Source organism: Bos javanicus, chromosome 23 (assembly GCF_032452875.1).
Source record: "Bos javanicus breed banteng chromosome 23, ARS-OSU_banteng_1.0, whole genome shotgun sequence".
Taxonomy (NCBI): domain Eukaryota; kingdom Metazoa; phylum Chordata; class Mammalia; order Artiodactyla; family Bovidae; genus Bos; species Bos javanicus.
The window spans coordinates 52,826,712-52,897,858 of NC_083890.1; the positions used below are offsets into that span (position 1 = coordinate 52,826,712).

Below are 71,147 nucleotides of genomic sequence, written 5' to 3' on the forward strand. Positions count from 1 at the left end.
CTCCCTGATCAGGCCCAAGCAAACCAGCTGCCCTCACCTGAAAGGGTGTTAGTCTCTCAATCATGTCCCTGTGACCCCATGGACTGCAGCCCACCAGGCTCCTTTGTCCATGGGATTTTCCAGGTAAGAATACTGGAGTGGGTTGTCATTTCCTTCTCCAGGGATCTTCTCGACTCAGAGATCGAACCCAGGTCTCCTACATTACAGGTGTATTCTTTACCATCTGAGCCACCAGGGACATGCATAAGAAACTGCTACCTCCCAAAACTGGGGTCAGAAGGCTGGGCGTGTGGTTCAGGCTCTACAAGGCATTTCACATCCTCCTAGTATCTCCTCTTGTCTCCCTAAGAAGCTCTTACATCTCAGGACACCTCTAACCAATACCCTCTTTTGGTGGGAGCTAGTGCTCAGCAGTTAACATTTTCAGCCCAGAGAGACACAGCCTGTGCTTTAGACCATGGGAAACCCTCCCAGCTAGCCCAGTCCATCCAAATCTCTCCTGTTCCTCAGATCCCATGGCCAACAGACAGTCCCTGAGTCTGTTCAGCAGACAAGCTCCCACAGTGTCCAGCGCTGAGGCTCCTCCCACCCCCGTGTCCCCTAGGCCCTGCACAATGAGCCTGCACTCCTGGGAATGGAGGGTCCCCTGTGCGCTTCTTCTGGGGCTGCTGCTGGGCCTTCTTCCTCCTTCAACCAGAGCAGGGAGCTGGCTCGGGCAGGCCTGTGAGTAGGGGGAGGAGGGGATGAGCGGTCAGTCCCTCCATCTCCTGCAGGCCGGGCCCTGTGGGAGGAGGTGCTGGGGGCTGAGAGTGGGCTTGGCCTGCTCAGCGGTCAGGACTCAGGGCGCACTGGGGGGAGGCTGAACCTACTGGGGAATGGTGACAGTGTTGATGGTGACAAGCTGTTTCCATCTCTGTACGAGCTGGTCCAGTTCACCAAATTCTCCCAAAACTAACACCCGTATATAAACACTCTTCCTCTGGCAACAGGGGGTGGGCTGAGTGTTTTCCAGGAAACTCCTCACTAACCTCTGGGAAAGATTCTTGCAGAGTCTCTGATGATGCAACAAATGTCCGCTTTGGTTTGGAATCAACAAGGACTCCCTGTTTGGCACATGGATGTCAATGCTATGTAGCAGCCTCGAAGGGAGGGGAGTGTGGGGGAGAAAGGACGCATGTGTGTGTTTGGCTGAACTGTTCCCCTTGGTGTCACTTGAAACTGTCACAACACTGTTTGTTAACGGGCTACACCCCAAATACAAAGTAAAAGTTAAAAGAGAGAACATGTGACCGAACACAAAGAGAAGACACTGGATGATTTGAACGTTGGCTTCAAAAGTGCATTTTGGTAATACAGAAAACTACAGTATTTTAAAGTCCTAGTTTATGATTTAGAGTCTATGATATTTAGGTGACTGATCAATTGTTTAATACAGGCACTGATAAGAATACAAGCTAAAGGCTAACCAGTTTTAATATAAATTTCACCCTACAGTCTAAAGCCAGGGCACATAAGTCTATTTATCTGTCTCCCTCCCTCCAACTCCCTCTCTCTATAGTTTTAAGATTTATGTCACCAGTGAGCTCACTCCAGCTGTCCTGCAACACACACCCTTCATTCTGTGGGAGAAGTGATAACACTCGTTTACACTAGTGTAAGTGAGGAGGTGACGCACGGTGACAGAAGGAAGGAGACTGGCGGGGGGCTCGGCCTGGCCTCGGCCTGGGGGCTTTGCCCAGACCCTCACTCCCTCTCTCACTGCTGACCGTAACAGGGGCCTGGAGAAGCCTGTGAGGGGCCCTGGCCAAGAACCTTCATGCACGTCTTGCCATTTACATCCTGAGCATGGAGTTTTCACAAAGATCTTCAAATTTCTGTTTTCTGACTTCTTTAGTCTTCATTAGTCTCACCAGGGGTGTCATTACCTAAATCGGCCTATATTATTATTAACATATATTATTGATATATAAATATTATATTAAAATAATAATAGCACATAACACTTAATATTTATTTACATTATATATGCATATGCTTATGTAGCATTATGTTAGAATAAATTAAATCAATAAATATAAATAAACCAGCATAGCGATATGAGTATATATTACTCCTCAGAGGCAGACCTTTGCCTTTTATGCAGTCAACTCTGCCTGCTGACCATATTTTGTTTGCCAGAAAAAATGAAGACTGAGGCCAGAGTGAAAAGTGAGGGGAAGGCATGCAGAGAACACCCAACCTGCAATTACAGGGGAGGCATAATTGAATCACTCAAGTGAAACAAGAAGTGTGTTCCCCAGACCAGCCTGAAGTGCACAGTCTTAGTGAGAGGAACCCATGCAACCCCGCACCGGGCTCATAGGCACCTTCTGGGGTGGGGTGAGTGGAGCCTACTCCGGGTGTCTCTCTGTCGGCTCCTCCCGCGGACCCATTCTGCCCAGGCTCTGCTGCGAGTGCCGGGAGGGTTTCCTGCCCTCCACAGTCCTCTTCCTACCGTCTCTCTCGTCTCGGCTGCTCCTGCCAGGCTGGAGACACAGGCATCAAGACCTTCGCTCCAGCCAGTGAGCTGTCCTCCTCCAGCTGAGAGTGCTCGTGACTGCAGCCTGCTCCAGGTGACCAACCGCATATTCCTGCCCCCGTCTAGTCAAGGCTATGGTTTTTCCTCTCTGAGTGCCGATGCCTGTGATGTTCTCTCCCTTGGACTGCAAGGAGATACCAGTCCATTCTCAGCCCTCATGATGCTAAAGCTGCTCCAGTCCTTTGGCCAACTCATTGGGACTCTGATGCACAGGGCATGACAGAGATGGCTGGCATCACTGACTCGATGGACGCTCCGGGAGTTGGTGATGGACGCCTGGCGTGCTGCCTCCTTTAGCGCTGATCTGATCTGATCTGATCGGGGTGCCTGGTGTTCATTACTGAGACTTTCCTTGCTCATATTTTCCTCCATTCCTGATGGTGGGATGTGCAGGGCAACTAAAGACATTTCTGAATTTCCCTGAATGTGGATGCTAGATGAACCTAGTTTGCTTATAGCAGAATCATGTCGTTCTAAAGAAAGATTTTTATATTCCTATTGAAAACCACTGGAAAACACCCAAACAGGAAATGGTGACACCTCGAAGTCATACTGTTACATGACAAAAGCAAGTTGTAAAACAACACACATTATTTGTCTAACTGAACTAAAAATGAGCCTATATTATCTGCATGTAAATAAATATATATTTGAAAATGTTTTTTAAAAAGCTGGAGGAATATATATAAGTGAACCACAGATACTTTGATAAGGATGAAAGAGAAATTCTACTTTTACTCTAAATTATCCAGGTTTTTTTTTGTGTGTGTGTACTTTTAACTCAGGAGGAACTTGAACAAGAGTGTATATTGTTTGTATTTAAATAAACACTTTACATATGATTGTACAGAACCAGCGTATCATAAAAACAGAACCAATGTATTTCAGAGTCAAATGATAAGCTGCATAGAGGAGAGTGAATATCTGCTGAAGGGCTAGAGACAGAAAGAGCACACGAGCAGCACAAACAGTGAAATGCTGGCTGCACACTGCTGTGCCTTCCAGTCACTGGGCCATTCCCTGAACGCTTGCTGGGTTTAAGGCAGCCTGGAAGTCAGTCACCCATCCAAGGCATGTCTGAATTTATGTCAGGCCCATAGTAAAGACATGTTTTATTTAGTATCTCTCAGAGGTAGGAAATGTTATTCTCTAAACTTATTTTGGCCTGCTCTATAATGGATTGTTCCATTAAAAACAAAACACTCAAACCAACATTAAAAACCACCTTTTTGGTGTACCTGAAAGCTTTTGCTGTTTTAGAGCTTTCTCTTTTTCTGTCATCTCTTAAACATGTAAAATAAATACAGTTCAGTCCCCAGCAGGAGGGGCCACTCAGGGAGCTCTGGGCCTCAGTCGTTCCTAGGAATAAAAGTGGCAAAAAGCATTTTTGCTCCAGAACTCTAAAGGCATTTTGGTGTGGGATAATCGGGACCCGTGGAAAGCATATGATAGCCTGATACTGTTTCTTACCTCTGCCACAGTTAGGTGATTTTCAATATCTTACTTTCTGTAACCAAAGACTGAGAATACTCAGGAGAGAGCATAAATATAACTACATAACTCGTTATAAATAGCATATAAGTAGGAAGTATAGTCAGATGTGAGTCTAACGTACCTTAATATCCTAGTTCCTGTGCTGTCAGTCCATAAGGCTCAAACTACATTCCTCGGGCACCTCTACAAATTGGACAGTAGGTGGCGCTTTGAGCCTGTTTGAAAAACAGTTCACGGGCTTTGGCTTGTTGACTTGCGTTTTAACTGTTTTACCACCATTGCACAGAAAACAGAGTAATTTGGTACATAAGTGTATGAAATCCAGATCAGTGTCATGGGAGCAATTCCAGAAGAACACAAAGCCATATAACTGGATCTGCAGGAAGCATTTACAAATATCCACAGAAAAGACTTTACCTCTCTGTAGATCCAAACTGAAAAAAGAAAGTGAAAGTCACTCAGTCGTGTCCGACTCTTTGGGATCCCTTAGACTGTAGCCCGCCAGGCTCCTCTGCCCATGGAATTCTCCAGGCAAGAATACTGGAGTGAGTTGCCATTCTCTTCTCTAGGGAATCGTCCCAACCCAAATTATCCAGTAATAAAACGCTTTTAGGGTCTGTGTCACAAATGCTCTCTGCTACTTTGATTCCTGGTAATGACAGAATCTCAGGCCGACCTGGGACCCGCCCTAAAGTAGTTTGTGTCCTGTAACCCTGGTCAGACACATAGACTTTTTAGTTTGGTTTTCTTGTTTGTAAACAATTTGACCTAGCTGCTCACAAGCGAAAAGCAAACTGCTAGACCTTGAAATGTTCCAGTAGAGTACAGTCAAGTGCTCTTGATTCTAGGTACTTCAAAGGATGTTTTTAAGCCTTGTCAGCCACCAGCTTCTCTTGATTCTGAAAGCTGGGTTTCCTAGGGACCGGCAGCAGTGGAAGTGTGATGAAATCACTGCAGCGGTGTTGTGCTTCAAAGCACAGGGTCTGTACAGACTAGGAACAAAGATAAAATATTCTGAAGGGGTGAATCCGGGGCATTTACTCTTATCTGAACAAAAGCTTGTACACAGATGCATTTTATGCATCACTTCAGGGAAGCCACAGGCTCCCTGGGCTCTCCAAATCCCTCAGGTTAAGAGCTCCTGGCCCAGGAGTGAAAGAAAGCAAAGGCAGCCCTTCCATCTTCCCCATTCCGACCTCTGGTCCCATCACATTCCGACCTCTGGTCCCATGAGAGGGAAGGTGGATGCTCAGCGCGGTGTCCCAGCCGCACGGCTGCCAGAGGAGTTTCAGGAGCAGACCTGCCCAATGGCGCCGCTGCTTCCTGCCTGCTGCCGGGCCTTGTGAGAAGGCCCCAAGGAGATCTAGGAAAAGCAAAGGGGAGTCCAGCTCAGCAGAGCAGCCCCGAAGCACAGGGAGTTAAAGAAACAGGAAGCAGGAGTCAGGTCAAGAAACGACCCCTTTCTGACGGCTGCTCTGATAACGGGTGTGGCTGAAGCTTCCCGCTCCCTGCGCAAGAATCTCTGCGTCTGCAGGCACTTCCGATTTGCCTCACCGTGAGCAGCGCCTGCTTGTCAGAAGGCAGATCTTTTCTACCATCAACAAGCTGTCTTTTCCCCGCTGTCAGCCCTATAATCTGGCACTATATGAGCCTTGCTCCACTGGCTGCTAACACTTCTGTTAAAAGGAGATCTAACAGTCGAGAGTTCAAAATTCCAGGTGTCTGTGGATTCCCGCCACCAATTCCCGCCCCCGCCCACGCCCCAGAGTTGTGTTTGAATCAGAAAAAAAACGCTCATTACAGGCTTAGGATTGAAGATACTAAAGTGAGAACATGAATGAATTTAGAACTTTTGGAACGTCCGATTTTAAAAGTATTTGTTTATCTTTAAAGTCCAATAAGAAAATTTTACTCTTGATTATCGTGTCTGAGGAATAAACATGGAAAGATACTTACTGAAAAAAAGCTACAAAATTTGAGGCTTTGAAGAAGGGAATCTTTTAAGAATGGGTCTCATGAAGAGTAACTCCTTTCACATGGAGAAGCTGAGAGGAGAAAGAAATTGATTTAAGAAAAGATCTTACTATTGGAGCTGAGGCCATTTAGTCAAATTTGCTTTTCTGCATGCAGGGTCACCTTGTACAGACTCGTACAGACACACAATACAGCTACCATCTCCACTGATACGCAGAGGGGTGCCCTGGCCACCGCTTCAGACCACCTTGTGGGCACTCAGGATGCTCAGGACTCTGTCTTATGTGTCTCTGGGAAGTGACTCCCAGGACGTCCATCCACTGAGCCGAGTTCGTCTGTTTCCAAGCAGCCCTTTAAATCCCTGAGGCCAGCGCCCCTCTCTCACCACATAAAATGTCCCCCTGTGTGTCACTGCTCCTCATCAACATGGCTGCTGCTTTTATAATCAGTCTTCAGATATGGTCACCTGATTCTATTATTTTTTATTATGCTGAAGTCAGTCAAGTGTCTTATATCTTACTAGCATATTAATATGTCAGATTCAGAGAAATAATTCAAGGATTAAGTCAAATGATTATCCTCCTATCCATATGAAGTATATAAATATAATCTCTGGGAGATGGTGAAGGACAGGGTAGCCTGGTGTGTTGCAGTCCATTGGGTCATAAAGAGTTGGACATGACTAAGTGACTGAACAATGATAAAATATTATCTCAATTGATAAAGAATGTACAGTGCATAGGGGAGAGTGGGAGAAAAGTATTTTAAAAATTGGATCAAGCTTAGCTAATAGAATTAGCAGTTGCAAATGTTGTTTGAGGGAAGAGCATGATGAATAATGAATTAGGAAATTTTCCTCTTATGTGAAAGGAAAAAAGCAAAAGTCACAGAACATTCTCATGAGTAGACATATTTATTTATTTAGAAACTGCTTATTTTCTGTCAACCAATTTCCATTTTAAGAGCTTGTGGGGTTTCCATAATGGCTCATGGTAAAGAATCCTGCCAATGCAGGAGATATGAGTTCAATCCCTGGTCCAGGAAGATCCCATGTGCCTTCAGAGGAACTAAGGCCATGAACCACAACCACTAAGCCTGTGCTCCACAGCCTGGGGGCCACAGCTCCTGAGCCCACGCTCTGCCACCACTGAAGCCTGGGGGCCCTGGGGCCCACGCTCCATAACAAGAGAAGCTGCTGCAATGAGAAGGCCAGACACCACAACCAGAGTGCGCCCCACTCGCCACAACCAGAGCAAACCTGTGCAGCAGCAAGGACCCAGCACAGCCCCCACCCAAGAAAAGAGCCTGTGAAAGAACAGCTGAAGCCCACGCAGTGCTGTGCCTACCCGTCCAGTGGACTGAGCAGTGGGCGCTGCAGGCCAGCCTTCAGGGGAAATTGTGGAGTGGGCAGCAAGCTCACCTGCCTGCCTGTGGACTAGGCCAGCACCTCAGATTCAGTAGCGTTGCACTCAGCTGCTGAAGTGACCCATTCACGGTGAAGTCCTCCTTGGTCAGAGCTTGCTCAGCTGCCACCTGCTCTTCCCTTTTAATCTCTTCAGAATCTGCAGACGTAGAGATCAGGCACGACCTCCCAAGAGTGTTCACAGGAAACGGTGCGCTGGGCAGAACTTCCCAGGTGAGCATCTGTCAAGTCAGACCCACCGACTGAGCTCCCTGGTTGCCGGGAATGGGTGGTCTCCAGAGTGCAGAGGAGAGTCCGTGTCACACAGACCGACGGTAAGAAGTTCACATACATGCCTCTGGGAGAGGCCGGCGGTCAGCCCTGGGCTCGTAACCACCAGGAGTCTTGGCTCCTGGAAGCTGCCTGGGTCTGGTTAGTGGAGGGTCCAGGAGCGAAGTGGAGGACCAGAGAAGCGGTGGCAGCAAACTGCAGCTCAGCTCGCTGGTGAAGGTTCCTGGAGGACGCAGCAGGGACAGCAGCTGGGTTTTCAGTGGCAACGATGGCATGAGCTGCCTACAGAAGCTTCTCCCAGGTTCTCTTCAGATTCCTAGCATAGACGCCGTCACTTTTCCTTCTGTAGATACACTGCTCCATTGGGAAGTAAAGGTCGGTGCTACCTAAGAGGGCCCCTGCTGCAAGGAAGGTGATGATGTCGTCCTTCATTTGCCGGACAGCAACCCAGGATAGTGTAAAAGATTCACTTCAAGTTATGATAAGAATCCAGACAGTGCTGTATGGACCACTGTCTGGGTGGCATGGGAAAAGCATCAGAAGATATGTTAGAGAAGCCAGATAATCTTTCTGATAAAACAAACTTGACTTTCATTAAGTTTGTAGAAATAAAGCTGTGAGTTTTATTCTTTAGAGGTTTAAAATTTTTTGTAATGTCTTGGCTTTTCTGAGAAACTTGTAATACATGTACAAGGTTCAAGAACCTAAAAATACTTCATATTCCATTGTTCTTCCTACCCTCTCTCTTCTTGTCAAGGCCCTGCTGCTTCCACAGTCAGTCGCGTGTTTTGTTTCTCAGGAATAGCTTCTGGAGGTGTATTTTTTTTTCCTAAGTATATATTTGGCTGTGCCTGGGGGACCTTTTCCATGGGAACTCTTAGCTGTGGCATGTGGGTTCTAGTTTCCTGACAAGGGATTGAACTCAGGCCCCTACAATGAGAATGCAGAGTCTTAGCCCCTGGATCAAGAGAGAAGGCCCAGAATGTCATTCTATGGATACACAAGCAACTATGAATATCTATTTCTTCTTCACTCCACATGTGGTGCTAGTGGTAAAGAACCCACCTCCCTATGCAGGAGACATAAGGGACTCAGATTCAATCCCTGGGTCTGGAAGATTGTCTGGAGCAGGAAATGGCAACCCACTCTAGTATCCCTGCCTGGAGAATCGCCATGGGCAGAGGAGCCCAATGGGCTACAGTCCATAATGTCACAAAGTGTGGGACATGACTGAGTGACTGAGCACAACCACATTTAAAACCATACATGGTTGCATACTGTGCACAATGTTTTATGGTATCTTGCTTATATTCAGCTGACAATATCTTGGGGAATATTCTCTCTTGGGACACTATTTTCCACAAATCAGTCCACTGAATAGATGATGTATTATAATACGCTTTACTGGTCCACATTGTAATAAACACTAATATAAAATGACATCTTGACATCACAAAAAACAATGTAATGCATAACCTTAGCCTAATTTATTCCATTGCAGGAAAATGTATCAATTTCTAATATATTAGGAATTTCTACAAATCTAATGGATTTGTAGCCTGAAGTATTTCCAGCTGAACTATAGCATCTGATAGGATGTTGCTGGTAAACTAGCACGTTGCTGGATTCCCACCCCATCCCCACCCCCCACCCCGAGGAGCTATGCAATGATCATTTCTCTTTCCTTAAGACTCAACCTCTCCTCTCCCAGATTTCTCCCTGATCTGTTTTTAAATACATTCTCCAACCTCTTCTATCCTTGTGACTTCTCTATAATCTGCTCCTCTTCTTAGCACTGACCTTCATTCTCATGCCCTCATTGCCTGGCCTGGTCTCTACCTGCCATCTCAACATTGCCCATCATTGCTCCACCCACTCCCCTGGAGATGGTATCAATATGGCTAGATAGATGGTTGAGTATAGCAAAATGGTTCATGGATGATATTGAATCACTGAGCCTGGATGAGAAGGAGACATCCACAGGGGAGTCTAAGGTAGCTGGGGAAGAAGGAGAATTTAGGTTTTATCTGTGGTCTTCACTCAGGGGAAGATGCTAAAGGGCCCACCAGGGAAGGAGAAGTCAGAGTCAGAGGTAAATACTTGGGAGGTGGTGTCCAGAAATTCCAGCAGGAGCTCTGGAGAGAAGAGTGAGGGAGAGCGCCTGCTGTGAGGCTGCTGTGAGTGTCAGGCAGGGACACACATGGGACAGCAGAGAAAGGAGCAGGAAGGTGATAACAGGCTTCCCAAAGGAGGGAGGGTGTCATGGTGTTAGTGATGTGCACACAGTTACACGTGTCACAGAGATGAGGGAGGATGGAAAAGAGCCAGTGAGAGGGGAGGGCAGATGCAACTAATACATCCTGTACGCTGTTTCCTGAGAGGCCAAGAGCAGAGGCCAAGAGAGAGGCTGAGCCAGAGCACAGGACACAATGAAGGAGACATGAAAGTTGATAAACATAAAAGTTGATAAATAAAGACATAGGTGTTAAAGTAAACACTCTTCTAAGGAATACAATTGGGGTTTTAAGGAACTCCTTTTAAGGAATATAGAAATAAAATTGCAGGTGAGATATTAATTCTTAGATGATTCACAAGAATGACTCCCCTGCCTAAAGAGTGACACCATCAGAAGCAGTTCTGTGCAGAGGAGAACGGGGAGATGTCACAGCACAGTGGTGGAGACACGTGGTCGATGGAGACTCTGGGCCTTCACGGGAGGAGGGGGTTCCTGTAGACCCCATATGCCAGTGTGCTGAGAATGTAGAGCAGGAGTTACTTGAGACATTGAGAGTCACTGTACTTGAAGGGGTTTTTCTTTACATATAATTTTATTTCTTTTTGGCTGCACTGGGTCATCTTTGCTGTATGCAGGCTCTCTCTACTTGTAGCAAGCAGGGCCTGTGCTCTAGTTGGGTGATTGGGCTTCCCACTTTGGTGGCTTCTCTTGCTCTGGAGCGCTGGGCTCTAGAAGGCCTGGGCTCACTATTAGCTGTGTACAGACTTAATTTCTCTGTGGCATGTGGGATCTTCTGGGGACCAGAGATCGAACCGGTGTCCCCTGCACTGCAAGGTAGATTCTTAACCACTGGAGCACCAGGGAAGCCCCTGTACTTTAAGTTTTCATTGGAGCTACCTAAAACATGATAAAAGTGACCTCAGCAAAAGGGGGAAGGAGCAGTGAGTGCACGGCCTGCCTTCCACCAAAGAGAGCCTGCTGGGTTTGCACAGACCCCTTCCCGTTTCTGAACCACATGTGCCATTTACTCACTTCCTCTTTCTCCACCTAAAAACCACACATCTCTTAAATTCTCCAAGCAATCTTCCTGGTGGCTTTCTTCCATGGAAGTAGAATTTCGAGGCAAAAGATTCTGTGCAATCTTTCTATGTGAATATCAGAAGAAGGTGAACATTTTGTTTGAGGTAATTGTTCTGGAAATTCAGAATTAAATATGTTTCAGCTCACATTGGCCAAACGTGCTGTACCTGGCCTCAGCCTCCTGTATTTTAGTTGGCTCACTGGTGTCATTAAGGTCCTGGGATCCCTCTAGCCCCTCAACTACTGCATCCACCTCCTACGACATGGCAAAAAAAGGCTCTCTGGTACCACTAAGATCCCTGTTGATTGCAGATCCTGTGATCTTGCTGGTGCCTTGACTTACTGCAGCTTCCTAAGTCCTTACCTAGGATTTGTTGGCATAAAGTTCAACCAGGAAAAATGGAAAACAAAACCTGTTTTAGTGTGTCTCTTGATATTTGGTTTTGTTTTTACATTTGCAAGAGCAAAACAGAGAAAATGAAGCAAAAGATACTTTCAAACATATATGGTTAACTGATTTAGAATTACTGATTCAAAGAGTGTCTGTAAAAATAAAATGTGACTTCCACTTCCAGCTTTAAGAGGAACAGTATCTGAACTTCCTCACCTGGCACTGGTAATTAGAAAGCTGAACAAAATACTGGAAACAACTGTTTCCAGACCCTGGACAGCAGGCCACACAGGACTAAGTTCCTAGAGTGAAGATGGATACACAAATCCATCTGAAGACTCCCGGCTGTCTGCCTTCAGGCAATTTCCATGCTGCAGGTACAGGGAGGGGAACCCAAATGCAGCCCAGCAAAGCCCTGATCTGAGAACAGATGTTAGCCAGGGAGGTGCAGAAGGTGATATGTGTTGGGCAGGGGATGGAAAAGAGATAGCTACTCAGACAGAAAGAATTATTCCAAGTGTCTAATGAGCCCGCTGAGTCTGTCATCTGATCACACACAGGTGAAATTCCACAAGGCTGGGCAGGAACAACTTTTGAGGAAAGAATGATGACTGGAGACCTATGCATTGAGTGGGACTGGATGCCATGATCTTAGTTTTCTGAATGTTGAGCTTTAAGCCAACTTTTTCACTCTCCTCTTTCACTTTTATCAAGAGGCTCTAGTTCCTCTTTGCTTTCTGCCATAAGGGTGGTGTCATCTGAATATCTGAGGTTGTTGATATTTCTCCCAGCAATCTTGATTCCAGCTTGTGCTTCCTCCAGCCCAGCATTTCTCATGATGTACTCTGCATATAAGTTAAATAAGCAGGGTGACAATATACAGCCTTGATGTACTCCTTTTCCTATTTGGAACCAGTCTGTTGTTCCATGTCCAGTTCTAACTGTTGCCTCCTGTTCTGCGTATAGGTTTCTCAAGAGGCAGGTCAGGTGGTCTGGTATTCCCATCTCTTTCAGAATTTTCCACAGTTTGTTGTGATCCATGCAGTCAAAGGCTTTGGCATAGTCAATAAAGCAGAAATAGATGTTTTTCTGGAACTCTCTTGCTTTTTCGATGATCCAGTGGATGTTGGCAATTTGACTCTGGTTTCTCTGCCTTTTCTAAAATTACCTTGAACATCTGGAAGTTCATGGTTCATGTATTGCTGAAGCCTGGCTTGGAGAATTTTGAGGATTACTTTACTAGTGTGTGAGATGAGTGCAATTGTGCGGTAGTTTGAGCATTCTTTGGGATTTCCTTTCTTTGGGATTGGAATGAAAACTGACCTTTTCCAGTCCTGTGGCCACTGCTGAGTTTTCCAAATTTGCTGGCATATTGAGTGCAGCACTTTCACAGCATCATCTTTTAGGATTTGAAATAGCTCAACAAATAGATGGGGAAACAGTGGAAACAGTGGTTGACTTTATTTTGGGGGACTCCCAAATTACCTCAGATGGCGATTGCAACCATGAAATGAAAAGATGCTTACTCCTTGGAAGGAAATTTATGATCAACCTAGACAGCATATTAAAAAGCAGAGACGGTACTTTGCCAACCAAAGTCCTTCTAGTCAAAACTATGGTTTTTCCAGTAGTCCTGCATGGATGTGAGAGTTGGACTATAAAGAAAGCTTAGCGCAGAATAATTGATGCTTTTGGACTGTGGTGTTGGATAAGATGCTTGAGAGTCCCTTGGACAGCAAAGAGATCCAACCAGTCAATCCTAAAGGAGATCAGTCTTGGGTGTTCATTGGAAGGACTGATGCTGAAGCTGAAACTCCAATGCTTTGGCCACCTGATTTGAAGAGCTGACTATTAGAAAAGACCCTGATGCTTGGAAAGATTGAAGGCAGGAGGAGAAGGGGACAACAGAGGATGAGATGGTTGGATGGCATCACCGATTCAATGAACATGAGTTTGGGTGAACTCAAGGAGTTGGTAATGGACAGGGAACCCTGGCATGCTGCGGTTCATGGGGTTGCAAAGAGTCGGACATGACTGAGCGACTGAAGTGAACTAAACTGAATGGATTGAAAAGTGTCCAACATTCATGTGGGGCTGAGAATCCTCAGCAGCCAGAGTGAAGAAACCTCCCTGAATATGTGGTGCATTCAATTGAGACAGAAAATGCATGTATTAGAGCTGAAACTAAAAAAGAGAGAGAGAGAGAGATGAAACTAATCACAAGCCTTAAAATAAAGGGCACATAGAATTGTACTAACAAACCTTAGCAATAATCCTCAAAGGTGTCTGTTATGAAGGTAATCATTTCCTACCAGGAAAAAGCAAAATTAACACTTTCAGAAAAAAATACAGGAAAACAAACCAAAAGACATTTCTATTGCCCAGGAAACTTCAAGACATTTAGGGGTCCTGTGTCAGATAACAAGTCTGATGTATATTTCATATTATCTCATACCCACCCACAAAATGAATATAACCCCCTTTATATACACTGCTAATATTCTAGAATAGTCAAGAAATTGACTACTTTCTGGAAAAATATGAATTCTCAAGACCAATATTTAAAGCAGCTATAACAAAAGAAAAATAAGCAAGGAAGGCTATACAATAAATTTTTACAAGAATTACTTCTGAAAATCATGTGAAGGCGATGCAAGCAAAGAACAACTGACTACAAAAGTACCACATAATTTTAGAGAATCAAGAAGAGACGAACAGAAGAAATCTGTATTTTGTGAACATAATTTAACCCTGATAGGAGTCGGACAGGCTGAGCGACTTCACTTTCACTTTTCACTTTCATGAATTGGAGAAGGAAATGGCAACCCTCTCCAGTGTTCTTGCCTGGAGAATCCCAGGGGCAGGGGAGCCTGGTGGGCTGCCGTCTAAGGGGTCCCACAGTCGAAGCAACTTAGCAGCAGCAGCAGGATGAGAACTTGACATAAGTGACATAAAACAAGACCACACACCAATTTTACCTACTATTCTTGGTCTCCTAATCTATTAAATGCTAATTAATGATATATAAATCATTGCAGAGAAGTTCTCCATCTCTAAAAAACCTTAGGTTTACTCACGATTTTTGTTCCTTAAAAGGAAGTCAAGCTGTACAGTCTAAGAAGTGCTTGCTCCAGAAGATGTGGAATATATATACAACGGAAAATTACTCAGTCATAAAATCAGATGAAATAATGCCATTTGCAGCAACATGGATGAACATGGTGATTTCACTTTAAGTGAAGTAAGTCAGACAGAAAGAGACAAGCATTGTATGGCATCACGTATGTGGAATATTGAAGAATGATACAGATGAACTTATTTACAAAGCAGAGGTAGAGTCACAGACATAGAAAACATGCTTATGGTTACCAAAGAGGACACGTGGGTGTGGGGAGAGGTGAGCCAGGAGTTTGGGGTCAGTATGCACGCACTGCTGTATGTACACCAGGTGACACAAGGAGCTGCTGTGTAGTGAGGGAGCTATACTCAGTATCTTGTGACGACCTGTAACGGGAAAGAATCTGGAAGCATATATAGTTGCTCAGTCGTGTCCAACTCTTTGGGACTCCAGGGCTTGTAACCTGCCAGGCTCCTCTCAAAGGATGGATCACAAGGAGCTGGGCACAACAGAGGGACTAACCACACAAGTCCTACTCTGCTCGTTCTCAGCCAACTTGGAGAAAGACAGGACGCCTTGTCAGCACTGCAGTAAAGTTTTGCTCTAAGATGCCTGCCCTGTAGGGAACAATTTGAGCATATTCTGAATTTCAGTTGTGCTTGCAAGTAATTTTGTCAGGAGAAACAGTTGGTGAAAGAAAGCATAGCTGACCCAGAGGAAACTAACCAGGTGGGAAAACACAGAACACATGCTTAACACACAATCAAACATTAAACTGATTGAGGACATTGCAGGAAGTGTCATAATTCATGCTCCATTTGTCCACACTTAATTGAGTGTGCTCAGTTAAGACACTCTGTGTCTACAGAGTGTGCTGTCATTCTTGGCTAATTTAAAATATAGTGTATTAATAGGAAATTGGACACATAATAAGGCAAACAGATCAGAAGACAACTGTCCTCGAAAAGAGAGTTGATGACTTAGAGTTCCCAAGAGGAGGGACAGGCCACGCCATTGGGCCACACGGGAAAGGACCGGCCTTGTCCGGAGAGGGAGGGAGGGGAACTCAGCACAGGGGCCTTTACTGTGACTCCTCAGGAGGGAACAGTGGGCTGGGTGCGCAGGCTCAGGACTGGCTGGTGCGAGTGATGTTAGCAGCCATCCTCGGTGTCTGCCTCTGGGTGACAAGGGAAGGGGACAGTGGCCCGGAGCGCAGCGTAAATGTCACCTCCTCAGAGACACGTCCCCGTGTGCATCTGCAGTGACACCTCCCCCATGTCTCCTGCCCTTACCACCTCAGTCCTTCACGGCACCAGGGCCGGCCCTGTCTGCACCCGCTGGGGCTCATCACCCATCCGTCCTCAGGCCCGGGGACTCCTCTCCTCCCTGCCCCCCCCCGCCCTAGCCCCCGCTTCCCGCTGTGTTGTGTCCTGCCCTTCACTCCATGGAGCTTATTCTTCTACAAGCTGTTCTGTTTATTCCTTGTCTCGCTCCACAGCGTCAGCTCTGTGGGAGCAGCAGGATCGTTTCTTTTTAAAGTGTGGTGGTTTTCTGTCTTACTCTCCTCTTGAATGTCAAGGACTGTGAGGTGTTGTGGCTGGATCCCTGCCCTCAGCCCAGGCCTGGCACAGAGCACATGTGCTCTCAGCATTTGGGGAAGAACCAGCAATGGTAAGCCTTGTTGCTGCCCCCAGGGGACTGTTAAAAACAAGACAACAGCCCCAAAGGAGTTGCTTAGTTAGGTACCATACTAGCAAAATAGACTTAAATGCAGTTTTGGCTCTTCCAGAAGTGAAATCTTGAACCAGTCAACCAGGAATCTTCTGATTATCCTTAGTTAAGTCATCTGCCTGAGAAAGCTTTCCAGCCTCTAATGGAAAGTAACCTCGCAGCAACCACTGGGATTCTTTGCCCAGTACAACTTCCTTGTTCCCGATCCCTTACGCCTATAAAAGTCTTTTATTTTGTGCAACTCCTCAGAGTTTCTAACTGCTAAGTTGAATGCTGCCTGATTCATAAATCTTTAAATAAAGGCACTAAGATTTTAAAATTTTAGTCAGTTGAATTTTATTTTATTTTAATAGGGCGTATAGCTTATTTTGGAGAAGGCAATGGCACCCCACTCCAGTACTCTTGCCTGGAAAATCCCATGGATGGAGGAGCCTTGTAGGCTGCGGTCCATGGGGTCGCTAAGAGTCGGACACAACTGAGAGACTTCACTTTCATTTTTCAAATGGCAACCCACTCCAGTGTTCTTGCCTGGAGAATCCCAGGGGCAGGGGAGTCTGGTGGGCTGCCATCTGTGGGGTCGCACAGAGTCGGACATGACTGAAGTGACTTAGCAGCCGCATAGCTTATTTTAAGATTATATTTGGCTTTTAAGAGATTGTTATAGATTCAATCGAACTTACTGTGAACGATGTCGGATACAGGATCTCCGAAGAAGATTTAGCTTCAGGACCAGGGACCAGGATTGATCACTCAAGAGCGTTTGTGTAGCAGAGTTTTATGACAGTGGAAAAAGGTCAGAGAAAGCTTCTGACATGGACAGCAGAAGGGGGTGGGGAGTGCCCCCCTTGCTAGTGTTAGCAAGGGAGGTATATACTTTTTAAATTAGTTACTACAATAAATCAAAAGAATGTCTCAAGTGTGTGAAAGTTTTACCAGACCCACTCCCACAATTAACATTTTAGGATAACAGGACTAGAATTTAACAGAAAGATCCTACCAGACCCATTCCCATAATATACATTCTAAGATATCAGGATTAATCAGAAGGTTTTCAGGAAGGAGAAACTGTCCTCAAGCAGGATACATTGTTGTTATATAATCCCTAGTACAGAGTTTAAGTGGCTCAGATGGCAAAGCATCTCCCTACAATGTGGGAGACCCAGGCTGGATCCCTGGCTTGGGAAGATCCCCTGGAGAAGGAAATGGCAACCCACTCCAGTACTCTTGCCTGAAATATCCCATGGACAGAGGAGCCTGGTAGGCTACAGTCCATGGGGTTGCAAAGAGTCAGGCATGACTGAGCAGCTTCACTTTCACAGAGTTTAAACTGAGTTGTGTAATCATCAGTTCTGGGCCTAAAAAAAGAAAGAAAAACAAATGTTTTAAGTGACTAAGACTAAGGAATGTAGAGAAAAAAGATGTCTGTCCTTTCCTCCTCCTTGAGAACTCCAGGCCCTCTCTCCTCAGCTTCCCCTGGGCTTCTTATCAACCTGCCTAGGAATTGACTCTCTCACTTTGAGCACCTCTTCAGCCTGTGAGCTCCATGAGAACATCGGGCCAGAAAGAGAAAAGACCTTGAGTAAATGTTATGATGACTGAAAAACTGTACAGATAAAATGACTACACAGAGTCCATGTGAAGGTTACATTCACTGAAGATTAGCTTTTTCTTCCTCCTCCCTCCCTCTTTCCAGAACAGAAGTTCAAGGGACCTTATATCACCCTCACCACATATGGAACTCCAGTGGTCTGGGTGAGTTTTATCTTTTCTCTATTTGTACACTGGAAGACATTTCATGACTGTACCCCTCAAAACTGAGAAAATTACTACTTGAGGGGCAGGGACCCTCCATGTTGTCTAAGTCAAAAGAGAACAATATGTGAACACAGAATATTGGGATGACTTGGGCCCCTGGGCAGCTGGAAGGAGGGAGACAAAGGCAGAGGGGTGTTGTTTCCACCTCCCTCCTCCCAACATGACACATTTGTCCCTCTTTTTACTTAATCAATCTGATTCTGATTATCTGGAGATTGACATGTCTGCTGGTAGATGGTATGGTCTTAGGTCACAGCATTAAGGCCACCAGACCTCAGTTCTGAGCTGTTTGCAAGACCTAGGACGAGTCTTCAGCATCTTAGATCTGCTGTTTCTATCCCTAAGCATTGACAGCGGTACTACCTATGTGAGGCCCAGAGGTGGAGGCATCGGCACTTGGGATTGGTCACTGAAAGGCTGCAGCCCTGTGAAGGCTGCCCCTAGAATCCCACCTGGAACACGAGTGATACGTGGAATATCTGGATGAAGCAGTCAAGATGTCAGCAAGAGTCACTCAGTTGGTGCCAGGACAGCATTGAATTAGAGCACTGGGCTTTTCTCCACATGCTTCCAGAGGGTCAGGCCCTATTGCCACTGGCCACATACCCTGAGTGATAACCATCTCCTGGGAACTCCAAGTCACAGCCTGATGGCTGGGCTTCCAGAGGGCTGAAGGATGTGTCAGGAGCGGTTTGCCCACAGATGCTGGGCACTCCAGGGCTCTGACAGGGGCTGGTGAGGCTGGCATGGCAGGGCCCGACAGCACAGAGTATCGGGGTGCCTGGTTGGGGCTGCCATCATCTAGGGCCATAGCACCATGAAGGCCCCTGGTAATTTCTGAGCTCAGAAGCTAAAGCAAGGTTGAGCCTGATTAGTACTTGGTTGCAAGACCAGCTGGAAAGACCAGGTGCTGTGGACTTTCCCGCTTGTCTCTCCTTTCATCTCTCTCACCCTTGTCCACCACCCCCTCCGCTGGCACAGATGGGCTCTCCTTTGGCCATTGGGAGGTGCACCTATTGTTGAGTCTTGGCCTGGGTGGGTGCTGTGGGGAGTTCTGACAATGGGCAGCACAGTTGTGCTGGCGTCCTCTGTGCTTGCTGGCCGCTCTGGGTTGGTGGGCAGGTTGAGTGCCTACAGGAAGGCAGTACTTTATGCCATGGAACTGTCTGCATAAAATGGTTCTAATGGTGACATTGGACCTCTGTGTATTTTCCACATTAAAAAAACTGTAGCATGTCTGTGTGTGTGTGTGTGTGTGCGTGTGTTAAAGACTTAGGAAAATTCTGAAATCAAACAAAAAATTGGATCACATGATAAAATATGAATAAGCTTCAAAAACATGACACTGTGTAAGAAACTGGACCTAAATGGCCACAGTTGTACAAACCCATGTGCTTGAAATACACAGAATAGGTGATTCCATGAGGATGAAAGAGTGAGGAATGTGGAATTTAAAGTGACTGATTAAGGAACACTAGATGTCTTTGTAGGGAGATAAAATATAAAATATTCTGGATCAGATAGTGATGATGGCTACACAACTATATAAATAGGCAATCACTAAAATATAGTGCTCAAAGGAGAATTTTTGGGTATACGATATATATCTCAACTTAAAATGATTAATTTGATTTTTTTTTCAAAAATAACAAAACCCACACATTATCCTCAGTGCTTTATGTGGTTCTCACTCTAAGCTCTGTAGACATAAACAAAGGTGCCTGTGTCTGTGTGTGCATGCTCAGTCATGTTTGACTCGTTGTGACCCCATGGCCTGCAGAAGGCCATGCTCCTCTGTTCATGGAATTTTCCAGGCAAGAATACTGGAGTTGGTGGCCTTTTCCTACTCCAGGATATTTTCCCGATCCTTCACTCTTTCTTCAGAATTTGTCTCCAGAGCAAGGAGTCAGCCAGCACCACTGGCCTAGGCTGAGACTCAGGGCACACATAGGAGTGGGGACGCACTCTGGTGGGAAAGAGGGAAAGTGTGTCCTGCTCAGAGCGTGTAATGTGGGGAAGCCGGAGGCAGGCTGGCAGGAAGAGGGCCGTCCCAGGTGACTGCTTAGACGAGATTTGGCTTCCCCCATTTGGTACTAAATTGAAAGGAAGAAAAATAAGGAAGGTGACAGTCACTGACCACGCACTGAATCCTGGAGCCCATTGCTGCAGGGGCTGGGGTCTGGTTTTCCAGGTCGGTTGCTGCAGGGCAGGGCCTCGTGTCTGGAAGGAGAGGTTCCCCAACTTCTCAGTGTGTTAAGAAAGTTCTTCATTTCAACATCCTTCTCTGGTCGTCTTCAATTGGATACTCTGTGGATAAACTTGAAACAGTGTTTCTTAAATTAACTTCAAACAAAGGTAATAATTACGTTATTGTTGAGTAACAATGATAATGGTGATTTTCATTATAATTAATTTCAAGATTTCTCATTGAATACCTACATTACAGTACAGATAGTAGCAAAAATCCCCAACAACCTGTCTGGCCATCTGGTCGACCTCGCCACAGCGGCCACCAATCTGTCCGCTTTGTGATCCTCACACAGATGTATCCGTGTCTCACACCCCTGAAACACAGCGCCTCCACACGGACACCATCCTTTCTACTTCCGAGCCCGAGGAGAACAGAAGGGACTCCTGGCGCCCCTCGAATAGAGGCAGCCGGACCCGCAGGAAATCCGTCTGCTGAGTCCTGAGCACGTCAGCGGGAACCGAGGCCGCCTGGGAGCAGCGTCAGCGCCGGGAAGGCAGCGGGACGACCGTTCCCCCAAGGTGGCAAGGAAGCGCTTCCGGGCGCCCTTTGGGGAGGAGGACGGGCGGCCCGTGGTCCCTTCCGGTGCCTCCTGTTCTGGACACCAGGGCCGGCCGTCTCCGGGGAGAGGACACACGTTTGTGAATCGGGACTATCGGGATCCATGGGGGAGGCTGGGAAGACTGGACATGTCTGCGTGCATCCGTGTGGTCCGCACCTCCGGGCGCGTGGGAAACATGGAGAAGGTGTAACCCCGCGGACGCCGGCGCCGTGACCTTTCCTGCTCGCGCTCAGCTGCCCCGGCGGTGCCCGCGGGCAGAAGGGGCCCCGCGGCGCGCTGGTCCACCCGGCCGGGCAGCGACACCGCCCGCCGCCGCCCGCCCAGGCCGCGGACCTGCAGCCCGAATCTCCGGAGACAGCAGGCTCCTCCCGGGTCTCATGGCACCGGGAGCGTTGCCGCTGTCACCCCCGGCCTCTGGAGCTCTGCCCCGGGCTCGGCGGCCGAACCTTCGCGGGAGTCGCCAACGTTCCCCGGGAAGGGACCGGCTCACGGCGTCCTTTGGGTGGCTCCCGACGGGCGGCGCACACGGCCCCGGGCGGACCCCGACCGCCGGGCCGCCCTGACGCCCCGCTTCTCCCGGGCGTCCGCCTGGGAGCCGGCTCCCGGCCCGGCAGGGCGCGGAGACCCAGACACCAGACGGGAGGGCGGGAGCTGGGAAGACCTCCCCGGGCAGCTGAGGGAGAAGGCGCGCTCCTCAGCGATTCCCGAGGCTCGGACCCAGGCGGCCCAGAGGGCAGGTCCCTGCTCCCGGGCGGACTTAGGAATTTAGTGAAACTTAGATTGTGTGGACTGTAAAACTGAAACCATGAAAGGACTGGGTAAAAACATATATGAATGATTTTTATTCTGTGGAGTAGAAAGATTGGAATCATGATACAACATTAAAAAAAAAAAGTCTCTTCAGAAGCCATCAAATAAATGAATGATAAACAGTCATAAATCCACATTTCATATTCTACACGGAAGGTCCAATGATATCAACTCAGCGTGGGAGGAACATTTGTGCAAATACTTGTGTACTAAGATTGTTGATATTAGTATCACTCAGTATAAAAACAGAACATTCAGGAAACAGCCATTAAGAGGGATCTGGGAAGGAAATTTGTATCGGTACTGACCTGGAAAGATCTGTATGATGAATTGTTGGATAAAAGTAGCCAAGTTATAGGATTGCCACTGGTGCTAAAAGAAAAATATGTACGTTTGTACATTTATCTTTTAAATGAACTAAGATGGAAAGGCAAGTGAATTAGAACAGCTAAAGCAGTTTTATAAAAAGAATACAAGCTTTCCCATAGCTTGGCACCTGGTGCCAGAAAGAAGTGTCTTCAGAAACCAAGACAAGCCACACCGCCTGCTTTTCTGCCCCCTCCTCCTCCTGTAACCTCCAGGCAGGCAGCTGGCATCCGAGCCCCTTAAAGTCACTGCTCCACTCAGACAGACGCAGATCCAAGGAGGGGTTGGTATGACCTTGGCTGTGCAGACTGGGGCTCCTCAGCCTCTTGCCTCATCCTGGGAGCCCCCAGCCAGTCAGTCATCACCCCAGACTTCCCCACCAGAGGCTACTGGCCCCACTCTGCAGGGGGCAGCCCTTGTCTCTATGAGCTCTGAGCTCTTTTCCCAAAGGAAGGATTTTCCCTTTGCACCGCAGGTATGAAGCAAGGGGATAACTGACTTTTTGCACCTGGACCCATCGCACACTTTGTCCTCACATCTGCCCTATTATCCCCATGAGGGTAGAAGAAGGCCGTTCCCTGTATATAGGAGGTGTGAGTCCATGGGACGCCTGAGCTTTCACGTCTGGACCTTTCATGCACATCTGGTATGCACTCAGCTCCCGAAGACACAAGACAGAGACAGGGTTAGGCCTCTTAGTGTGGTGTGGCCATTGCTTTCATGAAATATCCAGGGTCAGACACACACAGGAGAGGCTATAGAATCCACCTGATCCTAAGGGAAAATGCAACTCTGGAATCAACCATGTCAATGTGTCTTGCAGAAGTAAGATCATCTAAATGACTTGATTCTTTAATACATTTTCAATTATCAATAAATATTTGTTGTCCTTGTGTTTATTCTGAGATTACTGAGAGTAACGTGACCAGTTTTACATTTACTTTAAAAATATTTATTTCATGGGGCAAAATTTAATAAAACTACCTTTCTTCAAGCAAAACTCCATCATACAGTATTTAAAAAAATACTACTTTCCAGAGCGAGAGCTGGCAAGTTTTTCTAAAGAGCAGATAGTAAATATCTGGGACAGGCAGTGTGGGCGAACAATAATAAGGTACCCAGTGGGAGCACCAAGGTGTCAGCAGAGGCTTAACATCACAGGGGAAAGGAAAACACGGGGATACACTTAGGGTCACCCCCCACATAGTGTTGTAGGAAAATAACTACAATTAAGTAATTACTTCCCTGATGGTTCAGATGGTAAAGAGTCTGAGTCTGCCTGCAGTGCAGGAGACCCAGGCTCGATCCCCAGGTGGAGATGTCCTGGAGAGGGGAGTGGCTCCCACTGCAGTATTCTTGCCCGGAGAACCCCGTGGACACAGGAGCATGGCAGACTATAGTACATAGCATCGCAGTCAGACCTGACTGAAGCGACAGCATGTATGCACACACTGACACATTGGCAAGAAGACTAGTGAAGACCAGAGACATCAGAAGACCCTAGACCTTTGAAGAGCTTCGAGAGTGCTCCATGCCCAAGACGTAAATGGAGAGTACATGGAAGGCGCGGACTACAGCTCCCCCTACGGCTCCTCTTGTCTGTCTCCCCCATTAGTAGGTCAAAAGTGAACCAGGGGACCCTGAGTGGGCAAAGCAGAAGCCCGAGGGCAGGACCCACCCTCCCTGGCCAACCCTCTTCCTTCTGTCTCCACAGCCCAGGGGCCCCAGACACCTGTGCCCCACGCCGCACACAGGTGTAAACAGATGTTATCACTTCTCCTAAAGACTGAAGCACACTGGCGCAGAACTAGCACCTCCCAAACAGTGACACCCAACTTTAGACTAACGTGGAATTTAGGAAAATACAAATTGATGTTAAAACAGCTTATAACATAGCTTTTATTTTCACCAATGCCTGCATTATACAATTAGTCATCTAAGTAATCTTGTTCTAAACATAGGCTTTTAATTTAGAAATAATGCTGTTTTCTACTTCTTCAAAAATGTACTTTTGCAGCCAATGTTCAATTCCTCCCATGTCTTCTTAACCAAAGCAGACTTTTTTTTTTTTTTTTGCATCTTCAGAGACCCTGTCAGAGTGTTTCCTGAAGGTTAGGGGAGAGTTTCCCAGGTCACAGTCATCCCTTCTCCAGTTGCCAATCAGCACAGGTGTTTTACCATAAACGCTGGTTCTGAGAGCACTCGCTGAGTGACTGGCTCGCATAGAAACGGAGCACTTTGTCCCCATCAGCGTCTGTGGCTGGTGCGGCCAACACTTGGAAGCAGCCTGGCGTCCCGGCCCCCACGCCGGGTGAGCCACCCTGCTGGCCCCTTCCCTCGCCGCTTCCACCCCCAGGATCCCAGGGCGTTGGGCCCTCAGGGCCGCTCTGCACTCCTACCTGACCCTTTATGGATATGGACAAGTCATCCTTGTGTCGGTCCAGGAGGAAGGAGGTTCTGTCACAGCCCCAGGGAGATCCACGGAGGGGGCCCCATCCCCTCAGAGGCTCGGGACTCCTCACGGAGGTGTAGGGGGATCTTGGCAGCTTGAAGAGCCTCAGTGCCTGCCCTCTGGGTTCTCACCCACTGAACAAAGACTGCAAATACCTCTGGAAGTGGGGTGGCTGCAGGGCAGGTGAGACTCAAGTGGGTCCAGTGTGGAGGGCAGGGGTTTCTAAGTTGCAAAGCACAGGCCAAGTCTTTTCTGAGCTGGAATTACGGACCGCTCAGAACCTGCCCCACCAAATGGAGGGATTGGTTGGCATCCTTGTTGAGGCAGTCTGAGTGTGGGCTGGAACGGAATCTCCAGGCACAGCATTTCAGAAGGCAGTGGGTTGATTACAAACAAAGAGATAAATGTGGGCATTGCCAGCACAGTGGGCTGACCTCCTGTAGACCAGGGAGATTTGGCAGTTTTTGTGGGTTTAATAACCAATTTTTATAGCTCAAGAAAAAAAATTCCTGCTGTAGGGCTGGCATCAGGTGATTGATTAGGGTGCTATGGGGTGTTTACTGGAGTGGGCATCTTTGCCTAATTGGGAGTCAGGAAGCTTATTAGTGATGATTGGGGGTTTTGGCAATGGTTACAAAGGGCTGAGTTACCTTCAGAAGTGTCGTTGGTCCTGGGCTCGGCTTCTGTGGCCTTGGGCAGGACTCACCAGTCCTGAGTGTAGGTTTCTCAGAGAGAAATGAGGGGATGGTGGAGGAGGAGAGCTCCCGGTGAGAGCCTGGACCTGGCATCCATCCTTCTTGATCTCAGCACCGGAGCTGCGGGTTACTGTGTGTACAGCTGTCCCCAGGTCAGAGCAGCCGCCTTCTCTGGGCCTGATGTTCAATCCTGATTACATAAGACAGATGCAAAACAAAAGAGTTAAGACCTTCATCAGGTTTCCCTCCAACCTCTTCACTCACAGCCTGGAACAGTGCTTCATGACACCTGCTGTCCACTACACACTCAGGGTTCCCTCCCCAGAGCATGGGCCCCACTTTGTTTCTGGCCCATTCCAGACATGGGCTCAGCTGTATGTCAAGCAGGATGCTGCAGACCCCAATTCTTACATGAAACTGACAGGCTCAGAGACAGAAAAAATAAAATGTACACAAAGTCCAATGGTAATATGTATCTTGGAGAAAAATAAAATCAGGAAGTTTAGGTAAATTTCAGAGTGTGTTTAGAGAGTAATCAATGGGGATGGCAGAGTGTTCTGAGCTGGGACTGCAGCAAGTGCCAAGACCCTGAGGCCACAGTGGAAAGCATGTTCAGAGTTTTAATAGTGTGGATTCTTTGATTTTTCTTGAGTCTATTTTCCTTTCTCTTTTCTAGCTCATTAATATAAACCTGGGCACCAATCTCTGGAATTCAGCATATTATATTGTGATGAATCAAAGTGAAAGCTTCAGTGATTTTGGATCAAGTGAGCACCTGTTTATTGAGTGGTCTCTCTGGGCCTGGCACTGTGGGAGTAACCAGGAGGCTGTGGAATGGACATGAAAATCTCCCCCTTGATGACCTTGGTCATGAATTTCCACCATGTCCTGAGGCCACTTTCTCCCGCCCTCACCTGGGTCGTGAATTTTGGTCCAAATACTCTCATATCTTCATCCTCTGTAATTCCTTCCAAATGTTTCTAACCAAAGATCCACCAAACTGCTCAAAGGCAATGTGGCCCCAAACGAGTCCATCCTTTAAGGGTAGCCACTAAGTGCCCTGCCCTCAAGTCCCAGGAGTGGCGTCTGCCTCGTCGCACCCAAGCACCTCCCACCGTGATCCCACCACTGCAGAACTCCCCACCGTTGTCTCCAGCCTCAGACTGCACACTGTCCTTCACCTCTGCACCAAGCCACTCCCCTCAAGTGGAGGGCAATCGCACACAGAACACCATGTGTGGTCATTGCCCATGAAGAGGAGCTATGCCAGAGCAGAGAGCAGAAAGGTCTCCCTGAGCAGGTAGAGACAGGTCAGTGTGGCAGCAAAGTTCACATGGGGGTTGAGGCAGGCAGCACACTGCAGCCCCTTCCCCCAGTTCCCCAGGGGGGCCTGTGATCTCAGGCTACCGTCTTGGTGGGCTGCGTCCTGTGTTGAGGGATGCCCCGTTCATTCACTCACCTTGTGTTTTGTCTTTGCACCCAGTGCCAGTCTTCGGCTAGATAACTAACTCACCCTTAGAGGCCCAGTTCAGAAGGTGCCCACTCCATGAAGACTTGCTAATGGCCACCCCTTCTTCTTGGTGCATCTGGGCTCATCTGAAACTCCCCAGGGCTCTGATCATGCTTGATTACCTCTCCAGCCTGTGAGATCTGTGAGGACACTGGACCAGACTATGAAGGAACTCAAACTGTGATGATGCCTGAATGAGTAGTAAAAGAAACACACCACGTGTGAGTTCATCAAAGGTCTCTTTCTTCTCTTCCCTCTTTCTGGGACCAGGAGCTGAGGGGCCGTGTCTCACCCTCACCTCATCTGACACTTTAGTAGTTAGCAGAATTTTTATTTTCAATTGAATAAAGAAATTTCATGACTGTATCTCCTTGAGAAACAAATGGCAGGACTCCTTCCAGATACCCGAGCCAAAATAAGACATTCTGGGACATAAGATGTCTGGGCCCCTGGGCAGCAGGAAGTAGGAAAACAAACAGATGGGCACAGTCTTCACCCTCTGCCACCAGGACACACTTGCTCCCTCTTTGGACTTAACCAACATGCCTCATAATTAGCTGACTACAGCTGTAATTCAAGGTCTCTCCTTGGATGGTATGTCTTTTGGAGACAGATTTAGAGGCCACCAGACCTCAATTCTCAGAGAAGTCAATGGCATCCCATTCCAGTACTCTTGCCTGGAAAATCCCATGGATGGAAGAGCCTGGTAGGCTGCAGTCCATGGGGTCGCTAGGAGTCGGACATGACTGAGCAACTTTTCACTTTTCACTTTCATGCATTGAAGGAAATGGCAACCCACTCCAGTGTTCTTGCCTGGAGAATCCCAGGGATGCGGGAGCCTGGTGGGCTGATGTCTATGGGGTCGGACACGACTGAAGCGACCTAGCAGCAGTAGACCTCAATTCTAAGCTCTCTGTGTGACCTAGGACAAGTCACTCTTCCCCTTGGATTTTCTGTTCCTAATGCCAAGTAAATCTGCTTTTCTCTGCCAGACAACCTTCCATAGGTCAGGCTTGGCTGAGTTCCTGATGACTGTGTGAGGCTAGAGCTCTTGCTGTCCCTAAACCCCCAGCCTGCAACATAGAGGTGAATGTCTTATGGAGGAACATGGGAGCGAGTAGGGAAGGTGGACACTGTCAGGGTGGCACCAAAATACAGAGAACTGGACCTCGGGCACCTCCAGTGGGCCCCGGTGTAACGCCACGGGCCACATTCCCTGAGCGTGCCACTACATGAGCAGTTGCCCTCTACCTCTGCAGGATTAAAGAGCTGCTGCAGTTGCTGCCTTTCAGCACCCCTAGAGGAGCTCAGGGTGGAGAGCGTAAAGGAGTCACATGTGCTGTGGGAAAAACTGGCACGACAAGGCTTCAGATAGACATTTTCAGAAGATGATTTTATGAGCCCAGCCTTGTATCTCCTCATATTTAGAAAAGCACTAAAATCCTTCATGGTAACTTCTGCTCTTTGACGAAACAGTCATCTGCATGAGACAAACTTTCTGGGAAAATCTACGGGCTTGATTACATCTCCACCAAAGTCACATTTACAGAACTTCCCCTACCTCTGCAGCAGTTTCTCAATGCCATCTGAGACTCTGTCCCCCAGGCCATCATTCTGCCCGAAATAAGACAACTCACCACTCTCAACATTATGAATTTTAAGTCAGCAACACAAGCTCCCATGTGCTAAAGTCCCAGCTTGAGGGGCATGGCCCGAAGAGGGCTGAAGGGCATGTCAGGAGCAGCCCACACACAGGAACCTGTGAAGCCCAGGGCTCAGAGCACACTGGGGACTGGAGCCTGGCTGGCGGGGTGCCCAGCCTGGGGGCATCAGTGGCCACACCTCCCTGAGGAGCCTGGTCAGTACTTGGTTGGGAGACTTCAAATTCTGGAGGGTCAGGATCTTGCCACCTTTCTCTTCTGCCCTCTCGTTTGTCACACTAACCTCAACTCCTCCTGCACAGGACCCCTTTTCTTTAGCCGCCATCAGGAGACATCCATCGGTCATGTGGGGTTTTGAGAGGCAGCAGGGCTGAGCTTCTGTCCATTGAGCTTGATGGTAGCTCCGGGGTGGTGGGGCGAGTTGAGGATCTGCAGGATAGCAAGATGCAATGCCCTGGACTGGAATGTATAAAATGATGGCAATTGTTATATTCTGTGTATTGTTCACAGTAAAAAAGATTGTGTCTCTAAGCTTCTTAATGCACGTAGAATGGGCAATTCTTAAGCAAAAGAGAGGAACCAACCCTTGGCTAAAACACGGGTGAGCCTCAAAAGCCTGACACTAAGTGTGAGAAGCCAGCCAGAAATGTCCACTTGTGCAACTCCAATTATCTGAAATACACAGAACAGGCAAGCCCACCGGTAAACAGCACCCAGGTGATTGTTGAGGGCTAGGGAAAGGGGAAGTGGCTGTTTAGTGAGTTTTTGATTTCTTTCTGAGGTAATGAAATGTTCTGAATTTATTGTGATGACAGTTGAGCAAATTTCTGTGTAAACTGAATCATTCCATTGTAAGCTTCTGAAAGGGTGAATTTTATGATGTACATTTTCTCTTCAAACATTAGCATGCAATTTTTAAGAAAGAACATGAAAGCATGACATCCTAAATTTGGTTCTCACGCTAATAATTTCTGCAGACATGAGCAAAGACCTCCTCCTCAAAGGAGAATGTGCGTGCATGTTCAGTCATGTTAGACTCTGCAATCTATGAACTGTAAACCTCCAGGCTCCTCTGTCCACAGAATTCTCCAGGCAAGCATACTGGATTCCGTTGCCGTTTTCTTCCCCCGGCACTCTTCCCAACCCAGGGATTGACCTCACATCCACATTGACAGGTGAATTCTTTGCCACTGAGGCACCCACAAAGCTTCCGAATAGGAACAAGCAAGTTTATCCAGAACTTGTCCGTATAGCAGAGGAGTCAGCCACCACTACTCACCTGAGGCTGAAACACTGGGCACGCGTGGGAGTGGGGACGATTTCTGGTGAAACAACAGGCAGGCTTTCCAGGCTTGAAATTGTGATGAGCTGGAGGCAGGTTGACAGAGACGTGTTCCCACGTGATTGCTTGGGGGAACAGATTTGGCATTACATTTCCACTGTAAAGGGAAAGGCTGGAAAGGAGGATGGTGTGAGGCACTGATCTTGGGGCGTATTGCTGTAGAGGGTGGGATTTGGCTTCCTGGGTTGGTTGCTATAAGGCGTGGGCCTGTTTGGAGGGAGAGGATCAGCAGCTCCCAGGAAGGATTTAGAGAATTCTGAATCGTGGAACACGTCTTTCATGATCTTCAAATAGTGTGGACAAAGAAACTGTATTCAACGTTTTAAAAATTAACTGCAAAGTGATCACAGTGGGAACAAAGGCGATTTTCACTATTGTGAATTTTAGAATTTGGTTATATTGTTCTAGTGACTTAATGAAAACTATTCACTCATTTTTATTATGCTAAACACCACCGTGCGGCCTTCTGATCGACCTCGCGCAACGGGCACCACATGACGCACCACTGTTTGCGCACCTCACCTGGGGGACCTGGGTCGCACACGGGCAAAGGTCCGCGCGAGCACCCAGCTTCAAGCACGGCCATTAGGCATCGCGTTGCCCGTCCCAGAGCACTCAGTGTCCCCGCGCACGGAGGCCAGATTCTGGAGAAGCCTCTGACGATCGGCCCCGCCAGGAGTTCAGTTGGGGTTCTCTTGACCGTCACTGTGTGGCGGAGGCAGGTCCCTGTCTCCCAACATCCGTTAGGCGCTTCCGACCCCCCAGCGGGATTGGCGGACGGGACGTGCGTGCCCCCCGCCAACCTGCGGGGTCCCCGTGGCCACCACAGGGAAGAGACTTGTGGTGTTTCCCAAGTCAGGGTCAACACGACCTGCGGAGGGGTCCGCGGCGGCACCGTCCGGAGCCCTGTTCCCGCCGGACCTGAGAAGCGAACGTGGCCGCCTTTGAACAGCCGCGCCGGGGCGGCCCTAGGCCCCAAGGACGAAGAACGCACCCTGAGCCGCCCGTGGGCAGGGTCATCGCGGTCCCACAGGATGGAGAACGTGGAGGTTCGGGCTCGATTTCCGAGTCCTAGTTGCGCATTCGGGCCCGTCCCTCCCCCGGGAAAGATGTCAGAGATTGGGGATTAGGGTTAACTGGATCCACGGGTCAGAGACGCGGACACCCGGCGCAGTTGTTCCATCTCCAGGCCGCTTGTAAATGGAACACACTGGACAGTCTCAGGCGCCATCACATCGTACAACCACAGGCAGGTCTGCGAGCAGAAGAGCACCCAGGAGTGCTGATCAACCCAGTCAAGCAACCGGGAACTTCAGGGCGCCTCAACGGTCACCATCCTAAACAGCCCTGCAAGCACAATCTTCAGCGATAGCAGGAAACACCTAGGCCTCAGCAATGCCGGGACTTTCGCCGCCAGTGTTGCCGGCTCCTGGAACGCTTCTTCGCGCCTGGCTGCCAAGTCACAGCCCTTACAGAGGTCGCAGACGCTCCAAAGGGAAGTGTGATGCTTGAGTGCTCAGACGTGTCAGACTCTGCGACCACACGGACTATGTAGCCAACCAGGCTCCCCTGTCCGTGGGATTTCCCAGTCAAGAATCCTGGAGCGGGTTGCTGTGCCCTCCTCCCGGGGATCTGCCCAACCCAGGGATCGAACTCACTGGCAGGCAGGGTCTTTACCACGAGCGCCACCAGAGGGAACGAACAATTTCAAAGCGGTAGTCTGGCGGCTCCGGACAGCCGGCTGGAACAGCCCCAGGGCGGATCCCTGTCACCGGCCTGCCGCGGAGGACACAGCCGCGCCGGCAAACGCCCTAGCTCTTCCTGGGCCGTCTGCCCTGGAGCGGCTCCCGGCTCCGCACAGCTCGCCGCGGGGACGCGCCGGGACCCTGGAGCGGGAGGGGAGGACGAGGAGCGGAAAAGAGCTCCCTGGGGCGCTTCCGCGGAGACGGGCTCCCTCGCGCGACTCCCGACGCGGAGGGGGCAACAAGGCGGACTTGAACTGCATGGACTGTAAAACTGCAACCATGAAAGTAATCGGAGAAATCTTTATGTATCATTCATACTGTGATTTCAGAATGGAGGCCTTGTAAAGTACTTTTTAAGTCTAGAACTCATCAAAGAAATGAACCATGAAATTGACTACAAACTGATTTTTACATATTTCGCAAAGACCCATGATAACAAACGGGTATCTGGGGAACACGTGTGCAAATTCATGTATAATAAAAAAAATTGAGATCAGCGTTACTTAATATAGAAGGAGAGCATTTGAAATTATAGCCATTAAGAGGAAGTAGGTAGTAAATTCTAGTACAACCACTCAAGACAATCGGCAATTTGCGTTTTGGTTATTAATGTTTTTTAAATGAGATAAATCTGCAGGTACTTGGAAGGGAGTTGGGAATGAACTATTCAACGAAAATAACAAGTTGTAGAACTCCCAATGGTGTTATTTTTCAAAAAATAGAACATTATCATTTAAATAAATTTGGATGGAAAGACAAAGGAATTAAAATTGCTTAACCAATTTTAAAAAAACACAAAAATCAAGTCTTCCTTGTAACCTAGTCTCTGGAGTCAGAAAAGTGAACGTCTCTAGAAATAAAGATGGGCCACACCTCCTACTTTTCTGCCCTCTCCAACTACAGCCTCCAGATTGGCAACTGGCATCCCAGCCCCTCAATGTCTGTGCTCCTCCTGCACCCAGCACCAAGTGGGGTGGGAGGCAACCTGGACCCTACAGACCTGGGCTCAGGCCTCCTTCCTCATCCTGGGTGCCCGCCACAACCCCCCCCCCCACCCCCAAGCCATTCACTCAGTCCCCCCGATCATTCCCCCCAGGGCCTCCTTCTTCGTCCTGGGTGTCCCCACCCCAGCCATTCACTCAGTACCCCCCCCCCCACTCCCCGCCACAGATCGTTCCCCACAGGGGCTGCCGGCCCCACCCCAATGGGTGCAGCCTTCTCTCCATGAGCCTTGAGCAGTTTTCCCAATGGAAGGACGTTCTCTCCCACAGCAGGTGCCAACTAAGGGGACAACAGAACTCTGGCTCCTGGACACATGGTGCGCACTTTCTCCTCACGTCTGATGAGGACGCCTGGTCACAGTGGAGATGATACAGGCACCACCCCCTGACCCCACGTTTAGTAAAACCTTCACTAGTGCAGAGTTGTGGATATTGCATCAAGACCTCACTTTTTAATGACAACATTCCTGGATAACTAGTAAGTAACATATAATATGTAGCTTTTATTTGAGGTTTTTTTTTTTCTGTTCTAAGCACTTACCTATTAGATCTTTCAATCACTCTACTCTCTCAGGAAGTAATGAACTTTACTCACACATGAAAATTGTGAGGTTCAAAAGGGGACATAATTTGTCCATCGTCAAAGCTGGTAAAGGGCAGAACATGGCTCTTGCTTACCTTGTATTTAGTCTGTAGATTTAATTAATGTTTATGTGGAGCAGAATATATTTATAAACTCACAAGTAAAAAATTTTATAATCATCAGTCAGTAAGTAGGAATTTATGATCTGTTGTTGGAGAATGTCCATGTTATTTCACCCCACCCCTCATGTGATGTTGCTTCATTCATGAAAGTCATTGTGTATTCAGAGTGTGCACATCTCTGATAAATCTGAAAGGCAAATGCCAAGTCAGCCCAAAGGAATATCAGACTTCAATTCAGCAGGCTTGCGATTTTGACACACACGGCCGCCCTTTCCTAGCACTGTCATCCTCAACCATCAGCTCTGGACATTTGGGGCATGGAGTGACCTGGACCAGAATGCCCAGCATGCTTTTAGGAATCAGTGACCTTTAAAGTGTGACTGTGAACTTTATCCGACAAGGATGGCCCTGCCAGGCCCCTCCCAGAGGAAGCTGCCTAAGGATGCGATGCTAGAGAACAGCGGTCATCTGCTCACCTGTTCGCTGTGGGTGAGACTGTCAGCATTTATTTACTTACTAGAGAATCACCTAGAAGAGCTTCCCCAGAGCTCACTCCCCTCTACCCAGACACACACACTCTCCTACAGCACTTAGGACATGGAGGAAGAGATTCTGTTCATTTGGTTATTTCATCTTGAGCATGTCAAGCGATTGTAGGCTTTCTGAAAACAATCGTATGTCTTTCTTATTGCTCCATATAGAACACTCAGAGCAGTGCTGGGCACTCATTTCATGGGGGCATTAAATGGATAGAAACTTTCTGCTGTGAAAACCATGGTGGAATTCAACCGTACAAAGTTAAATAGAGAAGACATTATCCCTTTAAAATACAATTCTTGGAGTTGGGACTGAGTTATGTTACTGGATATTTTTTTAAAATAAAGTTCAGTCTACTATAGAACAGGTGATTCACAGTGGTCACAGGAAAGGGGAAAAGGAGATTCTGTCAGCCACCTTGGGCCTGGGTTTGAGCATGAGTAGACAGTTCCTGGACTTCTGAGCCCAGCGTCAGTGTCCTCCCTGCTCTGGGAAGGGGCTGGCAGTGTGTCCCAGGGCTCAAGACGTCTTTTCCTGAGCTGCTCTTTACTGTTCACCTTGCGTCTCCTCCTGATGGGAACTTGAAGACCACACACAGATAACACAGAACCGCACATCCATGTACATTTTTCCACAGAGGGTTTTTGACTCTACATAGATGTGATTTCCTGGCTGGACCAGGAGAAGAGAGGTGGAGGGCAGAAAGGACTCTCAGAGTCCCAGGTCCAGGTGGATCCAGGCTCCTGGGTTCTGTGTGGAGAGGAGACTGCTCAGGGAGCAAACAGGACCAGTCACATCAGCTACAGAGTCTCTTCAGGAAAAGGTCTGAAAGCTCTGACATCTTGGCAGGCCAGTGCAGAAATAGCCCTTGGATAGTGTCCTAATTCTCTGAACACACTGATTTTGATTCTTCTTAGTGTATATTCTTTGGCTTCAGAGAGAGTTGTTTCTATTATTATTGGAGCTAAACATTCAAGTAGCCATGTTTGTTTCAGGCTCTCACCTTTATTGACTTTCCTTGACATTAAACCCTCATTTTATTTTTTGTTCATTTTACCCTTAAAAATATTCTACATCAATATTTCCATATTGTATGTTCCATCAATGTTTCATATTGTATATCTAATAACTATTACATTCTCCCATTTCTGTGTTAAAAGCCAATACTTGACACATATGTACCTTAGCTTTGCAAACATTTCCAAAATTTTCCTTCCCCTAAGTCACTCTACTTATTTCTTTTCCCTCTTTTTTCAGGCATGGAAGGTAGACCTAGAAAGCATGGAAGGATACCCACACAGGATACCTTCAGGAAGGGCCCATTTATCTACAGGTCAATGGTAAGTTTCTTGAGGATGAAATCTGCTCATCACATTAGTGACCTGGTAATGGGATGAGTTAGGAATTCAGCACAATCTTCAGAAGAAAAAATAGGCATGAGCATAAATGCCATCCAGTAGAAAGTTTTGAACAGTGTAAGGTTGGGGATAATATTGTCCTGAAGTCAAATTGTAACTTCAGCTTTAAGAGAAGGGTAATTGCCTCAGCATAGCTTGTATACATAATGCTTGAAAACTAAAGAAGACTTAAAACTCATTTAGAACATTAAGCATGTGAGAGACCACAAAAGAGAAAATGCTTATGCATTCAGCAAAGTAACACCACATGAAAACAAAACAAACATGGAGAGTTTCCAAAGGAGACCATCACAGAGAGAGCGGACCGCTGTCAGTGCGCAGAGAAACAGTACCTGGATGTACGCGGGCAGTCTCTCACGGCCTCTCCTCTCCGTGCAGGTTAGCAGAGGCTTCATATTGGAAAAGAGGCATGAATGGAACGCATATGAGGGCGCTTTCACATATAACAACGTCGACTCCACATGTATTAACTCATGCAGAAGAGAACCCCAATAAATGTTATGAATGTGGGAAAGAATTCAAGGAGAGCACTTGCTTTTATGTGCACCAAAAATTCAGATAAGAGAAAAACCCTATACTTGTCGCCAAGTTGGAAGAGCCTTTGGCCATTCTTTATTCATATTTTAACTAACAGAAGGTGAATTCTACTATAGAGTTCAACTGTTAACATGGGAAAGCTTCAGTCGATGCTCTAAACTTAGACAATATGAGAGAACTTGCCCTAGAGAGACCCCTACAAATGTTGTGAAGGAGGGAAATAACTCAGCTGGAGACTTGGCTGTGTATACACCAAAAATCACACTGTAGAGAAATCCTGAAAATGTAATGAATGTGTGAGATCCTTCATCAGAGGCCAACTTTTATTCCCACCTATAAGCCCCCACACAGGAGAGAAGACCTTTATCTGGAATGACCATGGAAGAGCTTTCAGTGAATCTTCATTCCTTCAAAGTCATGGACTCATTCACACTGGAGAGAAACCACATGAGTGTCATCTATGTACAAAAGCATTAGATGAAGACATGACCTTAGTCATCATGTGAAAAGTCATGAATGGAGAAGAGCCTTTAGATGCCCCTCTCACATTTATATGCACAGAGAATGCAGGAAGAGACACCCTATGTCTGCAATCAATGAGGTAGATCCTCCAGCCAGAAGTTTTTTTTCTTAAACCACCAGGAAAGTCATGTGAAAATACACCCTGGCCCTGTTATCATGGTGGGATAACCTTCAGTGGGAGCTTCAGCCTTAGCACACACAGAGAACTCAGAGTGGACATTAATTCAGTTACTTTTGTTAGTTTAAAATTTTCACTTATTATCTCCTTCATAAATTTTAAAAAGTATAAATTAATTTCATCTTTAAACAAGGAGAATTGTGTGTACCTGGACAGGAAAATTCCAAGACCTGAGTCAGGCAGTACTTCATCTCCTATGTTAGAATTTTGTAGCCAAAGGATTTTCCCCAGAAGAACAGATAGATATCTTGGAACCAAAAAGTTAGAAGATCATTGCAGACTTGGAAAGTCCCATTTCTAGGTTCTGTTAGAACAGCAGGGGTAAATGTACTGATTCATGGAAAAGCACTGCCCTTAGAGATCCATTTGTAAGTCTACCCTCCAAAGATCCACTCTTTACCCAGATACTTTTCTTAGATGCCGAGAGAAAGATGAGCAGAGAGAGCGTGTCCATTTTATAAGTTAAACCTGCAAAACACTTACTTAGGGAAAGAGTTGGGCTCCCTGTTTAGATCAATTGCATGTTCTTTGTTGAGCAAAACATCCATTTTAGCACTGAGGTAAAATTAAGACTGCTGGGTGAAAGCATGGTTTGCTCATAGGCCTATAAGGCACACATAGTAGTTGCATTAAAGTCAAGTTCACTCCATGTATAAGTCAAAATGACTTTTCCATATCTTAACATGTCAACATTTCCTTTATCATTATCTTTCAGAAAAAAATGAAGAGGGTGTCTTAATAACTAAATATGAGAGAAGGCCTTTGGACAAGCACAGAAGTTTACTGAGGAGATGATGTCATGGGAACAATTTTTATTTTTAGAATTTATTCTAGATGGAAGAGTCTGAGTTGATGGGCCTGAGATGGAGATCCAGATATGAGTCATGCAGGGTCCATATTTCTGCTAGAGATGCTGCTGAGCCATAGGTAGACAGCCCTCTGTGAACAATTCCTTATTAACCTGGCAGAGCACTTGCAACGTTCGTGCAAACAGGTGAGGGGACCTTTGATACTCAGGAGGAATTGGGTTATTGAAAGAAGAGCCCCCAGTGCCTGTCTGACTGAGAGAGGACAGTGGTGACGGTCATCCAAGGGGAGATGCCAAAATCCTGCGACACTGGGGGGTTACATTGTCCTTTGGTGTTGCTTCACTGTTCTGCACTGTAGCTGCTCCTTCTTAAATTTATTTTCTGTTAAAAAAAATATGAAGAATCAAGGAAAGTCAGGGAAAGTGGAGTAGGTACTCTTGGCCCCAGAGCCACTTTCTGAAGAAAAAAAAAATCAATTATTTCAGTGCCCGAGATGACATTTGGAACCTCTGGTATAATTACCATTAAATATCTAGTTTCCGTGTACTGAGAGTGACCTCCTTCCCATGTGTGCACATTAAAGCAGGTGAACTGGCTCATGTGCGGCCCACGTCACAGCAGCAGGAAGTGCAGGAGTGGAATCACAGGGTGAATGACCAGATACGAGGCTCATGTGTGGCTCACGTCACAGCAGCAGGAAGTGCAGGAGTGGAATCACAGGGTGAACGACCAGATACGGGGCTCATGTGCGGCCCACATCACAGCAGCAGGAAGTGCAGGAGTGGAATCACAGGTTGAATGACAGGGTGAATGACCAGATATGGGGCTCATGTGTGGCCCATGTAACAGCAGCAGGAAGTGCAGGAGCGGAATCACCTGGCCTGTTTATTGGCTTTTGACGGGCGAGCAACCAGACCCCACACTCGGTCTTTTGTAACAGATTTTGGCCCCCAGGACGGGGCTGCCTGCTGCTGGCTCCTGTGCTTTCACGGCACCTGGCTTACCTGGGTTTTCTAGGGGAGATCTATGGCCATGACAGTGTATGAGCCTGCTTGTGGTTAGCTAGCCCCTAGTAGGGGATATGGGACGTGTTCCTAGCAGCTATCAAAACCATTTGTTTTGAGAATCCTCTCTGTTTCTCCCCTTCTTGGCACTGGCTGCCAACTTGTGCTTTTCATTGGCGGAATGGAAACTTGCATCTAGGAGGAGCTGACAAGCTCCACGAGTGGGTAAGTCCACTGAGCACTGGTGTGCACACAGCGACCTTCCCATGTGTGGGTGTTAGTGCTATGTGGGCATTCCTGCCAGTTGGTTCTGATGTGTGTCTGATGTTGAGGATCATTTGTGAGCACGGACTGCTATTTAGGCATTTTTACCAGTTGGTTCTGACTCCTGGCTAACAGAGCAGGATGGCTGCAGCCCTCAGCAGGTGGCCATTGCGCTGTCTCATTATGCTGCTCCCTGTTACTAGGCAACAGGTCTTGTGCAGCCATTGGTCGGCGCCTCAGTCGGCTCCACCCAGAAGCAACCGACTGTTGACGAGTGTTAGTTGTCCTGCTCAACTATTGGTCAGCACCACAGCGGGCCCTGCCTACTGGTAACTGTCAGTGAGGGACCACTGGGGAAGCGATTCAGCCAGGGGTCAGTGGGGTCCTGGTCACCCAGTGGAGAGTGAGGTAAGAGGCAGACTCAGGCCTTCTCCGGGAGACCCTCCAGATTCCCCAGCCTTCGGTCCGTGGGTGAGTGGAGGGCCCAGGGAACAGACTGGGGCTCCATCCCTCAGGGCTCCAGAGGCCTCACAAGGCCTCCACTGGCCTTGGTCCAGCCCTTGAGGCAGCGGTGAACCTCTCCCTCACCCCTGTCTCTGTGACCTAATAGCAGTGGCCGTCCGTATGAGTCACAGTTTGTGGGACCGGGCCTCCCCATTTGGGCAGCTGAGGAGACTGAGGGTCAGTTGAGTTGGGTGCCTGGCTCCTTCAGGGATGATAGCAGAGCAGGCCTTGGAAACCTGGACCTGAAGGAGCTGCCAACTGAGATCTGCTTCCTCTCAACCAGGACTGGGACCTTGGACGGTGAAAGGTGTGCCTTGGGACCTTGCCCTTTCTTGTCAGGACAGAGAGTAACATTCATCTGTACAGACTTACAGGAACATCATTACCAGACCTCAGAAACAAACGTTCTGACCCCGAGAAGTCTGCAACAACTAACCACACCCATCCCTCAATTTTTGCTTTTAAGGGGGCTTGCTGAAAGGTTTCATTAATGTTGGAGTTCTTAGGGCATGAGCGACCCATCTTAGGGCATGAGCAACCCATCTCCTTGTATGGATGTGTATTAAGACTTTCTCTGTTCCAAGCTCATTATAATGTTTAGAATTGATAGGCCTCACTGTGTGCCTGGCACATGGGCTTGTGAATTCAGTAACATAACTACCCGTGAGGACTGTTTGTGTCAGGGAAATGTTCCTTTGGGACTCTGTACTGGTCACCCTTGGAGAGGGTTTGTGACTCATCTGTCACTCAGTGTGTGAGACTGTATTCCATTTGTGTGATTGGTATTCTTGCTGCCTTATGCAAAATGACAACTCATTAGGGCACAATTAAGCAAAATTTTAGCTACAAAATTATAACTAAGACAAAGAAAGATGACTATTATTATTATTATTATTTTGAATAACGTATGGCAGCAGCAGATAGTGAAGGACAGGGAATCCGGGCGTGCTGCAGTCTGTGGGGTCACAAAGAGTCGGACACAACTGAATGACTGAGCAACAAAAAAATGGCAACATTATTTTTTAAGCTTCAGGGAAAATTGGTTAAGATGAAACTCTTGAAAGTCACAAAAACTGATTCTTTTTGTATATGCAGTTAGGGAAAGCTAGCTTGATAAAACAGTTTTCCTGGCTCCTGAGAAAACAAAAATATGCCTAGGAGAAAGCTTGAAGTTAACTCTTATCAAGTCCTTGAAATACAAACACAGTCCACTTTGCCTGTGACTTTGGTCTTTGGATAATTGGGTAAAACTTCAAGCTAAAAAAAAAAAAAAGAAAAAGAAAAAAGAAAGAAGCCTTTCAAGAATAAGTATGTAAATTCGGCTATTCTATTATCCATAAACTGATTAGTTTAATTGCAATGGCTGATTCATAAAATGTAAAAAGATGAAAGAATGAGATCTCTGTCTGAATGTTTGTGTGTCTCAGCACGTGTGTTTGTCTTTGTATTATATTGCTGAGGTTAATTTGTAAAGAAGCTCTATTTAATTGTCCTTAAAAATATGGTCACTTACAAGTCAAAGAAATCTAAATTTACTTCCTTTTGTCTTGTAAGACTAGAGGGAAATTAAAGATGTTTTGGTTTATTAAACCTGTATGTTGTACTACTGAAGAAAAATTATGCTATGAAAAGCATGTATGTTTTTAGGGGTTATAGAGTATGTTCTTGAGTTTGCCAATCAAAAAATGCTGGTATAATATTTGACTCACTTAGTTTCATTAAGGCTTCAAGGAGTAAAAATTGTGATATGTAAAAATAATAAGGGGAAGATTTCTGTGTGTAAAACAAGTAGGATATGTGTTGTTGTGGAAGAGAAGATATTTTTGTTGAAGAAAAATGATAGTTTTTTCCTACAGTTCTTTGTTTTTTGACGAAGAAATACAGGACAAATTCGTTTGGATCTAAAAAATAAAAGGTTTGTGAAAAAGAAACTTAGAGAAAAGATTTTTGTATGTTGTCAGGATTAATGTTAGACTGAATTTAATTAGATATATAAATTTTGTTATTAACAGTAAACTGATGCAAGACTGAATTTGTTCTTTTTCTCTGTTAAGAAAACAAAGTTCTCCTGGAATATTGATCTGACTTTGGTAACAGAGACTTCTAATGGAAAGTACTTGTTTGGTTTCTAGTTTTGACCCTAATGTACAGGATGGAAAAGTTGTCCAGTGAAGTTGTTGCAAAGTATAGCTACTCATGGTGTGCAGCACTGCTGGCTCTAAGTTTGCTGCTTAAAGCACATGTGTGTTGTTTGTGTGACGACTGGGGATAGACGATAAAACATATGGCCTATAAAACATTCCCCTAGTAACATAACTCTGAGCCTGTTCGTGATGTCTGATTAGTTTCTTCCCCCTGGACAACTGGGCAAATATATAAACAAAAAAGAGGCCTAGCGCCGAGGGACATGGATCGACTCAGAGCAGGCCAGAGAGCCGCTCTGGCAACGTTGGAAAAATACATTGATTATCAATGCTCCCTATGGAAGGAATTACAACTAAAAGGGGAAATGATGGAAGAAATTTTCATATACTGAGGCATGGGGAAGTCATTTTGGCCTATACATCATTTAATACAAACTTCAGGTTAACCAAAACAGCCTGTTTGTGGCCTATTTAACATTCACTGGACATCTGCTTTAATCACTAAGACAATAATACAAAGAGGCATTTTGATTATTATCCTCATTGTAATAAATCTAGTAATTTTTAAATATTTGGGTACTATGAAAGTGTATTATCTTTCTTGCTCTGTACTGGTCCCTCCTCAAGATTGAGGAGTATCAAAGCAAAGTGAAAGCGAAGTCGCTCAGTCGTGTCCGACTCTTTTCGACTCCATGGACGGTAGCCTACCAGGCTCCGCGGTCCATGGGATTTTCCAGGCAAGAATACTGGAGTGGGCTGCCATTTCCTTCTCCAGGGGATCTTCCCAACCCAGGGATCGAACCCGGGTCTCCTGCATTGCAAACAGACGCTTTACCGTCTGAGCCATCAAAGCAAAGGGAAGATTCAAACGGAGCAGGCCCTATGGTCCTTGCCTCTCAGCTCGCCTCTCCCCCCACCCCCGCCCCACCCTGCTGCCACCCACCATGCCCTTTGCCTGCCTTTTGTCTATGGAAAAAGTTTAATCAAAAAATAAGTTTAACCAGAGAAGTGAGAAACGCTGAAGCAAAGGAAAACAGCCAAAGGAGACTAAATAGTAATAATGTAGTCATTAAGCACAGTCAAGGATCTTTAATTCTTTCTCAAGGGCTATAGATAAATATTCTGAGCCACGTCCTGTGAGCTGTCTTACAGATACTAGACCATCAGGTGGAGAAATTAACTGCATGATGACCAGACTATATCCAAGATATGAGATTCCACAATTCCGAGAATCAGCTGCAAAGAAATGGGAACAGATGGACCCTGGAACTGAAGGTTCAGTTCTGTCGCTGTCGTGTCCAACTCTTTGTGACCCCATGCACCACAGCATGCCAGGCCTCACTATCCATCACCAACTGCCAGAGTCTACCCAAACCCATGTCCATTGACTCAGTGATGCCAGCCAACCATCTCATCCTCTGTCGTCCCCTTCTCCTCCTGCCCTCAATCTTTCCTAGCACCAGGGTCTTTTCAAATGAGTCAGCTCTTCGCATCAGGTGGCCAAAGTATTGGAGTTTCAGCTTCAACATCAGTCCTTCCAATGAAAACCCAGGACTGATCTCCTTTAGGATGGACTGGTTGGATCTCCCTGCAGTCCAAGGGACTCTCAAGAGTCTTCTCCAACACCACACTTCAAAAGCACCAATTCTTCAGCGCTCAGCTTTCTTTATGTTCTAACTCTCACATCCATACATGACTACTGGAAAAATCATAGCCTTGACTAGATGGATCTTTGTTGACAGAGTACTGTCTCTGCTTTTTAATATGCTGTCTACGTTGGTAATAATTTTCCTTCCAAGGTGTGTCTTTTAATTTCATGGCTGCAATCATCATCTGCAATGATTTTGGAGCCCCCCAAAAATAAAGTCAGCCACTGTTTCCACTGTGTTTCCCCATCTATTTGCCATGAAGTGATTGGAAAAGATGCCATGATTTCAGATTTGTGAATGTTGAGCTTTAAGCCAGCTTTCCCACTCTCCTCCTTCACTGTCATCTGCTGCTGTTACTGCTAAGTCACTTCAGTCGTGTCCGACTCTGTGCGACCCCATAGATGGCAGCCCACCAGGCTCCCCCATCCCTGGGATTCTCCAGGCAAGAACACTGGAGTGGGTTGCCATTTCCTTCTCCAATGCATGAAAGTGAAAAGTGAAAATGAAGTTTCTCAGTCGTGTCCGGCTCTTAGCGACCCCATGGACTGCAGCCCACCAGGCTCATCGGTCCATGGGATTTTCTAGGCAACAGTACTGGAGTGGGGTGCCATTGCCTTCTCCATTCACTGTCATCAAGAGGCTCTTTAGTTCCTCTTCACTTTTTGCCATAAGGCTGGTGTCATCTGCATATCTGAGGTTATTGATGTTTCCCCCCGGCAATCTTGGTTCCAGCTTGTGCTTCCTCGAGCCCAGCATTTCTCATGATGTACTCTGCATATAAGTTAAATAAGCAGAGTGACAGTATACAGCCTTGATGTACTCCTTTTCCTATTTGGAACCAGTCTGTTGTTCCATGTCCAGTTCTAACTGTTGCTTCCTGACCTGCATACTGGTTTCTCAAGAGGCAGGTCAGGTGGTCTGGTATTCCCATCTCCTTCAGAATTTTCCACGGTGTATTGTGATCCACAAAGTCAAAGGCTTTTGCATAGTCAATAAAGCAGAAATAGATGTTTTCCTGAAACTCTCTTGCTTTTTCAATGATCCAGCAGGTCTTGGCAATTTGATCTCTGGTTCCTCTGCCTTTTCTAAAACCAGCTTGAACATCTGGAAGTTCATGGTTCATGTATTGCTGAAGCCTGACTTGGAGAATGTTGAGCATTACTTTACCTAGCGTGTGAGATGAGTGCAATTGTTCAGTAGTTTGAGGATTCTTTGGCATTGCCTTTCTTTGGGATGGGAATGAAAACAGACCTTTTCCAGTCCTGTGGCCACTGCTGAATTTTTCAAATTTGCTGGCATATTGAGTGCAGCACTTTCACAGCATCATCTTTCAGGATTTGAAATAGCTTAACTGGAATTCCATCACCTCCACTAGCTTTGTTCGTAGTGATGCTTTCTAAGGCCCACTTGACTTCACATTTCAGGATGTCTGGCTCTAGATGAGTGTGAGTGATCACACCATTGTGATTATCTGGGTCATGAAGACCTTTTTTTGATACAGTTCTCCTGTGTATTCTTGCCACCTCTTAATATCTTCTGCTTCTGTTATGTCCATACCATTTCTGTCAATTATTGAGCCCATCATTGCATGAATGTTCCCTTGGTATCTTTAATTTTCTTGAGATCTCTAGTCTTTCCCATTCTATTGTTTTCCTCTATTTCTTTGCATTAATCACTTCAGTATTCTTGCCTTGAGAACCCCATGAACCGTATGAAAAGGCAAAAAGATAGGACACTGAAAGATGAACTCCCCAGGTCGGTAGGTGCCCAATATGCTACTGGAGATCAGTGGGGAAATAACTCCAGAAAGAATGAAGGGATGGAGCCAAAGCAAAAACAACACTCAGTTGTGGATGGGAGCAGTGATAGAAGCAAGGTCCGATGCTGTAAAGAGCAGTACAGCATAGGAACCTGGAATGGTAGGTCCATGAATCAAGGAAATTGGAAGTGGTCAAACAGGAGATGGCAAGAGTGAACGTCGACATTCTAGGAATCAGCGAACTAAGATGGACTGGAATGGGTGAATTTAACTCAGATGACCACTATATCTACTCCTGTGGGCAGGAGTAGCCATCATGGTCAACAAAAAAGTCTGAAATGCAGTACTTGGATGCAATCTCAAAAATGACAGAATGATCTCTGTTCGTTTCCAAGGCAAACCATTAAATATCACAGTAATCCAAGTCTATGCCCTGACCAGTAATGCTGAAGAAGCTGAAGTTGAACAGTTCTATGAAGACCTACAAGACCTTTTAGAACTAACACCCCCAAAAGATGTCCTTTTCATTATAGGGGACTGGAATGCAAAAGTAGGAATTCAGGAAACACTTGGAGTGACAGGCAAATTTGGCCTTGGAGTACAGACTGAAGCAGGGCAAAGACTCATAGAGTTCTGCCAAGAGAATGCACTGGTCATAGCAAACACCCTCTTCCAACAACACAAGAGAAGACTCTACACATGGACATCACCAGATGGTCAACACCGAAATCAGATTGATTATATTCTTTGCAGCCAAAGATGGAAAAGCTCCGTCAGCAAAAACAAGACTGGGAGTGGACCGTGGCTCAGAATATGAACTCCTTATTGCCAAATTCAGACTTAAATTGAAGGAAGTGGGGAAAACCACTAGACCATTCAGGTATGACCTAAATCAAATCCCTTATTACTATATAGTGGAAGTGAGAAATAGATTTAAGGGACGAGATCTGATAGACAAAGTGCCTGATGAACTATGGATGAAGGTTAATGACATTGTACAGGAGACAGGAATCAAGACCGTCTCCAAGAAAAAGAAATGCAGAAAAGCAAAATGGCTGTCTGAGGAGGCCTTACAAATAGCTGCGAAAAGAAGAGAAATGAAAAGCAAAGGAGAAAAGGAAAGATATACCCATTTGAATGCAGAGTTCCAAAGAATAGCAAGGAGACATAAGAAAGCCTTCCTCAGCGATCAATGCAAAGAAATAGAGGGACTGAAGGTTAACCCTAAAACAACTAAGATGTTCCTGCTCAGACCACTGTTGGCCAATTTGAAGATGACTGTCAGAGATGACTGTGCTCTGTCTATAAAAGCTGTTGTCCCCTGCCTGCTGGGGTGTGTGTGTGTTGGGGGTGGGGAACTTGTGTGTCAGCCTTTAGACAAATGTCTGCCCCCCGCCCCCAATTGCCAAATCTTGAAATAGAGCAAACTTTCCTTTTCACCAAACTGGCCTGTTTGTTGGCTTTTGAGTGGTGAGCAGCCGGACCCCACATACTCTTTTGGTAACAATTTTTTCTTAGATGAAAGAAGGCAACAGGTAGATTCCATCCCCAGCACAAGAATAATTGTAATTCTGGTGTCTTAGCTTTGATTTTAACGAAGATTACTGAGAGTAATGTAACCAGCTTTATATTTACCCAAAAAGATTTATTTCAAATAAATTAAGTGGTAAAATTCACTAAAAAATTAGCTGCTTATTTAATAAATCTCTAATCATATAGTGTTAAGAAAATACTACTAGTTCTTTAGTCAGGGCTGACAACATTTTCTAAAAGGCAAATAGTAAATATTTAAGATTTTACCACACGACCTGTGTTGCATATACTTATTTTTGTTATTGTAGGAGAAAAACAGCCACAGATAAAAGATAAATCAAGGAGCATGGCTGTGAGCCAAAGATATTTTATTTATAGACACTGAGATCTGACTGTCATATAATTCTTATGCCTCATGAAATACTTTTTTTTAAATTTAAAATTATGAAAACCCTTACTAGCTTGCAGGCCCTTAACACAGGCTGTGGTCAGAATTTGACCCTTGGGATGCAGGAAACCATGACATGTTCTAGAGAGCAATAATGGAACTGACCCTTCTTAGAAACCAACATTAAAAAACCAACTGTACTAGACACATGACAGATATCGGAAAACTCAAAACAAAAGCAACACAGAACACAAACTATGAAGAGCTGCCCAAGGTGTGAAGGAATCAGGTCCCGCCCAGGATGCCCAGCCTCCATGCATGCACAGTGCTTTCATGTTGCTGTCCTGAGCAGCCAGCAGTGCATGAGGCTGCTCTGTCCACATGCCCCCTGTCCTGCCACATGCAGGGCACCCATTAGTTGTGAGCAGCATTACTAGTTGGGCACAGTTCATCACCAAGTCACCACTACCTCCGTGTCTCCTGGAGGGAGAGAAGCCACCTTTGAATCCTCAGCCCTGTGCAGAGCTGTTATTCCAGCTCCTGTCCACCATGTGGTAGCTTGTTCAGGGTGCCGAGATCCATCCCAGAGCTAATCAGGGCTCGAGTCCTCAGAGGAATCCACACCATCCTTGCAACCCTCCAGGGAAGTGACCCTGCACCCACAGGAAGTGCAACTTCAGATCTCGGGGTGTCAGCTGGGTAAGGGGGAGGGGCAAGCATGGAAAAGGCATAGTGCATAGCTCTGCATGGATGAAAGCCACAGTCTTTGCTAATTGGTGTGATATTATATTAAAATTTTTTGTGTCTAAATATGAATAGGAAATTATGTCCCAGTCTTAATTTGTATAGATAGTTTTCTCTTTTTAACTTTTTACTTACTGTATTTTTTATTTCAACTTTCCAGTTTATCTTGCCAATTTTTAAATTTTTTTTTTATTTTTTATTTTTTTATCTTGCCAATTTTTCTGCAAGGATGTTCACTCTATTACAGATTTTTAGATGCTATTTATTAGGAATATCATATTTCTTCCACATATATTATAAATAGCATTCTGAGTTGACAGTTATCTTTAAAGAAAGGTAATACCCAAGAATGTTCAAACTACCGCACAGTTGCACTCATCTCACACCATAGCAAAGTAATGCTCAAAATTCTCCAAGCCAGGCTTCAGCAGTACATGAACCTAGAACTACCAGATGTTCAAGCTGGATTTAGAAAAGGCAGAGGAACCAGAGATCCAATTGCCAGTATCTCTCTCAAAAAGCAAGAGTTCCAGAAAAACATCCACTTCTGCTTTATAGACTACACCAGAGCCTTTGTGTGGATCACAGCAAACTGTGCAACGTTCCTCAAGAGATGGGAAAACCAGACCCCCTGACATGCCCGCTGAGAAACTGTTGTGGCCTGGAGGAGCAGAGGCCAGAACCTGCCCCAGGGCCGTCCTAGCAGGCATGCAGATGGACATCCCTAGGGCGGGGTGTGCTCCCTGCTCCGCTTCACTGCCTGCCCTGCGTCCATCTCCAGGGAGACAAAGCAAGATATTCCTGGTGAACAGCAGAGCCTGCGCTAATTAAACCCACCAGTGTAGCTATTCCCTAATGGTCTCATGTGACTTCTACCAATAAAAGTGCAGCTAAAAGGAGCCATTTTGTCTTCCTGCCATGGAAAGCAGGAGGGCCCCCTGACTCCCCGCTTGCCAAATTATATGTGTTTATCTTTTCATTACCCACCCCCCCCGCCCCCATTTCAAGTCTTTCTCATCTGCTGTGCTGGACATGGCCAGAAATCTGTATGCAGCTCAAGAAGCAACAGTTACAACCAGACATGAAACAATGGACTGCTTCCAAATAGGAAAAGGAGTATGTCAAGGCTGTATATTGTCACTCTGCTTATTTAACTTATATGCAGAGTACATCATGAGAAAGGCAGAGCTGAGGAAGCACAAGCTGGAACCAAGATTGCTGGGAGAAATATCAATCACCTCAGATACGCAGATGACACCACCCTTTTGGCAGAAAGTGAAGAGGAACTAAAAAGCCTCTTGATGAAGGTGAAGGTGGAGAGTGAAAAAGTTGGCTTAAAGCTCAACATTCAGAAAACGAAGATCATGGCATCTGGTCCCATCACTTCATGGGAAATAGATGGGGAAACAGTGGAAACAGTGTCAGACTTTATTTTTCTGGGCTCCAAAATCACTGCAGATGGTGACTGCAGCCATGAAATTAAAAGACACTTACTCCTTGGAAGGAAAGTGATGACCAACCTAGATAGCATATTCCAAAGCAGAGACATGACTTTGCCAACAAAGGTCCGGCTAGTCAAGGCTATGGTTTTTCCCGTGGTCATGTATGGATGTGAGAGTTGGATTGTGAAGAAGGCTGAGCACCGAAGAATTGATGCTTTTGAAGTGTGGTGTTGGAGAAGACTCTTGAGAGTCCCTTAGACTGCAAGGAGATCCAACCAGTCCATTCTGAAGGAGATCAGTCTTGGATGTTCTTTGGAAGGAATGATGCTAAAGCTGAAACTCCAGTCCTTTGGCCACCTCATGCGAAGAGTTGACTCACTGGAAAAGACTCTGATGCTGGGAGGGATTGGGGGCAGGAGGAGAAGGGGATGACAGAGGATGAGATGGCTGGATGGCATCACTGACTCGATAGACGTGAGTCTGAGTGAACTCCGGGAGTTGGTGATGGACAGGGAGGCCTGGCGTGCTGTGATTCATGGGGTCACAAAGAGTCGGATGCGACTGAGCGAGTGATCTGATCTGAAAGTTTTGTGAAGAAAGAAATGGAGCCTAGCTTCAGAAGGGAAGGGAAGTCCAGCAATGTCGAATGAGGTCCAGTGGTGGCTGGGGATTCATCTGGAGGAACTTCTCTGAAGAAGGGCCTGGGGTCCACCCGAAAGCTGAAGTGAGAGCCCGTGCCTGGGAGCGAGTGTCCAGAGCGGGATGAGGGCTCCCGGGAGACTGACTGTAGCAGGGCTGGTCTCCGGGCGCCCCCCTCCCCTCCCCTCGGCTGGTGCCCACAGGCCGGGTAACCACCCCTGAGGAGGGCTCGGCAGGAAGCCTCCCGTGGAGGGAGCCCACAGGTGTCTCGCTGCTCGTGGCTGTCGCTCAGTTACTTGGGCTGCCAGGTCATCCGAGCTATTGCTGTGAGAGGGAAATTCTGCCTGAAGTTATGCTTGAGGCCTGAGCTCTCTTATTATCAAATTAGGCCAATATCTGATATATAATGTGAATACCTGGCATACTACCATGAAATATCTAAATACCCATGTGCTGAAAGCTAACTCCATCCCCACAGGTGCAAGTTAACGCAGGTGAACTGGCGCATGTGTGACCGGTATAATGGTAGTGGTAAGAGCGGGAATGAATCGTGAGGGTAGATGACCAGGTGGAATCTCTCGATTCAAATCCATGAATCTCTGAGCACTTTGTGAGCAGGTTACAGTTCAAGTGTCATTGCTGGCCTGAGAGGTAGCATGAACAGTGCTTTTTTGATGGGTTAATGCATATGCGATGCAGGAGTCCAGATCCACAGTACCCAGCAGTATCTTTGGTTATAGACAGGTCCAGAAAAAGCTATCAGCTCATTGTTGGCTCCTTCAAAGCATGTATCAGCTGTGTGGTGGCTGGAAATGTTAGTGCTGTAAATGCACCTCACCCACCATGTACCTGTTGGCCTTGTAGATGAGCAGGTGGCTGAGTGCACAAGTGACTTGGTTTTAATCTCTAGAGCACCCTTTGCTGTGGGCTTGGTGAAGTGCAGGTCCTCAGCACACAGCATTCTCATCCCTCCTGGACTGTTTCTGGCTCCTCTTTACTATTTGGGTTCCACAAGCCTCATCTTTAGCAGCACACTGTGCTTTTACCACAAACAGCACTTTCTTTCAAGGTGTGTCTTGTCCTTCACTGCTGGTGCTGGGGTCAGACTGTCCCCTGCCCCACGGCTCTTTCCCAGGCCTTTCCTTTTCACTCTCCTGTGGCTAAAGCTCTGACCCACCCACCAAGTGTGAGACCTCTTCTCACTATTTTGCACTCAGGGCAAGCCTACTTATTCTGGGAGTTATTCCTCCTTGATACTTTCTGTCTATAACCATGACCAGGACTAAGCACACAAATATCTTTCCATGCAAGCCCCTCCTGACTCTCAGCTCTGCTGGGCATGTTGGTGCTGACTCTCATATGGATGGTGAGTTGACACTTGACAGATGAGCTTTCCATGAACCACGTAGAAAGTATGGTTGGTAAGCCTCTGACACAGATTCCCCCATGGGAAATCATTGTCACCTCCTGAGACAGTCCTGGGAACAAAGTCAATGACCAGAGGATTCAGTGTTTCCAGACAAATCTAGTCATTGTTGCAGACACAACCTACCCCTACATCCAAGATCAAGTGTGAGGAAAGGCATAGGAGCAGCCTGAACCAGTCAGCTCTGCTCCTCTCCTGGCTGCAGTCCAATAAACTCCAAATAGAATGCCTCTTTGTTGCAATCAAGTGTCCAGTTCTAAAATTTTGTTAACAATGTATATAATAAAGGAGAGGGAAAGCCAGCTTTACTGAAACTTGTGGATAATGCAATTCTTATCCATGCTACTGTTTGACACAATTCGGGTTTAAGAGCATCTTATTTTCCAGGAAAGATACTATATAACTAAAGGTATAATTTCTAGTGCCTCCTTAATTTTCCCAGTCTCTGGCTATGAGAACTGCACTGAATGTTCTCTAGTATATTTTCAGGGACATGACAAAAACACTATTAAGATCCTTCCTGATAGATGTTCTGAAATAGAACTAAGTAGCTACAAGAACTAAATCTCAGTTTCAACTCCAGTAGAGGAGAAGCTGCATTGCTGGACACAGTTCAAATAAACACTGAATCTTCCCAAGAATGGGCTGGGCACCCCCAGCATTTACCTTGAGGCTGCAGCAAGGAATAATAAATCTGACCCCGCATTAGGTCTGTTTCTTTAAGTTTAACCTTTATACTTTATCCCTGATTTCTTCAATTTATGTATATTGCCTATAGCCTGAGATATACAGGATACGCCCGTTGTCAAGGCTCAGACTTTTGAGTCTAATATATTTCCATTCATATGCTAATAGAAATTTGCAGAATAGAGAACAATATTTATCTTGTTGGAGGTTTACAGGAATACTATGACCTGACATATGTGGAAACTTCAAGAATAAATTATTCCCAAACCAAGAGGTTTGCAACAGCTAACCAGGCCACTCTCGCACATTGCCTAGAAAAATGCTTTGATGAAATGCTGCAAGAAGTTCCATGTATTTTGGGCATGTGCCACCCATCATCTCTGTCTAGCCCTGCAATAAATTTTTATTTAAACTGACATTTTGGTATGTTCACCATGCTTCAGGCACATGACTTTGCATTTTTAATCAAGGTCCTCTGCAACATCTGGAAGAGACCATAATGGAAAAACATGAAAGTGCTATTTTTAAAGATATGTGAATCATTTTCATATGTAGTATTATCTAAATAAAATACTATCCATTATTTTTGGAAGGGTCTCTATTTTCATCATTTCATGGATGTAAATCTGAGGTTATTAGAGAACATGAAATATACCATCTGTATTTCAGACTTCCCAATTAGACTGAACTTGTGAAACCGCTCTAGGCCGAGATGCCAGATGGCCGCCCTGCCGCTTGGTGTCCGTCTCCATCACCCATGCCCGAAAGGCACGTGAGATCACGGACAGCACATCAGATCAGATCAGTCGCTCAGTCGTGTCCGACTCTTGGCGACCCCATGAAGCGCGGCACGCCAGGCCTCCCTGTCCATCACCAACTCCCGGAGTTCACCCAGACTCACGTCCATGGAGTCAGTGATGCCATCCAGCCATCTCCTCCTCTGTCGTCCCCTTCTCCTCCTGCCCCCAATCCCTCCCAGCATCAGAGTCTTTTCCAATGAGTCAACTCTTCGCATGAGGTGGCCAAAGGACTGGAGTTTCAGCTTTAGCATCAGTCCTTCCGAAGAAATCCCTGGGTTGGTCGCCTTCAGAATGGACTGGTTGGATCTCCTTGCGGTCCAAGGGACCCTCAGGAGTCTTCTCCAACACCACCAAGTTCAAAAGCATCCATTCTTTCGGCGCTCAGCCTTCTTCACGGTCCAACGCTCACATCCATACATGACCACGGGAAAAACCATAGCCTTGACTGGACGAACCTTTGTTGGCAAAGGAATGTCTCTGCTTTGGAATATGCTATCTAGGTTGGTCATCACTTTCCTTCCAAGGAGTAAGCGTCTTTTAAGTTCATGGCTGCAGTCACCATCTGCAGTGATTTTGGAGCCCAGAAAAATAAAGTCTGACACCGTGTCCACTGGTTCCCCATCTATTTCCCATGAAGTGATGGGACCGGATGCTGTGATCTTCGTTTTCTGAATGTGGAGCTTTAAGCCCACTTTTTCACTCTCCTCTTTCACTGTCATCAAGAGGCTCTTGAGTTCCTCTTCACTTTCTGCCATAAGAGTGGTGTCATCTGCATCTCTGAGGTGATTGATAGTTCTCCCGGCAATCTTGATTCCAGCTTGTGTGTCTTCCAGTCCAGCGTTTCTCATGATGTTCTCTGCGTATAAGTTAAACACACAGGGTGACGATAGACAGCCTTGACGAGCTCCTTTTCCTATTTGGAACCAGCCTGTGGTTCCATGTCCAGTTCGAACTGTTGCTTCCTGACCTGCATACAGATTTCTCAAGAGGCAGGTCAGGTGGTCTGGTATTCCCATCTCTTCCAGAATTTTCCACAGTTTACTGTGATCCACACCGTCAAAGGCTTTGGCATAGTCAATAAAGCAGAAATAGATGCTTTTCTGGAACTCTCTTGCTTTTTCCATGATCCAGCAGAGGTTGGCAATTTGATCTCTGGTTCCTCTGCCTTTTCGAAAACCAGCTTGAACATCAGGAAGTTCACGGTGCACATATTGCTGAAGCCTGGCTTGGAGAATTTTGAGCATGACTTTACTAGCGTGTGAGATGAGTGCAAGTGTGCAGTCGTGTGAGCATTCTTTGGCATTGCCTTTCTTTGGGATTGGAATGAAAACGGACCTTTTCCAGTCCTGTGGCCACTGCTGAGTTTTCCAAATGTGCTGGCATATTGAGTGCAGCACTTTCACTGCATCATCTTTCAGGATTTGGAAGCGCTCCACTGGCATTCCATCACCTCCACTAGCTTTGTTCGTAGTGATGCTTTCTAAGGCCCACTTGACTTCACATTCCAGGATGTCTGGCTCTAGGTCAGGGATCACACCATCGTGATTATCTGGGTCATGAAGATCTTTTTTGTAAGGTTCTTCTGTGTATTCTTGCCATCTCTTCTGAATATCTTCTGCTTCTGTTGGGTCCATACCATTTCTGTCCTGTATCGAGCCCATCTTTGCATGAAATGTTCCTTTGGTATCTCTGAGTTTCTGGAAGAGATCCCTAGTCTATCCCATTCTGTGCTTTTCCTCTATGTCTTTGCATTGATCGTTGAAGAAGGCTTTCTTATCTCTTCTTGCTATTCTTTGGAACTCTGCATTCAGATGTGTGTATCTTTCCTTTTCTCCTTTGTTTTCGCTTCTCTTCTTCTCACAGCTATGTGTAAGGCCTCCCCAGACAGCCATTTTGCTTTGTGGCATTTCTTTTCCATGGGGATGGTCTTGATTCCTGTCTCCTGTTCAATGTCACGAACCTCATTCCACAGTTCACACGGACAGCACGTAGCGCGCCCAGAACACACAACAGGATCCTCCTGAACCCAGAACGGTGATTGTTATGGATCCACATGGAGGGCGTCGATATCCCCACCTGATGCATGAATAGGAGTCACACAGACTCGATGGGTTTGAGCTTGGATGGGGTGCCCTATCTGGAGAGATCACGTGGGTCAGAAAGCACACACGGAACAGAATAAAACCAAAGACCACAGCCAAGTCGAGGGAGGGCTGAACCCGAGGACCTCACCGGTCCCATGGCATCACGTGCCGTACACGGCCTTTCTCGATGGCCGAGAGGGACGTGGAATGTATGTGTCCCTGTATTGGTGTGTCGTGCCCGAAACCATGCCATGGAGAGGGATCGTGTCTGATGCTCATCATCTCTCAAAAGATACATACACCGGGTCTCTTTAGAAAACAATGGAAGGATATCTTTCAATGCAGTGGGAATGACGTGGGAAAGACACATCCAAGTGGAATCAGCATGGCCGAGAGAGCTCCCCCAAATAGAGAGGGGAGGCCATCGAGGAAGAGGTCCGTGTGTCTCAGTCTGGATGGAATGTACACTTGGAGCACTGACTGGGTCCCAGAGGCCTCCAGATCATCTAAGGAAACAGTGTTCCCGAAATTCAAGATACCTCTCACACCCTCCCCTTTCCCTAAATACCTTGTGACCGTCTACCCTGGAAGAAGAAACATGTCCTTTGTTGCATGACAGCAAATCCTAATTGCTCTCAGCTGGATTGACAACCTCACGAGGTTCAGCTTTCTAGGCCCCTGACTCTTTCCTGTGGAACATTCCCTGGGTTTTATTGAAATCTGTGTCCCTGCATGGCAATATCTAAGACCCTCCCCGCCCCCCCCCCCACAATAAAGCTCTCTTTTCTTTTTTCTTTCTTTCCTTTTTTTTTTTTTTGGTGTGCAGCCAATACTGACCATTCATTGAAAGATAATAAAACTAGGTGATGTTATGTGTTTCATGTCCCGGTGTATTGAAATAGAATGTTCTTCGTTAAGGACATACAACATCCTCTGTTCTAACGTGTACAGAATGGCGACTTGATGCACCTGTCTGTTGCAAAAGAATCATTCATGACCACCCAAGCGGTAGCTCATAGCTTGATCACAACCCATACATGTCATGACTGTATGCGAAAGAAAGTGAAGTCACTCAGTCGTGTTGGACTCTTTGCAACCCCACGGACTGTAGCCTACCAGGCTCCTCCGTCCATGGAATTTTCCAGGCAAGACTACTGGAGTGGGTTGCCATGTCCTTCTTCCATTGTATGGGAAGTGAATGCGTCATGTCCACGGTCATGGCGACTTTCGAATATGATAATGCTGCTGCTGCTGCTGCTGCTGCTGAGTCGCTTCCGTTGCGTCCGAATCTGTGTGACCCCGTAGACGGTAGCCCGCCGGGCACCCCCGTCCCTGGGGTTCTCCAGGCAAGAACACCGCGGTAGGTTGCCATGTCCTTCTCCAAGGCGTGAAAGGGAAAACGGGAAGGGAAGTCACTCTATCGTGTCCGACTCTGTGCGACAACGTGGACTGCGGCCTACCGGGCTCCTACCGGGCTCCTCTGTCCACGGGATTTTCTGGGCAAGAGGACTGGAGTGGGGTGCCGTTGCCTTCTCCGAATATGAGACGACGATAATACTAATACTATTCTTTAGAATCACCGTGCTCTTTGTGACGTAGACAGTATATATGTACCTTATCCGTGAAGTTCCCCCCCCCCCGCCCGCCGTTACATCGGCATCTTCCCATGTCTCCCTCCCCCAGCCGCTCTGTGATGATCGTTTTCATTGTTTTAGGTGGCCTTGCATGGCATGTCAGTGACAGGAGAAACTCTTTTTCTTTCTCTACCTGACTTCTTCATTGGGCATCACTCCCTAAGTCCCATCCATGCGATCACGATGTAAGACTGTGTTCATGCCTGGGGCTACCTGGGACACCTAGATCTACCTATCGATCGATCTCTACCTGGATCGTGTATCTTCTTGATCTAGTCTTCCCTTGATGGACACTTGGGCTGGTTCCCCATCTTGACTCTTGTGAATGGATGCTGCGATGGACCTGGGAGTGCAGGCCTCTCTCTGCGAGTTTCAGGTTTTATTTTCTTTCGAGGTCTACCCAGAAGTGAGATGGTTGGCAGGATCCATCCTTTCTCCACCGAGACTCGTTTCTAAGTCCTTCTGAGGTGATCCAGTTGCTGCTGCTGCGGCTGCCGTTAAGTCGCTTCCGTCGTGTCCGACTCTGTGCGACCCCATAGACGGAAGCCCACCAGGCTCCCCCGTCCCTGGGATTCTCCAGGGGAGAACACTGGAGTGGGTTGCCACGGCCTTCTCCAATGCGTGGAAGGGAAAAGGGAAAGGGAAGTCGCTCGGTCGTGTTCGACTCTTCCCGACCCGGTGGACGGCGGCCTACCGGGCTCCTCCGCCCATGGGAGTTTCCAGGCGAGAGGACTGGAGTGGGTTGCCGTGGCCTTCTCCGGTGATCCGGGGAACGATCCGTTCTTTTCCAATAGACGCCATTTGAATCCATGCGACTGCGTACGTCTTAGGGAATACGGTGACGACGACGATGACCCAAACGCTCCCGTGAGCACCGTGAAACCGGAGGGTGTGTCCGCGGGATGATTCCCCGGTGCCAGCTTTCCACAGCTCGTACGCGTCCACGAGCCCCCTGCGGTTGGCATGTCATTCGATAGACATGGAACCACGGTTGTCACGGACCGGGGTTGCCTAGGTGCCAGTCGATCCCCAGATGAGTGGAGGGATGACAGAGTTCTTAGGGAACAGAGCGGAGACACAGAGAATGATTTCCACCAGACGAGGGCTGTGAGACGAGAAGAACGACGGGAAGTGGTGCCCGGGGAGCCAGACATGGTCGAACAGGAAAGAAAACGTGTCAGACGAGATGAGAGGGGAGAAGGATTCCAAGTCAGTGGAGCAGCATGGGGGAGACAGGCCCAGGAGATGCGAGCGGATGCTGGGGGCACGGCACACCTGGACCCGTGAGCGTGCAGGGAGCCGAGAGGGATGGCCGTCCATCGCCTGCAGGTGCACGTGGGCCGATCTCCAGGGCCCGGACTGTGAGGGACTTCGTGAGAACAGTCATGCTCACGGTGCCCACGGGTCATGTCTCCACGGTGCTCTCAGCACTGTATGGAGAGCTCCCCTCGCTGCCCATGGCACAGTGAGCTATGGTTTCTTTATGTGTATCGACAGAAGATTCAGGGAGCTTCCCGAGTGATGGGACTAGGTATTGGCCGATCGCGTCCAATCTCAGGCAGGCCGTCTCGCTCGACGATCATTGGACGTATTTGATGTCTGTGGGGGCGTGCTGTGTCTTCGTGGCCGTGCAAGCTGTTCTCTCTCTGTGGAGAGAGGGAGTCGCTCTACGGTCGTGTGTCTGGGCTTCTCGTGGCTGTGGTTCCTCTTGGGGGGCAGGGGCGCCGGGGCACGTGGGCTTCAGTGGCTGCTGGGTGTGGGCTCAACACTCGCAGTGGCCAGGATCTAGAGCACAGACTCCATCACCGAGGCGTATGGGTAGCGTGTGGGCTCTTCCCGGACTGGGGGCGAAACCCACGTCTCCTGCATGGGCACGGGATCGTTGACCACGGGGCCCCCGGGGGAGCCCCAGTCCTGAACTCAAGACGGATCTCTTGACGTCACCGCTTTTTCCTGGAGAGGTTCGAAACGATAGGGCCAGGGAGAAGGACACAACCTGTACGTCCTTTCGATGGGATCCCTGAGTCCAGGAGGAGCCGTGCAGACGCCGATAAGGGAGGAAGGGGATGATTTTGCCTTTTTGTAAGGTGAGGATTGGACTCGCAGTCCACACTCCTGTTCCCACTGCTCCCCTCCGGGAACTGGAGTTCGAATCTAGATGGGCCTCTGAGCACACACCTGGCCGGGCTCCATCATGCCGGGTTGACCTTCGGTGCTCACACACCGGCACGCTTGCTGCCTCTCGACGTGTCCTAGAGAAGAAGACATCGGATTCCGTATCATATCAGCTTCTTTGATGAGCGACGGCATGACAGCCACAGCAAGTGGAATGCATACACACAAACGTTGGTTTCTTTTGGACTATGAGCCCACCTCTGTTCGTGTGTGTGTGTGTGAGAGAGAGAGAGAGAGAGAGAGGTGCCTTTGTGGTTCTAAAGCAAGAAGCACTGAGGAGTGAAGACATTCTTGAACGAACATATTTTCCTTCATTTCAGTCGTGATGGTCCAATGAGTTGGAGGACGACGTGGACTGTTTCGGGGTAGATGATTTTAGAAGGCTGTGAAGGGACTTCCCTGCCTGGTGGTCCAGTGGTGAAGAATCCACCTGCCGATGAGGCAGGGGACAGGGTGTTTTCGATTGATCCCTGATCCGGGAAGATGCCGCCGGGCTCCAGGCAGGTTCGATATGAACCTACAGAATGGACGGACAGTGCCAGGCGTGAAGGCGAGGGCAGGCAGACAGGGGACTCTGGACGAGGATGACTGACACGGACGGACACGGACGCCTCCATTGTAGGTGGGCTGTGGCCGGCCGGCACACTCCTCTGGGGCAGGATGTTCCTAGGACCGTTGGGGAGCATGCCCGTGCGCGCCCGTGGGAGGAGCAGGGGACCGAAGGGAATTCTCTGTCTTCTCTGCTCCACGGGGCCCGCGGCACCCTAATCGGCTCCAAGAGAGGATGCCTCCGATGGAAAGACAAACCCACACGTGAGGGATCCTCCCTTCTGGTTCACTTGGATTTGGAAAGCGTGACGGTCAGGTTCACTCAATGCTCTGGATGTCTGTGCTTCCTGAGATCCCGGCCTACTCACGGGAAGGACCCGTGGAGCCGGATGAGATCTCCCTCTGCACGGCGGCGGCGGCTCCAGGGTGCACACGTTTCAGTGGCTACGGCTTGTGGACATCGATCGCACCGAGAGCCTAACCCCCGTTGTGCCAGACACCTGTGTCCACGATGGGTGAACAGTTCTAAGTGTGGGAAGCCCCAAACTTGCCACTGCCTGTTCGATCTGCAGGGACTCTGCGAAGCACAAACGTGCCCGGTCTCCTGACCGATCCCCTTTTCGGAGCCAGCCTGGTGCGTGATCTCTTTTCCAGGCCGCAGGCACACACTGGCGCTGGGGAGCTGTGTTCCTGTTCCTCCTCCTCCTCCTCCTCCTTTCTGCCCCCACCCTTCCCCCCACACGCAGGCTCCCCCACCCCGCCTGGCCCCGGCCTGTCCGGGTCTCCCCCACCCGCGGAAAAGGCCAGGAAAAACATGGTCCCTGAACGACGCAGCTGAGAAACAGTGGAAGTCCACTCGGATGCGGTTAGGAGACACCTGAGCATACCTAGGCCAACACTGCCACCGTGTGGGGTGAGAGGCCAGCGCGAGGGGAGCTCGACAGTTCAGAGGAGGGGGAAGAGGAGCAGGAGGGAGAGAGGGAGGCGGGGGGGGGGGGGGGGGGTCGGGGGGGGGGGGAGGGGAGGGACAGGCTGAAGCTGTCTCAGGGCGATGACGTGGATGAAAACGTTCCCCTTCGGAAGGGCGCTCCGAAGAGATCGTGGCTTCTGGACCTGGAGAGCACAAAGGGCTTCGTTTTGGAGGCTGATCTTCAAGCTGGGAGTGGGGGGGTGGGGTGGGGGAAGGGAATCATCCAGACAGAGGAAAGACACCAGGCCGAGAAGGCAAGAGAGATTCTGTACACAAGTGAATCGGATGCTTTTCTGTCCATGTGTTCCCTAATCACACCATCACGGAAATCCAGCCAGCCAGCCAGCCAGCCACCCACCATCGTTTCGCTCCTTTCCTGTTCTCTACATTTTTTGAACGGCGAGTGAGGGAGAGAGTCTTTCAATGGTTTGAGAGGAGTTTGGAATGTCGTGGGACCATGGTACTTTTCAGCCATGGATGAACGTGACGGCTTCTTTTGTCCGCTTCGGCGTTCAGGGTTATCCCCAACTCCCCCTGCCGAGTGAGGCCTGTGTGTCGCTGTGTGCTGGAGGACACCGTGCTGTCCCCATCTTGATCTTGGACTGAACAAAACCACCGTTGGGAGTGTGTTCGGTTGCTTGGCTTCGTTTCCTTTCCCTATGGCACTCACCTGACCGTCCTGTCCACTCTTGGGATCTTTCATCTCCCCCTCCCCCTCAAGGCAATCCGGTCCTTTTCTTTCTCCTCCTCCTGCTCCTCCTCCTCCTCCTCACCCTAGTTTCTCCCCCCCCCCCCCCACACAAGTCCCACTCTTCTTAAATGGACGTCTAACTGACTGCCAACGTTTACTTTTGCCTTCTTTCCTTCCTTCCTTCTTCCTTTCCTTTTTTTTTTGGGGGGGGGTCGTTCCCCCTTTAATTTTCAGCTCTACAGACGATGTTTTAGTGTAGCACATGACACAGCCATCACCAGGATACATCTAGTTAGTGAGTGTCCGTCACCACTTGGTGTCACGGCAAATGACATTTGGTGTCATGACGTGCCCGTGACTCATGTATTTCATAAGTGGAAGGTTGCACCGCTTTGTCTGTCTCCCTCGCCAGGGGCACTCACTCATTCTCTCCTCACCCCCGCCCCCCGCCCCCCCACCCCCACCGCCCTGCACCGTTCCCCCTCCCCCGCCCCTCCCTCCTCTGGCCAGCCCCCCCCCCCCCGTGTGTTCCTTTGTAGTATCTCTGAGCCTGTTTCTGTTTGGTTCTGTTCTGTTCACCGTGTATGGTTTGGTAGGTTCTGCATGGAAACGACTGATCTGAGGTATTTCATGTAGCATAATACCCTCTAAAGGTCTCTCCAGGTTCCTGCAGACTGTGAGATTTCATTCCCTTCTGGTGGTTGAGTCCCATTCCTCTGTGTGTGTGTGTGTGTGTGTATGTCTGCATGTGCGTGAGCACGCGTGCACGTGAATAGATCCAGGCATAGGCACACAGACAGAGTTCTATCATGATGTGTGTACGGATGTCGACCTAGGTATAGGGGTCGATCTCACACATGCACACACCCATATCTTCTTTGTCCCTTCCCTCCGTGGGCACCCTGTGCAGTTGCTGGGTTGGGTCGAATGGGGGAATCTTTGGGGGAGTGTACTTCGCAGGACTCTTTTCCCTAGGGATGTGGTTTCTCTGTCTGTGAGGCGCCAGGGGATGAGATCTGATCTCTCTGAGTCCGCCCACAGTTTTCTCAGCTGCAGAAAAGATGCGTTCAATCCATCAGGAGCCACTGTCCTCTGATGGTTCGAACTTGCTGTCGTGATTTCAATTCCCGGCTCCTGGGCCTTTCCCCTCCGAATGAGAAGGATCATTGTCCAGGGAAACGCCCCGGGGTGGGGTGCTTCCGTGAGCCCACCCCCACCCCCAGCAGCCCCAGCTCAGCCCAGCCCAGCCCAACCCAGCCCAGCCCTGCCGTGGATGTGTGTTCTACCTTGTGCTTCTGGGTGTCTGTCTGTCTGTTCCACCTTTCTTTGGAAGGAAGGGGTCTGTTCGGGCCTCCTGCCCACTTCGCTCATCAGGGGTTGTTTCCCTTTTGGAGGTTGAGGTGTCTGACGCCTTGATCGGTGTTGGACAGCAAAGCCCCTTTTGCAATATGCTTGTGCTTTCCCCGTATATACGGGCGTGTGCGCGCACACGACCGACCGACAGACAGACAGACAGACAGACACACACACACACGGATGTGTGTTTCCGTCCGGGTATGTACGTGTGTGTCTGTGAGTATATATATATACGTATGTACATCTATAGATACACACACCACACACGTGTGCATGTAGACATCCATGCAGACACATGGATATAGATGCACACATACACTGATGCATATGTACATGTATGTATACACACGCGCGTTTGCGTATGCGTATACATGTATGTGCATCTATGCACATCAATCTGTGTATAGGCACTCTAGGTGCACACGGGCACCTGTACATACGTACATGCGTGCACATCTACGTATATATACACACGTGTGTACGTAGGCACAGATTCACGCGTGCGTCTGTGTGGACGTACATACGCTCTCTGTAGGCGTCTGCGTATGCGTCCGTACGTATGTATACATGTGTACATACACGTGTGCACATACACACGCAGATATGTGTGTCTATGCAAGCATGCACGTACGGGTACGCATAGACGTGCATCCACACCTGTGCGCAGACATCACACGTATTCACACTATACGTGCATCTAGATGCATTGACACGTCCGCATGTATGTGTGTGTGTGTGCCTATGTATCCCGACGTCTCTGCACATGTGAGCATGTGTGTTCACGCCTGTGTCTATCCGTGTACGTATGTGTATAGATGCCTCTGTATGCGTATATATACGCAAGCATACACGCACCCTAGAAACGCCTAGGCATACACGTGCGCACACAGACACGTGCGTGTACGTGAGCATGCCCTTCATACGTGTGTGTTTATACGCATGCGTGCACGTATATATAGATGCGAATACGTGTGCGTATGCATATGTACACGTGTATATGCACATGTGTATGCATTCTCCCTCTCCCTCTCCCTCTCCCTCTCCCTCTCCTCTCTCTCTCTGACTTTTAAGCTGCCAGGACAGTTCCACGAGTTGACTTTCCTGCCTGGTGGTTTTGTTTCATTTCGTTTCTGAGCTACGTGAAAAAGTTATTTATTCATTGAGTTGGCTGTTGTCATGGGACCCGGGGTTTATTTAGTGGATCCCTATGGACTCGGTCCTCCTCACCAGCACGCCCCTCAACATCACCCCCCCACACCCTCCCCCCAACCCCCCACCCCCCGCAGCCCTGCCACCCCAGACCTCCCAGGCCGTTCGCCTTTCCGCTGTTTGTGGCCAGTGGTGTTGAAATCCATGTTCTCCTGACCTCAAGTGCACTTTCCCCACCCACCCGCGCATGCTTGTGTGTGTCGTCTTTGGACTTTGTCACGGTGTCTCTACCCAGGTTGAGTTTTGTTTTCTCTTCTTGGGGGTCCGAGTGTCTCCTTCTTTTCCTTTCTTACTCCTAGGCTTGTGTGTCTGTGTCCGTGTCTGCTTTCGAAAGTCCTGCTTTGTTCTCCCAGCAGCGCTTGCCTGGTTTCGCTTTGCCGGTCCCTCCCTCCCTCCCTCCCTCCCTCCCTTTCTCCCTCCCTCCCCCCCGCCCCCCTCTTTCGGGGGGGGCCGGGGGCCGGGGGTTCCTGGGATGTCACTGGTGCCCCCTCTCTCCGCCCACCCCGCCCCGAGCCCCCGCCGCCCGCCGGCGTCTCCGTGGAATGTCCCCCCACCACCCTGGAATCGCGTGGGGGATCGCGGCTCTTTCGTGGCAGCCTCCAGGGGAGAGATCTCCCGGCTCCTCTCCCTTCCTCTGCGGCCGGGGTCGCGTCGCGTCGCGTCGCTCGGCGGCGGAGGCTCCGGGCCGAGCTCGGGCGTTTGGGTGGAGCCACCTGGCGGCCGCTTGTATATTGTCCCTCCCCCTCCGGAGCTTCGGCGAGCCCTTCAGGAGGGTTGTGACTCAGCCGCCGGGCCCGAGGCAGAGCTCTCAGATACCGGCTATGCTGGCGGCGACAGTCCCGGTGGCGCCGAGGCCTAGGGACGTCCTGCTGTCGCCGGAGATTGGTTCTCTAGGTTTCCGAGGAGGGTGATCGTCGCGGCGCTCCGGGGCCGGGCTCTGGGGTGCCCGGACCGGGTCGACCAGCATCTCCCTGTGCCCCTGTGGCCGCGGAGAAGGACCGGCCGGACCCTCCCCGGGCCGGACCGCCGCGGTGGGCAGGGAGAGGGTCTTCCCTGCCCGGAGCGCCTGGACTCGGGCTCGGCGGTCCGGACTCCTCCTGGTCCGCCCTCAGGAGCGTTTGCTTCGCCCTAACCCTAACCCTAACCCTAACCCTAACCCTAACCCTAACCCGCTCCGGAGGTGGGGACTCGCCCGCTGGAGTCGTGAGGGTTGACGGGGAGAGGCGGGCGCCTGTGCAGCCGCCCCCCGCAACCCGTGGGGTCCGGTCGCCAGAGGCGTCTCCTGGCACACATGCTTTCTTTTCCAAAGTCCCGATGGGTCTGGAGACGTGGATGGACCGGACCCTGCTTCCGCGGGTGGCCGGGGAGGGCGCGCTCGACCCTTCAGCGTGCCTTCGTGGGTCTCGGTCGTCGGATGCGACTTTGTCTCACCCCTCCCCACCTCCCTGAATCCCGGTCAGGAGGTGGGGACCGGCTCGGGCCGTCCTGGGTGCCCCATCGAGGACGGTCTGGGTCCCGGGCGCGGTCCCTGGTCGGGGCCCGCTCGTCTCGTTGGAGGCGCCTCGCTGACGGTTGTTCCTTCTTGTTTCTTGATGCTCATCGAAGCCAAATCCCCATTCGGAGACTCCAACGGACCGGTACCCCTACCCGTGCGGGCGAAGCGGGAGAGGGCGCCCCCGGCCAGCTCTCTCTCCCTTGGTGGGTGTCCGTGCCCCCACTTTGGCCATTGCGTGCCCCCTCCCCCTGCTCCCCTTCCCCTGGTCGACCAGATGACTCCCCCCCTCCCCGCCACGAGAGCTCCGGGCCTGGTGTTTATGGGGTAGCGCTGGGGACAGGTGGCCTGGCCAAGGTTCCGGGGTTCCTCCATGCGAGTCGTGGATGGGCCCCGCTGTTGGCTGCTGTCGTTTCATCGCCCTTAATGGGCCTTTTTTTTACCACCAGATAAGCGCTGACATGGTCTGTTTCAGTGTTTGGTGTTGACGAAACTTTGGGTCTCTGGATATACATGGGGCTCTGGGCTTTTGGGATGCTAGCTCTGGTGCCTGGTTTGGCCCTTGCCACTGGAGCCACCTGCCTGGGCCTGTGCACTGGCTCCTGTGTGGTATTGTCTGGCTGAGCTGACTCGTGGTGTCACCTCTGGTCTTTGGGTTCCACAAGGATGGAGGGGCAAGGTGAGGCCCTGTGGGTCTTCTACTCTGTGTGCTCCCCACTGTGGGCACCTGGTGAAGGTTGAGATGCAAACCCTGCCCTGTGGGCTCCATGCCATGTGTCAGGTGTTCTCAAATCTACTGGGGTTGTGGGCCGCTCTTGCCTGAGGCAAGGTGGGGGATGGAGGTTTCTGGTGAGGCTTAAAGTGGGCCCCTCTGGTGATTGTCCTTGCTGTGCCTTTTCCCTGCTCCACCTTGGCTCATTTGATCCATGTGATGTGGCCGTGCTATGCTGGGCCTAAGCCGTGCCAGACGAGGGACAGGTGTTCCCAGTGAATGTCTTGGTTTGTCTGTGGGGCCCCCTTGCCTTGAGTTTTTCTCCCTTGCCATTGTGGAGGGGGAGGAAGGTGGGGGTTGGGTTGTGGCCTCTGGACCTGACCTTTGGTCTCCTGTCCCACACCTCGGGTGGTGTCAGTGGGGGCTGTGGCTTTTCTGACACAGCAGGTGCTCTTGTTTTGCTTTCTTGGCGTGTGCTCTGCGAGCGGCCCTCCCCGTGGTGGGGAGGGCTGTGCCGCTGCTGCGCTGTGCCCATTCTGTGCGGGTGTGTGAGTGAGCTTTGTTGGACCTTTGGTGGTGCCCCTGGAGCACTCCAGGTTGTCACTCAGGTGCCTGAGGCGGAGTGGTGGTGTTTCCCTTAACCCTGGTGTCCTCCTTGGGTCCCCACCATGGTGGTGTGTGTCCTGTGAGTGGTTTTTTTTTGGGGGGGTCAAGGTGGTAGGAGAGGCATGCCCATTCCCCTTGTCACTGAGGCTGATAGGTGAGGCCTTGCAGGGGACAGGATGTGGGCTCTGCCCTGGCCATGCAGATGCTCCTGTGTTGGTGCTCTGCCTACTTGTACTACAGACCCTTCCCACCCCCAGCTGAGGACTGGTGGCTCATGGAGCACCTCTGTGGGCCCAAAGGAGAGAGATGAGCTGGGTGAGGGGTGGTGAGCCCTTAGTGAGAAAGTCTTCTCTAGTGATCTGAGAGGGAGCCTTGGGGTACTGGACCCCCCAGCTGCTGCTCCTCCTCAGTGTGCAGTGGCTGCCATGGTGGCTGCCAAGAGTGTGTGGGCAGAACACTCTGCCCCCCATCTCCCCTCTGGGGGTGTTGAGGGGAGTGGGTGCACTGGCCCCGTGGTGGGGCTGTGTGCTGCTTGTTGCCTACCGTGGCCTGTGTCTCCCCCCCTTTGAGTCGGGGGAGGGTTCTGCTGGGCCCTGCTGGGTGCCCGGCAGATGGGGGATTGGAGCATGTGTGCACCGTGTGTGTGTGGTTGGACCCCCGCGGTGTGGTGAGCCTTGGGGTGAAGGGGGGAAGGTGTTGGGGGTGTGACATCCGGTTGGCCTTGGCTTCCCCAGCCCTGCAATCATGGTGTGTGAGAGCTTATTGTGCCTGCCCTCTCCCCATGAACTGCAGCTGGTGGTGGCATGTAGTCATGGTTGGGGCTGCGTCGCTTGAGAGTGTGATCCCCAGGATGTTGAGCCGTCAGGGTGGCGGACTAGATGGAAAATGAGTCTGTTGAGGACGGATGGTGGAAGATGGGTTTGGGCAGCTCGCTGGCCCTGGTGGTGGGGCTGGGTTGTGGGGGCCTGCTCTGGGGCTGGCTGGGACCAGTTGGTGTCCCAGGCATGTCGTGGGACTGCCTTTGTGTGTGGGTGGTGGTGGGACCCCCTGCTGGTTTTCCTGGTGGCTTGGCTGTGTTCCTGGTGTCTTTGTGGTCCCCGGATGCTGCCTGCAGCCCTGTCCCACGGCCCCTGCTGTGCATGCTTGCTGGCCCCTCCCCACCACTGCTGGCCTTTTTCCTCGTCCCGTGCGCGTGACCGCCCTGTGCTCCCTTCCTCTGTCTGGGGCTGAGCCGGCCTCGCCTCATGTGGGTGTTGTCCCCTGGCCTCTGTTGGCCAGTGGTATCCCTGAGGCAGGGTGGTGTGTGGGGAGCCTTGTGTGTGGGGGACATGGGGGCTGCTGGTGCGTGGAGGGAGACTGTTCTCCCTGGCCGGCTTGTGGTTCTTGGGTGTGTGTTGGTGGTGGTGGGTGTGAGCACCCGTGAGGGTGCTGGGGGGTGCCAGTCTGTTGTCCTGGGTGTGTTGTGGGATGGTCCCTGTACTGGGAGGCATATGGTGGTGACATCCTGTGGTGGGCCCTGGTGGCTGACTTGCGCTTCTCCCACCCCACCATGGGTTGCTTTGAGCCATGCCCCTCGTGGTGGTGTGTGGCCACCCCACCAACACGACCCCCATTCAATGGTGTTGGCCTCGTGTGGCTGCACCCTGTTGGTGTCCTTCTCCGTCTGTCCGTCTGCCTCAGTCTGCTCGCTGTCTGCTGCTCCCTGGGGCTGTGCTCTGGTGTGTCTCGCTTCCAGGCCTGCCACGGTCCCGACCTGTTGCCTGTTTTGCCGCCGCCTGTCCATTACCACCGTTGCATGCTGGATGAGGGGGAGCTCCTGTGATCTCCCCCCTCCCCTGCCCCGCTGTGGCCCCCTGCTCTGGTGTGCTTGCCCGAGTGTGGGTTGGGTCCCTGGTTTTGCCCACTGCAGGGTGGTCACTGTGTCCTCACCGGCCGGCATCCCCTGCCCTTCTGTGGTGGGTGTGATGGTCGGACGCTGAGGGTGCGCATTGGCAATCTGTGGTGTGGCCTTGGCCGTGGGGGAGTCCTCCCGGGGTGGGTGGGCTCGTGGGGGGGGCTGGGTGTGGGGGTGGAGGGAGAGGGGGCTCTGCTGCCTTTGTCTCCCTCCTTGGCCCTTTGCACGGTGGTGGCGGTGTGCTGTGATCCTCGTGGACCAGGAGCGTGTGCTCAATCGGGCGTCTCCGCTGTGGGGCGGGACGGGGGTGGCTGGGTCTCCCAGCCGGGTGAGCGTGCTCTTTCCACCCCCCTCCCCCTGGCTCCTGTGCTTTGTGGGTCTTCCGGCACATGTGCTGTGTCTGTGGCCTCTCCACCACACCCTGCTTTCCCAGCACGCCTGGCTCCTCGTGGTCATGCCCCTACCTGGTTGATCCTGCCAGTAGCATATGCTTATCTCAATGATTAAGCCATGCCATGTCTAAGTACGCATGGACGGTACAGTGAAATTGTGAATGGCTCATTAATAAATCAGTTATGGTTCCTTTGGTCGCTTGCTCCTCTCCTACTTGGATAACTGTGGTAATTCTAGAGCTAATACATGCCGATGGGTGCTGACCCCCTTTGCGGGGGGGATGTGTGCATTTATCAGATCAAAACCAACCTGGTCAGCCTCATCCCGGCCCTGGCTGGGGGTGTGGGCGCTGGTGGCTTTGGTGACTCTAGATAACCTCGGGTTGATTGCACACCCCCTGTGGTGGCGATGACCCATTTGAACATCTGCCCTATCAACTTTTGATGGTAGTTGCTGTGCCTACCATGGTTACCATGTGTGATGGGGAATCAGGGTTTTATTCTGGAGAGGGGAGCCTGAGAAATGGCTACCACATCCAAGGAAGGCAGCAGGCGAGGAAGTTACCCACTCGTGACCGGGGGAGGTAGTGATGAAAAATAATCCAGCATTCTTTTGAGGCCCTGTAATTGGAATGAGTCCAGTTTAAATCCTTTGGTGAGGATCCATTGGAGGGCAAGTCTGGTGGCAGCAGCTGTGCGGTAATTCCAGCTCCAGTAGCGTATATTAAAGTTGCTGCAGTTAAAAAGCTCATAGTTGGGTCTTGGGAGCAGGTGGGTGGTCCGTCACGAGGTGAGCCATTGCCCGTCCCCGCTCCTTGCCTCTCGGTGCCCCCTTGATGCTCTTAGCTGAGTGTCTGGTGTGGCCCTTGCGCTCTCCCTTTTTTCCCTGGAGGGTCGGGTCGACCAGCCGGCCGGGCAGCACTTGGCCTCGGGAGGGCGTGCACGGCCGGTCCGGCCGCACTTGGCCTCCAGAGGGCGGGAGAGCCCGGTCGACCAGCAGGCCCGGCGGCACTTGGCCTCCAGAGGGCGGGCGAGCCCGGTCGACCAGCCGGCCCGGCGGCACTTGGCCTCCAGAGGGCGGGCGAGCCCGGTCGACCAGCAGGCCCGGCGGCACTTGGCCTCGGGAGGGCGGGTGCGGCGGGTCGACCAGCCGACCCGGCGACACTTGGCCTCGAAGGGCGGGCGCGGCCGGTCGACCAGCCGGCCCGGCGGCACTTGGCCTCGGGAGGTCGGGCGCGGCCGGTCGACCAGCAGGCCCGGCGACACGGCCTCGGGAGGGCGGGCGCGGCCGGTCGACCAGCAGGCCCGGCGGCACTTGGCCTCGGGAGAGCGGGCGCGGCCGGTCGACCAGCCGGCCCGGCGGCACTTGGCCTCGGGAGGGCGGGCGCGGCCGGTCGACCAGCCGGCCCGGCGGCACTTGGCTTCGGGAGGGCGGGCGCGGCCGGTCGACCAGCCGGCCCGGCGGCACTTGGCCTCTTCCTGGTCAGATCTCGGATCGATGTGCCCTTAAGGGCTGGAGTTGGCCTCGGTGTGCTGAGCCGCGACATGGACCTTCTCTCTGACGTTTGTATTTTCTTTTCAGATGAATCGAGCTGGTTGGTTGAGGTTATGTGTGTGATGAGTGCGTGCTTTTGCCTTTTGTTTCACCGCCACAATATGAGTGCGTATTTCTAACGTGAAGGTCTTTATTTGTCAAGTTGAATGTTTTTGTTGAAAGAGTCCGGGGTTGGGGTCGGGGTCGGGGTCGGGGTCAGGGTCAGGGTTAGGGTCAGGGTTAGGGTCAGGGTCAGGGTCAGGGGTCAGGGTTAGGGTTAGGGTTAGGGTCAGGGTCAGGGTCAGGGTCAGGCCAGGGCCAGGGCCAGGGCCAGGGCCAGGCCAGGCCAGGCCAGGGGCCAGGCCAGGCCAGGCCAGGGCCAGGCCAGGCCAGGCCAGGCCAGGCCAGGGCCAGGCCAGGGCCAGGGCAGGCCAGGCCAGGGCCAGCCAGGCCAGGGCCAGGCCAGGCCAGGGCCAGGGCCAGGCCAGGCCAGGGCCAGGCCAGGCCAGGGCCAGGGCCAGGCCAGGCCAGGCCAGGGCCAGGCCAGGCCAGGCCAGGCCAGGCCAGGGCCAGGGCCAGGGCCAGGGCCAGGCCAGGCCAGGGCCAGGGCCAGGCCAGGGCCAGGGCCAGGGGGCCAGGGCCAGGGCCAGGGCCAGGGCCAGGGCCAGGGCCAGGCCAGGGCCAGGCCAGGCCAGGGCCAGGCCAGGGCCAGGGCCAGGGCCAGGCCAGGCCAGGCCAGGCCAGGCCAGGCCAGGCCAGGCCAGGCCAGGCCAGGCCAGGCCAGGCCAGGCCAGGGCCAGGGCCAGGCCAGGCCAGGCCAGGCCAGGCCAGGGCCAGGGCCAGGGCCAGGGCCAGGCCAGGGCCAGGCCAGGCCAGGCCAGGGCCAGGCCAGGGCCAGGGCCAGGGCCAGGGCCAGGGCCAGGCCAGGCCAGGCCAGGCCAGGCCAGGCCAGGCCAGGCCAGGCCAGGCCAGGCCAGGCCAGGGCCAGGCCAGGCCAGGCCAGGCCAGGCCAGGCCAGGCCAGGGCCAGGCCAGGCCAGGGCCAGGGCCAGGCCAGGCCAGGCCAGGCCAGGGCCAGGGCCAGGCCAGGCCAGGCCAGGCCAGGCCAGGCCAGGCCAGGCCAGGCCAGGGCCAGGCCAGGCCAGGCCAGGCCAGGGCCAGGCCAGGCCAGGCCAGGCCAGGCCAGGCCAGGGCCAGGCCAGGCCAGGCCAGGCCAGGCCAGGCCAGGCCAGGCCAGGCCAGGCCAGGCCAGGCCAGGCCAGGCCAGGCCAGGCCAGGCCAGGCCAGGCCAGGCCAGGCCAGGCCAGGCCAGGCCAGGCCAGGCCAGGCCAGGCCAGGCCAGGCCAGGCCAGGGCCAGGCCAGGCCAGGGCCAGGGCCAGGCCAGGCCAGGCCAGGGCCAGGCCAGGCCAGGCCAGGCCAGGCCAGGCCAGGCCAGGCCAGGCCAGGCCAGGCCAGGCCAGGCCAGGGCCAGGCCAGGGCCAGGCCAGGCCAGGGCCAGGCCAGGCCAGGCCAGGCCAGGCCAGGCCAGGCCAGGCCAGGCCAGGGCCAGGGCCAGGCCAGGCCAGGCCAGGCCAGGCCAGGCCAGGGCCAGGCCAGGCCAGGCCAGGCCAGGCCAGGCCAGGCCAGGGCCAGGCCAGGGCCAGGCCAGGCCAGGCCAG

At 49.8% G+C, this 71,147-nt stretch overlaps 4 long non-coding RNA genes across 5 annotated transcripts; 2 read left to right on the plus strand and 2 right to left on the minus strand.

Moving 5' to 3' along the window:
* Positions 1–16,040: 16,040 nt before the first annotated feature.
* Positions 16,041–21,411, plus strand: LOC133236827 (uncharacterized). The gene is made up of 3 exons (XR_009733065.1): positions 16,041–16,235; positions 17,989–18,047; positions 20,654–21,411. It is a non-coding gene; the product is annotated as an uncharacterized LOC133236827 (long non-coding RNA).
* LOC133236825 (uncharacterized) lies at positions 17,208–20,664 on the minus strand. 2 transcript variants are annotated; one of them, XR_009733063.1, is made up of 3 exons: positions 20,550–20,664; positions 20,248–20,428; positions 17,208–17,650 (listed from the first exon to the last, which is right to left on the minus strand). It is a non-coding gene; the product is annotated as an uncharacterized LOC133236825 (long non-coding RNA). The 2 variants fall into 2 exon arrangements; XR_009733064.1 differs by having other exon boundaries at positions 20,248–20,453.
* A 15,780-nt stretch (positions 21,412–37,191) lies between the features above and the next one.
* On the minus strand, positions 37,192–38,675 carry LOC133235971 (uncharacterized). Its single transcript, XR_009732698.1, has 2 exons — positions 38,585–38,675; positions 37,192–37,589 (listed from the first exon to the last, which is right to left on the minus strand). It is a non-coding gene; the product is annotated as an uncharacterized LOC133235971 (long non-coding RNA).
* A 67-nt stretch (positions 38,676–38,742) lies between these two features.
* LOC133236828 (uncharacterized) lies at positions 38,743–41,695 on the plus strand. The gene is made up of 2 exons (XR_009733066.1): positions 38,743–38,884; positions 39,189–41,695. It is a non-coding gene; the product is annotated as an uncharacterized LOC133236828 (long non-coding RNA).
* The last annotated feature ends 29,452 nt before the right edge of the window (positions 41,696–71,147 follow it).